Consider the following 72089-nt stretch of genomic DNA (forward strand, 5'->3'; position numbering starts at 1 on the left):
AACAGGTACACATCTGCAAAAAAGACTCCGAATGACCTGGGTTACTGATAAGAACAGCATTCTAGAGGTGCTTCCCAGACTTGGCCAAAGGTAGGGGGAAGAGTAAGTTAGACCACGGCCCTCATTCCAACCCAGGTGGTAAGTTCCCTACTTTACCACCATGGTGTAAACTGCGTTTACACCATGGTGGATGGCGGATTTACCGCCCCATTCCAAGGTGAGTGGGGCGGTAAATCCCCAATCCCCATTTACCCTTCCCCATTCCCATTTTTGCCCCATAGGGTATAATGGGCGTGGGGAAGGCGCTAATTATGGCACCGTAAATTACGGTGCCGTAATTAGCGCCAAGGATGCTTAGCGCCTTGGTACTTAACGCCTGCTAAAAGCAGGCGTTAAGGTGGAAATCAGGCGTTAAGGGTTAACGGCGCCGACTGCGCCGTTAAACCCTTAACGTCTGGGTTGGAATGAGGGCCCACGTGTGCCTACCAGTACTTCTCCCTAGAAAACAAGTTAATGAGGCTTCTATAATGGTTGTGTTCAATTTATGGCTTTGTAGGCACAATCTGTCTAGGCGACAGAAATGAGTTTCTCAAGCTATAGTTTTTCAATAAAAAATATTATAGGAACTATGTCGCGTCTCTGCCGAGTTGTGGTTAAAAAAGCCATTTAAACCACTATGGTAAGTAGTAAAAAAAAAAAGTACTCAGACTGGAGACAGCGCCAAATCCATTGGTGAAAGAAAAGGTTTTTATTACATTATGCCCTCTGTATGACACGTGTTTCGGTTAAAACCATTAGCCTTTTTCAAATACGGGCTGTATAACTGTGTATTCTCAGGCTTATAATAATGGTTGGTGTTCATGAATTAATGGGTTCAATACCTGTACACTTATCTCGAGGTGCTCTCGCGTTTAGTTCCGTTCTATAATGGTTGCATAACATTTGATTGACAGGCACACTCCATAAAAGCATGGCACTCACATGAGGGTAGGGGATTCTTCCAGTGAGGTAGCATTGTGCTCATGCAGATTGTCCTGGAACCAAAAGGCCTCTAAGCGGCTGTTCCTGTTTGCTGTGTCTCGCTGGGTGCTGGCTTGAGGGGGTGGCAGAGCAGAATATCCAATCCAGTCTGGTGTCCGGATGAAAGGGGTTCCCTGTCACATCCCAAAACCTGAGGAATGTAAGAACTGTGCTCAGTATAATTTGCATTTACCTATTTGTCAGCATAATTTCCTGTGCAGTTTATAGTTATTATTTGCCTTTTTAATCTACTTATTGCAAAGAAAATTGCAAAGTATAAAGTGTTTCCTTTCTTTCTGAGTGAATTCACTGTTTCAACCAAATATGAACCTGCAGCAGCATGCTTGCTTTGGGCTTGTCCTAGTGCAAGCACACAAACCCATGAAGAACATACACCAGTTTAACATTTTAAAATATGACTAATTAAAAATGAAGCAGTTTTAAGTTGCTTTCTTGCTGATGTTATAGGATTTCATTTAGGGACATTGTGTGTTTGATTTTACTTATATCAGAAATTGTATTTGTAGAAATAGAAGTAGTCGAAGTGCTAAGATGTTTTTTTTCTGGGCCTCAATAACCACACTGCACCATTGCAATACTAAGAGTAGTAATAATAGGGAATGTATTTATTTTTTGGGGATTTGTTGACTCTCAACTGTTGTAATATGTTCATTATTAGGTGAGGTGTGTTTTGTTTTTTGTGGTGTAACAGCAAGTTCAATTATTAAATCATTTGTACTGTAGGAATATGTTTTAATGTATTTTGAGTGTTTTAGTCAGTTTAATTTGATACATGTAAGGGTTTTCCATGGTAATTTTAATTCATGACATGTGGTATAGGTTTCTTCAGTGACAACATAGGGAGTATTTAAAAGTGTATTAGTATTTTCATATGGTTTTTTTAATTCATGAGACATGCTATAGGTAGCCTCACTGGTAACATTGGGAACATGTAAAAGTGTATTACTATTTCGTGTGGTTTCTTTTACATGTTTTAAAGGACATTTGGATAAAGATGGTGAGATTTCAACTGGTGCAAAGAATGTTGTAGATAGTGTTGCAAGTTGTTCTTTTACAGATACATTTTAGACTACTTCCAATAGTTGGTATAGTTGCAATGTCCGCAGTGGGATTGTTTATTTCAATATCCTGGTGGTTACTTATATGTGTGCTTTTATGTTCTTTTTTGGTGTTCCTGTTTTGAAGAATGTTTGTGGTGCTTTTCCTTATGCTTTCTTTTTTCTTCTATGGATTTTTTTTTCATTCTTGTGTTTTGTTGCTGAAATAAAATAACAAAGGATAAATAGTTTGTTAAAATATTTTTGTAATCATATTTTGATATTTTTTGGTTTTGAATATAATTCTGTTTGTGTGTGTGAAAGATGTACATTGTTTTAATGTTTTTATAATTAATTATACTGACAATATTTTTGATGAGGTTTGTTTACTTTTTTTGGTCTTCTTCTAAGCTTCCTCTTCGGGTGATGTTACACATATACAAAAGAAGACATGTTGTTAAAATATAAAATGTTGTGCTATTGGTATGTATGGTACGGTAGTGCCTACAGTTTTATTGCCATTTTGTATATCATGCTATGTACATCACACTAGTGGCTTTATCAGTCTTAATAATATTACGGTAGCAATAGAAACATGTGAATTTTGTGTACCGGTTTGTTGCAGCCATAGAGCATAAGAAGCACAATGACTTACCCAACTGTTTACAATACACACCTGTACATTATAATTATAAGGCCGTTAGTTGCTACTGCCTACATTTGTAATAACATGTTCTATCTAGAACTGTTTAAAGTATGCTAGTGCCTACATTGTCATTTACCTTTGTCACATTCTCTTAATGTTGATGATTTACCTATAGAAAAGAAGACATATTACAATAGAAAATGTTGTACTATTTACTGTTTACACCTGCATGTTTTGATTGTGAGGACATTTAATGCTACTGCTTACATTTATATTAACATTTGGAATATATTGGCATGCATAGTAAGCTAGTGCCTACAGTTGTATTAACATATTAGGTATAGTGCTATTCATGATATGCTAGTAGCTACCTATGCTTTGATTTTATTTCGTATTTGAAAGATAAAGAATTTGTATTTCTTTTGGTAAAAAATGTTTAGTTAAAAGAGTTTTTGTTATTTTTTAATTCAGTAAAATCACAGGCTAGGGCTTGCACTTGTACTACATTTTGCATATACTGCTTTTAACAGTACGCTGGTGGGTACAATCATATTCTCTATAGTGCTATTAATGATATCAAAGAAGCTACCTACCTTTTATTTTTATTTAGCAGATGGAAGATAACAATTTCGTTGAAGCTATGCAGCATATGAAGTGAAGTAACATGTACAACTGTACTCTAGTGCCTATATTAGCATTGACATTTATTATATACTGACATTAATTATATGCTAGTGGTTGCATTTGTCATACCATTTTGTATTTAGTGCTATTAACAGTGCACTGGTGGGTATATTGGGATTTGTTTACTAAAAAAATAAGTGAGTACACCTGTATGTTACAATTGTAGGGAGATTACATGCTACCACTTACATTTGGATGCAAATGTTCTATCTAGGACTGCTGATACTTGCCGTGCGTACCTTTCATATTGAATTTCTCTATATATTGCTCTTGAATGTGTGGTAGTGTGTGCATTTGTATTGACATGTTGTATATTGTGCTAGTAACATTACACTTGTGGCTACATTATTATGTATTTTTTATCTAGTATTAAGAACATTGTATTTACCTTTCTCATCTTCTCTTAATGTTGCTGTTTCACCTATACAAAGGAAGAAATGTTACAATATAAAATGTTATACATTTTACTGTATACACCACTATGTTTTAATTGTAAATACTTGTAATGCTACTGCTTACATTTATATTACCATAATGTATATATTTGTATGTAAAGTATACTATTGTCAGAAATGGAACTCTGTCAAGAGTGGCACCAGGCACCCAGGTAGGTTTTGGGTGGCTGTGCTGATGTAAGGTGACAGATAAGCACACACAGCAGGAAGCTCAACAAGAAAGAAGAGTAGGTAACAGTAGCTGTGAACAAAAAGGGGCAGAGAATACAAAGGTACTAACAAACTGGATTCCCTCTTGGGGTGTATGCAGAAATGGGAAAGAGTGTTCCACGGACCTTTGGAAACTCCAGCCTTCTACACAGATTGCTATTACAGGAGCCCACTCTGTATGCTCATGGCTGGGAACTACAGCTGTGGGTGTCTGTACAGAAACAGTATAACTGGAATGGATAACCTAAGGGAGGACAAAAGACTCAAGGAAGAGAAGGACAGGGATCAAGAACAGTGGGTTGCAATCAAGGAAAAGAGTAAGGGAGCAGTAGTCAGGAAACAGGGGGGCTGCAAACAAGGAAGCAGGGCTGGAGTAACGGATGGCACAAGGTGCAGGCAGACTGTTGAGGACTGCAGAGAACTGTAGTAGGCTGCGGACAGAGAGCCCAGAGGAGCAGGGCAGCAAAGGAGCGAGCCCAGAGGAGCAGGGCAGCGAGGCAGGGAGCCCAGAGGAGCAGAACAGAGAGCTGTAGTAGGCTGCAAGGCAGGGAGCCCAGAGGAGCAGGGCAGCGAGGCAGGGAGCCCAGAGGAGCAGGGCAGAAAGGAGCGAGCCCACAGGAGCAGGGCAGCGAGGCAGGGAGCCCACAGGAGCAGGGCAGCAAGGAGCGAGCCCACAGGAGCAGGGCAGCAAGGCAGGGAGCGCAGAGGACCAGGGCTGCAGGCAGAAGAGTGTAACAGGCTGCAAGGCAGGGAGCCCAGCGGAGCAGGGCAGCAAGAAGCGCTGGAATCAGAAGCAGGATGATCCGGCAACAGGAACAGCATTCAAATCGTGGCTCAAGGCAAAAAGGTGCTGGGAGAACTCTTAATGCAAGGGATTGAGCTCCTGCAGGCAGCTGCTTAAATACAGCCCTGCCCTGTACTGAGGCAGGCTAATTGGCAGCACCTGGAGCAGCACACCTGAAGGCAATCTGCCTCTTCCCTCTCTGGTCCTGAGAAGGTGGAAGCAGCACTGATCGCTCGGGCTTCTGGGGATTGTGGTTCCAATATTGATGAATGGGAATAGTCAGGAATTGATAACTGTAGCAATGTGCTTTATGGTACATGCATTATGGTAGTTAGCTGAATTAAATAAGAAAGTACCAAAGTCGAGCAAATGGAAATTAAGGACCAAAGTGTGAATAGGGGCTGTTCAAAGAGTATTATGAAGATAGATGAGTTCCAAATAGTCCATGATGGTTGCCAATGTGTGCGCCAGTGGGACAGGCATGACAACTATTGCCTAGAGTGATATTTACCTATTAGGTACAGTGTTATTTATAATATGCTAGTAGCTACCGGCATATCATTTTTAATTTAGTAGTTGAAATATAACAATTTTGTTGAAGCTATACAGCATATGAAGCATATTGACATATCCATCTGTTTACTGTACACACCTGAACAGTATATTTTTAAGAACATTAGATGTGACTGCTTACATTTGTATTCATATTTTCTATCTACTAATATTTGTAGCATGGTTGGTAGTGACTACATTTATATTGACATTTTGTATATAGTGCTATTAGTACTATGCAAATGCCTACATTTGTGTTGACATTTTGTATATCATGTTATTAACAGTACGAATGTGACTACATTAACATTTGTATTCATATTAACTATCTAGTAATGTTTATAGTATGATAGTCCCTACATTCGTATTGGCATTTTGTATATAGTGCTATTAATGCTACGCTAGTACCTACATTTGTATTGACATTTTGTATATTGTGCTATGAACATTATGCAAGTGGCTACATTAGTAATGATGACATTAAATGCTACTGTTTACATTTGTATTAACATATTCTATCTAGTACTATTGAAAGAGCGGTAGTGCCTATATATGTATTGTATTCTTGCATATGTTAATACTAATTGTGTACTAGTGCATTATTGTTATATTGCATTAAAAAATGAGTAAGTAAAAGAGTAGGTTTTATTATGTACAATGTTCACTTTTAAATAATAGTTGCATTCAGTAGTAAAAGTCGAATTTAAAAACAACAATGATTTACTAACCTGGCTCCTTTGAAGGCTGAAGTGGTTGTTAACATTTTCACTTTTGCTTGAATGAAATAGTTATACATTATTTATTTTAAAGCATAACATTGTAAAATGACAAGTGTAACAATATTTATTTAAAAAGTATACCCGTTTGTAAAGGGCCCTTACTTTGCATCGGCACTAGTCACTGTCTTCAACTAAAGTGATTTATGTTATTAATAGGCGTGGTTGAATAATGTTTGGCAGTTGTCTAAAGCATAAACAGCTTGTGCATTTATTGTAACGTAAGTACAGCAGAGTGTTTCTGCATGTTGATTGTGTTTATGTACATTATGCATGCACAATTGGTAATTGTTTGCACGTGCTGTTTGAGAAAGAAGTTGTAATTTTATTGAAAATGTTCATGTTGAATTTATTGAACAATTTCGCTTTGCATTTTTCTGAAAATGGAACCCCAGGTAAGTTTGTAAGTATTGTGTGTGTATTATGTGTATTTTTCAATCTTGATTTGTGAAAGTTTGGTACATAAATATTTTTCCACATCCACAATGTAACTGTATTTAGCATTATGCATGCATGCGTGTTTGTCGTCTTGCTGCGTTATTCATGTCACATGATTATAAGTGTAGGTGCAGAATTACTAGAGTGTACATTCACACAACGTGCAACCTATGCAACACCCAAGGCATAAAACGATCGGAACACATCTCAGCTGCCATACGTGAGGTGCATTGGCTACCAATCAAAGCTCGTGTTGACTTTAAAACTTTTTCTATTGCCCACTGATGTATCTACAAGGAGACGCCCCTCTATCTCAGCAACTGCATTACACAAAAACTTCCAGCGTGCTCGCTAAGATCCAGCTCCAGCATCTCTCTGATCACCCCTTGCTTCAAATGCAAAATAGCCAGAGGTGTCAGCTTTGGTGTTACAGACCGGGTCATCTGGAACTCTTTCCCTGCCTCCATCAGAAAAGATCAATCTTACACACCCTTCAAAAATACAACTAATACCTGAACCAACTGTTCCACACGACGAATGAATGTATCAAATGTACCTTTTACCTCTGCCTATTGTACCAAATGCTTTGATACCCATGGGTCTGATCATTACAAAAATGTTATAAATAAATACAAATAAATAAATGCTTGTAGCTCGAATTGTACGTAATGTACGTTAGTCATGCATGTTGCTTTGTATGTAAGGTAAATTATTGTAGTTTATGTTTAGCATGCCTGTATGTATATTTGTATGCATGTGATTATTATTGTATTACATATGCATTTTTGTAAGTATTGTTAATGTGCATGTGGTTATTTGAGCCGTTTTTAAAAACCATGTAGGTAAAAAAAGTGTTAATTGTTGGAGAATCAGAGGTCCATTGGCTGGAGCATTACATTTGGCGAGTGCTGACTGTTTCACCATTTGCTCATGTCAAAATGAAATGGCTTGCTTTTTGTGGTGGCAAATGTCAAGCAATTCTAGATAAACATTTTGTTTATTGTGATAGTGTTTTGAAGCCACCTGATTTTATTTGAATTCATGCTGGTGGGAACTATTTTGGCTACAAAAGAGTAGCCGAAATCTGAGGTAACATTAAAATGGATGTAGGGTTCTTGCCCTTCCTCCAATGGTTTCCATTCCTAGGGCCTCATTACGAGTTTGGAGGCAGCCATGCCCTTAATAAGGGCATGGCTGCCTCCAAACTCGGCTCCGGGTCTGTGGTCCCTGAATGAGGAAATACCGGGCCATTCCCACTTTGGAGGGCCCGGTATTTTCCTATTCAGGGAATCCAGACCCGGACCATCCCCATTCCCATTTGAGCCCCCATAGGGCTCAATGGGAATGGGAAGCATGCTAACAATGGGCCCTTTAATGATGGGCCCGTTGTTAGCATGCTGGTCCCCTCTCGGGATCTGCATAGGACGTCTGGTCTGACCAGACGTCCAGAGCGGGACCCACGAGGGAACCTTGTAATGAGGCAGTACGGGGTTAATGGTGCTGGCACCTTTACCGGCGCTGTTAACCCCTTACCCCCTCACTCCTAATGAGGCCCCTAGTCTCTCTTAGTTCCCCACCTGGGTTGTTTAAATGTCTCCTCTTTTTTCACTTTTTGTTCACTTCCCTTCTTAGCTGGGCACTTCCATAATATTTTGTTGTCGGTACTTGGACAAGGTTATGTTTTTAAATACTCCCAGTCTTTGTTTACCAGATTATTTATTTTGTGTTGCTTTCAATTTTCACAGTTCCATCCATTCAGCTTTCTGATTATGATTTCGTCCTTAAAACGTGGATGAGTTGCTTCACATAAATATTGATTCATGGATGGCCTGCCGCTGTTCCCTATCCCCTGGTACGTCTCGTGATGTGGGGAAGTGTTTCAGGGCTCGACTCTCACTTGTGTAGTGCTTCTCGCTCTCTTTGCTGTTCTTCAGTCTCCCGTTCTCAGCATTGGACGTCTACCATCCACATGCGCTTATGCTTCGAATGCATTAAGACATCCTGTTGTGGTAGTCTCAGCCCTGTTCTTCTGGCACCCTGCCCACCACTCTGCATGTGTGGTTGCAGCACTACTAAGTACCTTCACCTTCTCTTCTGGTTTGTTCCAATTTCCTTGTGGTCCTATAGACCGGGATTCTGGCATCTCACAATCTACTACTCTGCTTCTTTGAAACTTGCAGGCTCTGCGTCCTACCTTGACTCCTCCTCCACAAGGTGTGATGAGGTAAGAGGGCTTCCCCTACGTATTGGGCTCTCCACTCCTCCCTGCGCTCGGACTGGTCGCAGTTAAATACACATCTTGAGTTAAAGATATAATTTCCTTATTTTCTTGGAATGGATTTCTTCCTGCCTTGCATTCAGCCAAACATGAAGCCTCCACAGTATTCACCATGGGAGACAGTCCTAAATACGCAGCTATGGTAGTTCCTTGAGGGAGTTCCTCGCAGGAACGGAGTCCATGTCCCCAAATGGGGAGTCTCTCTTGGTGAGATGCCACTTTCCTTCATCCTTAGGGAGGTTCTTGTGGAGCGGGCTTGACTCCTTAGCTTCACAGGGGGAGTCTTTCCCTAGGGAGAAGGGATGAATCCCTGTGTTTTGTCCCGGTATGTTGAACTGTGTATGCTCTGTTGGTCGGCGCGTGAGTTGTTTCAGACGCTCCGTGTGCAGTCCATATGAAATGCACACATACATTTTGCACCTGCAGAATATTTAGATACATTTAAATCATTCATTCTCAAAATAGGTCGATTTTCTAAATTCTTTTTTCAGTGCACCAATTCAAGCTGAAACCTAGGTGCCTGCAAAGAGTTCGAGAAATTGAATTTGCCAAATTGGAGATATTTGGGCAAAAAAAGTATTTTTACTTTCTTATGGGAAAACTCCACGTTAAAAGCTGTTCAAAACATGATCAAAATAAAACATGTCCAAACTAAGTTGCTGTTAATTTGGAAATCTGACATTTTTATTCCACAGGCGGCTCCCTTGAAATATTACTCAGGTGTTTTCATGCAAGTGTTTGGAAGTTATTAAGAAAAGTTATTTTCTGGAATGCCATAGAGACCTCGTCTTATCCTTAACTATGGCTTGCTCTAGTGTGAAGGCATAATATATATAATACTTACATTTAAATATATTCAGTGAAACAATGTTAGTTGATACAGAGTTAAGATTATTCAATTTATCGTGACAAGCAAGATAATGGCAAGCATTTTAAATCAGAGCCCCCATTACTCCGTTGAAGTCCCTCATGAAATACTGTTTTTTATTTTGTTGTTATTCACTGATGTAAGGTATTTTCTTATATGCTGAGCAATGGAAGTGCAGTGAAGATGGTTGACACTTCCCAAACGCTCTGATTTCATGGGTTTTGTTCCAATAAATGGGATCATTTTATCGCTGTATTAATTACATTCTTTTCAGTGAATTTCAAGAATTTGTTAAGCTATATCTTCTCCAGGGCCAACTAGGTATTGACTTCAGCTGTGGCCACTATCCATGTTGGCAAATTTATGAAAAGATATGGTAACCGATTCTCCCACCTAGTAACTAAGCATCCACTGAGTTCAGCCATGGCCTCTGTCTTTGTTGCCACAATAATAAAAAAAAGATGAAGGCCCATTGGCCTACTGCCAAGGCTGATCCCCTACCTAGTACCTAACCTTTACCCCAGCAGACATGGCCTTTTGCTTTGTTCACTGGCAGTTGCCTCCATTTTTTATTAACAACAATTCCCATTCCACCTGCCTATTAAGAAACCAGATTACACCAGCCCTGGGATTTGGCAGTAGTCCAATCCCCTTTTTATTCCTCTCCTTTAATTTCTGCTGTAATTACCCTAAGGAAATGACCACGTTCAAAGCCCTTGCTGCTTTATATTCCTTTAGTAACATTTACAGGTAACCATGCCCGCAATAAGACATTGGGCCTCATTGCGAGGTAGGTGGTAAGGGATTACCGGCACCGGTAAGGACACCGGTGCCGGTAATCCCTTACCACCCTATTCCGAGGTCCCTTAGCGGGTCCCTTCCTTAATGCCTGGTTTTACCAGGCATTATGGATGGGACCCGTTAAGGGACTTCAGAGCTAATAACGGTACCGCAAATTGCGGTACCGTTATTAGCTCCATCCCCATTCCCATTGAGCCCTATGGGTACTCGAATGGGAATTGTGAATGGTTCCTGGAATGGGGACTTACCAGGTCCTCCAAGGTTGGAATGACCCAGTAAATCCCTATTTCGGGAACCCGGACCCGGAATGCGGTAAGGGGGTAGCCATGGTGCTAACAGCACCATGGCTACCTCCTACCTCGTAATGAGGCCCATTGTTTCATAATCACGTGGGAATGTGAAAATGCTCAACAAATTAAAGCTATTCACCATTTCCACTGCAGCGCTCCATGTGCCCCCTTCCTCCTTTCCATGTCCACCTTTGAATTCTAGCATGTCTTGCAACATTTCCATGGGAATCCCAGGAATTCCCTGGGATTCTCCTGGTAAAATAAAAATGGTCTGGAACAGACAGGCCCACAGGTTCACCGCTAACTCTTCCACTTCACACGTGTTCCCCTCTCCACATCTACCCAGACATGAAACAACCCTTTTCTCGCAAAGATAATTTTGAACACTTTCTTTTTTATCATTAAGGATTAAAGTGAAAATCACTTGCATCAAGAAAAGCCTCAGTTACTGCAGTGCATCATGGGGGATATATAAGGTGTTTTTGCAGCGGGTCACACACTTCTCCATTACATTTATTTAAGACTACTGGATGGATTTACACCAAACCAAAGAAAAATGCATCCGTGACACTTTGTGCCCAACTTGTTTCTTATTTGGTGCAAGTCCGTTTGGCGGTTTACGTGCTATGGGTGTTAAATGGATGAAATTGTTCCTCTATGGGAAAATGATTTGTAAGAGCTTTTTTGGTTTCCTTAATAACTTTTGAACCGACAAAGTTTCCCCAAAACGTCCATTTTAAAGGGGCCCATTCCAGACATTTCTTTTGAAAAATATCATCAAATCTGTTCAGCCAGTCAAAAATGATTAACAATAGATTTTTGGGAAATGCAAATAGGTTTACTACAGGGTAACAACCACATGATATCTGAGAATCGCCTCTTAATTAAACATTGAAAGGAAGTAAGATACTGTATGGTAAAATTACCATTGCTGTCATTGCTATGAATTTTCAGAAAGTGCAAATGGTGGCTTGCCACTCCCAGGAATCTATCATTGGGGCACGTTTCGAAGGCTGCAATTGGCATTTGTGATGCAATGTATAGTAAATGGTCTTGCATAGCGCCCTTCTGCCACTATTGGTGACTTTGCTGCATGTGGAATATTAGTAGGAGAGGCAGATGTGAAACCAAAGGTGTTGATGCGTACAGGTTGGAAGTACATGGTTCCAATGTGCCAATCTGCTTTGTATAGGTTTCACAGTGAAACATGGGAGCATGTTACCCGTATGGAAGAACCCCAAAACTGATGGACTACAATATACTGATGTTGGAGAGTGTGACAAGTCAAAGAGGAGCACTTAATTGTGGTATGTATTATTGTTGATGTACTAATGGCTAGGCCACTGTTGGTTGTCTGTGAGGGGTCTGTGTATAGTGAAGGTGCTGGTAGATCTTAAGGGTGAGTTGGTTAGTTGGGGAAAGGTTGGAGTATGCCTTACAAGACAAAATGACCTGCATTCGTGCACTCCTACCCTGCAATTTGCAGACAGGTCTAATTATTTTAGTTCACAATGCCAACCATCAATCCTCTCTCGCTCTCTGTGCCTGTGTTGTGCCTCAACAGGTGCATGGTGTCCCATCAGGAACAAAAACAAGCATCTGTAAGTTGGCAGATCAGGGAAAGGTGTAGTGTGTAATCTACAGACATTAAAATGAGCTACCTGCTAAAGATTATGGGAGGCACAAACATTTGGTTCAAAGCAGGGGCTGCATGAATTGAGGACTGAAGTCACCCATTTGTCTTTCCTTTGTATGTTGGTTAGAAGACTGAGAGAGGCTTCAAATCACATTCTAACATGCTAAGCGGCTGTGCTCAGTGGCCTGGTGGGACATCTGCCAATCGAGAGCAGGGAAGGCTTTTGTCAGGCTTGTGTCAGGCATTGGTCATGGCAGAGGCCAGAATCCCTGCTGGTTTGTCTAAAATGTCTACCCTCCTGTCCCACACAAGATGTAAACACACAGTCCAAAATAAAAAAATGTCTGAGTTTGGACATTGCACCATGACTTTGGTATCAGAGTGAGCATGGAAACCTGCAAGGGGTTCTTCCTGATGAAAACGAGGAGCAGAAAAGAGAAACATTGTAATGGGAATTCCTGAAAATATGCAGCAGCTTGACCAAAAAAGAATGGGAGGTAGAGGGTGTAGGGTAGGGGCTCCAGAGAGTTGGTAGGTGTAGGGGCTGCAGGGAGGTGGGGCCAAAGATAATTATATTGGCAGTGGCAGGAAGGGGATTTGGGTGGAGGATAGAAATAGAATGAACTTTCCAGTAACAATCTTGAGTCTGCAGTCCCTCTGGCCCCTTGCTGAGTAAGCGTCTTAGAGGATTTCCTAACAAAGTTCTGTGGCATACTAACATGATGGAACCAGGGCAAAACAGCCAGTCTTTACAACAACAACAACAACAACAATAACAACAATGTTTTATTTCATCTAGCCGCCATAAACGCAAATGCAAGATCAAATAATACAACAGTTAAAATATCATCATAAAACAGATTGATTAAATAATTCATATACAAAACACCCAGAGGGCATAGTATGCAATAAGAAAATCATAAAGTACAAATGTATCAGTGTACAAAAATAATAAAAACATGCAGTAAAACTGTCCTTTCCATACACAAACAGACTTAGTTCTCCTTCTCAAAGATTCCATTAAATAATATAAACTGCGTACACCACATCCAGGTAAGAGAAATCCCTGCACAGAGCTTTAGCAATGTCTAGAGTGCAGGCGCCATCATTTTTCAAACAAGTCTTGAGATCCCCCTTAGAGAAGAGCAGCCTTGACAAATGAACAGATTGTGCTGGATAGATTCAATTGTGTGAGCACAAAACAGGCACCAAACCGTTACTGTTTTTTACCAGAACTCTGTTAAGGGAGCTAACGGAAGTGTGTGGAATTTCAACTTTCTGTAAAGAGAGGATGCAGGAGGTTGCTCTATGTCTGCTAGATAATTCTCACGGCCCCACATGAATTTATGCAACAAGAAACTCCAGTCCGACATAAACTTCAAGCAGTCGGACAAACCGTTGAGAGGACATTTGATCCCAATACGCCCTTTTAATGAGTTCTTGCGCATTTCCATGAACATTACAAGGGTCAATCCACATATTGGCCCTCATTACAACACCAGCACTAAACCTTGGCGCTATTAGCACCATGGTTGGTGCCGGTGTTGTAACGAGTCCGTTCAGGTCGGGTCCCGCAAAGGGACCTCGTAGTAAGGCGCTAAGTGGTTAACGGCGCTGCAGCTTTTTACAGCGCCGTTAACCACTTAGCGCCTGGGTCGTAATGAGGCCCATTGCCTACATTTAATGAATATAGTAAAGATATAATATGGGTGAGCCAGGGCAGCGAGAAAGCACCTTCACATTTGATTAAATCCATAAGAGCCTCACAATAGCAAAATAGTCCATCTTTCTGCCAAATTGTAGCCCAAAACAATAACTGTTTGATCTTGACTGTATCACTAATACATCTGAGATCTAACTCCAGATAAATCAATATGTGAGAGATTCTCTGAGGGGCAGTTCTGATTTTGATGACACTCTGGAGATCGGCCTGGATCAGGGTGAGCAGGTCTGTGATGGTGGGATGGTCCGAATGATAGAGGGTCATTGCTGTGGCTCGATGGATAGTAGGAGGTTGTGGATCTCATAATCAACATCTGCTTGTGGCAACATGTTGCTTGCATGTGTGTTGGGGGAAGGTGTGGCCCTTTTATACTCCTCCTGAGTGGTTCTGATTCACCTGTTGGCATGACTCCGTGTCAGCACTGAAGACAAGGAGGTTGTTTCTTTCCCGTGTGTCACGTTGCATTGCCACGGCAACCTTGCTCAGAGCTAGGCCCACACCAAGATGGACGTCGCCCTGACGCTGCGCGTGGGGTTGCCAGGGCGACGCTTTATGCCTGAGCTCAGTCGCGCCGTGCTCTCTGCTGCGGTGAGACTGTGTTCCTGCTTAGGCGCCCTCAGGTAAACGCTATCCCCTGCTGGGCTGGGCTTCGGTCCAGCCATGTCTAGCCTCTGTCTCACACGGACATGAGCTTTGGTGTGCTCTTTCCTTTTCGATCTTTGATCGTGATTACCATTCGATTTGGTTCAATTACACTTATGTGTACTCGACTATCCCATTTGTGTTAGCAGTCGGACTCTGGGCGAAGTGAATTCACCACGGGAAGGGTTGGTGGACCTACGCGGTCTGACTTTGTCAGCCGCGTTTTACATAAATACTTTACTCGCTCCTTCTCTTTTGCTTTTTCTTTCTATTAACTTATTTACTGTCTGGCATCTATAGTTAGATTACCAACTGACATGGGTTTATTTTTACTCCACCTCCTTAGATCCTGAAGCAACTGCACATATATCTTGGGCCCTGTTTCTACTTCAGAGACTCGGCTTTTGTTTGGAATATTCTCCCTTGTGCCTGCAAGGTTAGTGACCTACACACTCCCTACTAAGTTAATGGACCCTTTTAAAAACCCAACAGTTTTACTGATATACTTTCTTTCTCCACTACCCTACAGGGTCTTTATTATGAACATTTGTTGTGAATATGAAAGATGAAGTCTCTACCCTGAAGATGGTTCTATGAACCGAAACGCGTTGGTCATTGTGTGACACCTAACAAAGGACTTCATTTGGAAGTGGATGATTGACGGAACCTATGTATTTGAGTATTTTGAAGTAAATGTATCTAGATTTGCTATTGTGTTGCTCATAACGAGCGGTTTCCTACCATCATTGATGTTTCCAATGTGTTGGGCACTGTTTTGAATTGTGATAAATGTGTACTCTATGTGTTTAATAGATGACACTGAGTGAATCTAATTTGTTTACTCTATATAACTTGTTGGATTTAGGAGATTAAAATCCATAAATTATCTCTATAGTCTGGGCTCTGATCTTTCTATACAGTTGACATTTTTCTATGAAATGTGTTTTTTACCTTCTATTTTGAATGTTGTGATGATTCTATGAGTTAATCACCATAACCCAGGCGGTGTAATTGCACCGAAAATTCACGCCATAGAGGCGTTTAAAGTTTAATGTTTAATGAAATGTTCAATTGAAATATAGGGATTTCTTCCCTTCAGGAGTGCATTTGGGCTTGCTGGGTAGTAATACACAGCTCTGGTTTTGTTGGATTTGCTCTGTCCCAAGTGGCCTTGTGACGACAGCCCGTCTGCACCTGAAATGCTTACTACATTATACACAACCTTGTGTTGATATATGTTGACCTATGGTCTATGTAATTTAAAAACCATTAACAAACCCGTCTGTGCACCCCTACACCTCTCTCCTTCTGATTCACCTGTGCCTTGATATCACCTGTATGCATAGAAAAACTGCAACAACTCAGCAAAAAACACAGGTGAAGGTAACTGCGCTGTGTTTTTTGCTGAATTACTGCTGATTTTGTGAGTTAATTCTGCTGATTTTCATCTTGTAATTTGTCAGAAATAGGCTTTTTCTTTTTTGGGTGGTAATTCCATCAACGGAATTAGCCCTGGTGCTAATTCTGCCAATCCTCTGAGGAATTACTGTTTACAGTAATTCCACCTGGGATTTGTGAGTCAGAATTTGGCATAGTGGTAAAGATGGCAGTAACAGATTTTCCGCCAATTTTACTGCCGACCGCCACACTGGTAATGAGAACCGGTATTGTTCATCTTGGCGAACTATTTTATCCAATTGACTTTTTCGATTATCTTGTATTCGATTTCAGAGGGATGGTTCTTGGTGCTGCCAACTGCAAGATTGGGCTAACTTTGAGATGACTCATGGAAGCATTATTCAAATTGAATAACCGACTAGGCAGTGAAAGGTACCTGACAGTTTTAGAAGTTTTCAAGGCTAAGATGTTTCCTGCAACCTTCTATGGCTGTGTTTTATGGGTTTACTCAAAATGCCCCTTTTTATAGTTGGTTGTGAGTACATTTATAAGACATCCATTTAGAATCCTGCTGAGCACCCGAACAGTGTCTTTATATTTGAATACATGCCATTAAGCAATTGACCTTGAAGCAAGCATACCGATATCCCCTTCAATATATTAGCTGAGTCTGAACAAACACGAGTCTTCGAGGCCAAGGAGGAAACTTTGTTGGGTGTCTTAATAACGCCCAGTGGCTGCTCCTGGTAACGGTTTAACCATGTGAAGAATGTTTTAGGACATATTGGATTTAGACATCTGGTGTGTCAGATCACAGTGATAACAAAACAAATGATAAATGTGATAAAAAGTCAATTTTGATTTGTGGCAACTTAAACTGTATATTTCCAGAATGGCAGCTAAAAGTAAATTTCAGGGGTATCTGATGCTCAAGGGAACACTAAACTGCATTGCCCTGTAGGAAAAAGAACACTTTACATTATATTCTTACTAAACGTCCTCCCTTTAGCAGAACTTATAACTAGTTGGTCAGCTGCATCAGCTAAATGTGGCCCTTCCTGTCACCATTGTATAGAATCAGTAACGCACGTTTTATTCCTCTGTCCAATGTATCAAGACATTTTAAAAAATAGTGAATGTGTATTTTAAACAGCTCACAGAGGAGGACAATAAGAGAAGCCATTTGCTTGGTGTAAGTTTACTTCAGTTGAGTCTACATCATTCAGAATATCTTCTTTTATATATAAACCCTTGTTTGGAAGACTTAAATATTTACCTTTGATCAACTCAATTTTAAATGATCAGATTTTATTTTTCAATGTATTTGGGAGGTGTAATGTTGTACTTACCAAAGATTTAACTGTAGATTGTGTTGTGTGTACATTTATGGGACTCGTTTCCGAAATAAAGTATAGAACGATGAATTGTTTGATTATTAGTGTCGATGTGTTTGGTCACTGCACAGCATAGGGATCATGTACAGTGGATTAGTGTGCTACAAAACTGTAACTGTACATACAAGTTCGAAACTACAGACCAGAAGGATCCAGTGAGTTTCTGGGGCTGAGGAAGGGCTTGGCTTGGTGCTCCATGGCCATTGTTGGCCACTCAATCCCCAGGTAACATGTGTCCATGCACTCCCCCACTGCGCTTCTCCCTACCATCCTCATTTCGCATGACTCCTCCTTTGGTTCCCTTGTACCTCACATGTACTATGCAGCTGACCTGGAAGCTGTTGGCACTCTAAGAAGGATATATGAGCTTCTGGGGCTGGGAAGGCCTTTGGCCTGGAGCCCCAATGCCTTTATTGTTGAACTCCTTCTGTTCACTGTTCTCATGCATACACGCATTGTACTCCTCAATATTGGGTCCCCTGTAGGAATGTTACATGGAATGGGCATATTGGGCAGCTCCTTGTTGCACTCTTCTATCCCAAGGGTCAGAACATGACGAGCACGAGTAACAGGAGGGATTATGTGACAAAGAGTGGCACCACTGATACTATCCAAGGCACATGGTGGGTTTCTGGGTATGCCCCAGCCAACTCACACTTCCTGTATGTGGGATAGGGTTGCTTCTGACTTTTGTCTTGGTGCAGCTTCTGCCCCACTATGGGATGTGTAATTGTTTGCTCCTGACTATGACCCTGACCCTGTCACAATAGGTTCACTGCTGAGAATATAACCCCAAGGTTGCTGCCTAAGCAGTAATATGACCCTTTCAGGAAACCTATTCAGTTTTCTAGGACATTGTGGAGACTAAGGCCCTCTTAGGTAGTTGCTGGACTCCTCTGGAACTAATCTGCATATATATTTACCACTACTTTCTTATCACTTCAGTGAGCTTGAGTTGCGCAATTAAATATAGGTTACCCGGAGGTTACTGTGGGAGAATAGCTCATTTTACAGGTCAGCCTGCATTCTGCACCACACTGACAGATAACAAAATCACAGGAGGGTAAACGAGGATGCAGGAAGGAACATTAAGTGCAGATGGAGAGGGCTATAATGCACATCACAAACTTACTAGGCCACCGTGTTTATATATCAACCATAAATATGGGGAGGATGAATCTGCTATTTCTGATGAGACTAGAAATGGGTGAGAAGAAGGGCTGTATTCAGGCCCAAAGTTGAGAAAATAGGATTAAAACATAAATGAATAATAGACTTATTGATAAGAGAAATCGTTCTCTGGCCAGCTGAAACACAGAGAGGATTACATTCAAACATGCCAAAACACAAATGAATTTGCTACAAAAAGGAATTATAGAATAGACAATTGGCAAGCAGCGTAACAAATGTAGATTCGCCATGAGATAGGCTTCAACATACTTCACAAACCCTTTAAAAACATAAACATGACTGCATGAAAACATGTGGAAACATAAATAACTTTCTTCCCAATGTACTCCTAGATTAGACACTTTTCCAACAGCAGGAGAAATTAGTATTAGGGCAGTAGTGCTACCATGCATTTCCTGCAGCATTTTCTTCTGCATGAGTTTTTACCATACCACCCTTCCATCACAGACTTCTGCATCATTGCTACTCTATACCCATCCCATTTTCTCACTACTAGCCGGGCTTGAAAGGTGGGCCACACCTTTTCCCTCTCCAGTCTCAACCATGTTATGCTCCTTTTCCCTCAAACAGTCTTCTCTCCCTTAACATTATGGTCATGCAGATTCCCCTACACTCTTTGACACACCTCCCCATATCCCAGCCACACTGCACCCCCTCCCCACTCCGACCCACACAGTACCCACCAAGTACACTCACCAACCCCCTCCTGGATGCATGGTTCATTCGAGTAAAGCAAGTACAGCTTGGTAAAAACATGCATTGTAGTTGCATCATGTTAAAGACATGAAATTAGCAGTCACTAAAACTGCAATAAAACTATCAGACACAAACATAATCTGTTTCAAGGGTGACTCATAAACAAGGCACCTTCCACAGTAGAAGGACAGATGTATCCGTTCTAAAGTCTTGAAGTACTGAGTCAATATGGACCAACATTGCATTACAAAATCACGCAGTGCATTGTATAAAAATGGTGATTAGTCACAAATGAGCTCAGATGTTCCAGTGATGCAATGCATAGGAATGATGGATGTGTGGTCAGTTCATTTTTCAGTCAAGTAACCACCTTCAGCTGACTACAGCAGTGGGCTCTATGAGACAGGCATGTTATCAAGAGATGACACAGACAACAGTCGTAAAATTCATATAAAAAATCTTTACTAAGGATCAGGATGGTGTAATACCTAACTTGCCTTAGAACTGTGGTGGGAATTTCCCTTCCTAAAGAAAACTAAGGGAAGTGCTTGCCCTCATATCCAGAAATAAACATGGTGTGGGGTTCTTCTTAGCCAACAGAATAGTGTTCAAAAGTAAAGTCTCAGCTGTCTTCAGTGTAAGTTGTTTCATAAGTTCAATACAGTTCCAATAGCTGCTTGTCTCACTAATGATCTGCTAAGTCTTGAGATTCCCTTCCCCAAGACAGCGTTTCACATTTCTTCAAGTTCTCAGGATTCCCTTCTCCAAGCATTTACATTATTACTCATATGACTTGCATTTGATTAATGTTCCTTGTAAGAAAATAATAGGTCCACTGCCTGTTTGCTTGTTTTAAAATTCAATTCCCACTTCTCTGTGGATCCTTCACTGAGTCTCTTGCGTGTCACCATTTAGGGTTCCCTTGTCTAGGCACAGTTGTCAGACCACCCGGTCCACCTGTAAGTCACGAATCAGATACTATGTAAAACAAAATAAGATCACAAGAGGCACAGAGATAGATATTAAACAGGAAAAAGTGTATCATGCATGGCAGGGGAAGTCAGTTGCTCACTAACAAGCCAAGGCCCCTAGAACTCAGCTGCCACACTAGCACTAGTGCTCTAGCTCTAGCACTGGCCCTCCAGCACACACACATTAGTACTGGAAAGAAATCCACTGTTATACATAGTGGCACTGACGTACATTACATGCCTAGAAGTGTTTCATGGAAAACAATCCTTCTGGTTACGTGCATCATAGGCATGTACTGTGCTGGACATATTCTAAGAAAGCAAGGCTTATTGTGCACATTCTTTCTCTCATACAAGACATCCTAGCTCTGCTGAAACAATAGCATGTGTCATGGTATCTCTTCTTCCCAGAGTCAAGGCTGCATTCTCTGCTTGGGAATAGCGAACTGTCTGCCAACAGACACGTTCTTATAATAACATCTCTACACTGTGTTCAGCTGCATTCATCATTTATCATGAACACATTTCTCTTGCGTACTCAGCAAAGCCTGATCCGTAATGGACAAAAACAGACCACATTTAGCACTTAGAAAACTAGAATTTGTGCTATATATAATAAGAAGTATATCTTTCTGCATGGCTCTCAGCAAATGTTGATCCATGATAGCTCAAAACGAACCATGCTGCTAAACAGAGTTTACATGAGTGAATAGATGCATTAGGGGCCATGTGGTTCTCCTTGACTTGATTTGCAACGTCTGTGAACTTCACAGTAGGGAACTTCCAGGTCTAGGCACAGTTGTCAGACCACATGGTCCACTCATCACAGGTCACACTACCCTAAGTTCCCATTTGACTTTGTTTAACTCCTTCACGGCCTTTTCGGCTTCAGGCTTCTGACTTTCCACACTTACATTCTCTTTAATTGCTGCTACACTCTTGTACATCAGTCTTTTGCTTTTCCCATAAACTTCCAAGTCTTCTCCACATTGGTTATCAACCTCTTTGCTTTTGTTCTGTTCACAGTGCTGCTTTCACCCAATCTGACATTCCTTGTCAGTTTATTGTCCAATGTTTGTTCGGTATTTCCTATGGCTTGGTTTTAATTCAAACAGTACTTTCCATTCCGTTCGGCATTCAATATTGCGTATTTTCATTCAAACAGCACTTCTTGTTCAGTTCGATATTCAATATTGCGTCATTTCATTCAAGCAGTACTTTTTGTTCGGTTCGATATTCAATATTGCTCATATTTTACTTGGTTTCATGAACCACTACTTGCCTGCGGTTCCCTGGGAGCGCTCCAGTAATTCGGTGTCCTCTGACCCTCACCGGCTCTTCGCAGCTCCACCACAGCAGTCCCGACTCCTCCTGCTCACCTTCTTGCCAGCCGAGATCTGAACTGCCTTGACTCTGCTTCCTCACCAGACATTTCTCTGCACATGCCAGTGATGGGAACAGCTGCAGCATGCAGTTGTTCTGGTTTTCAGTTGTTCGGCAGCTACAGCTGTCCTTCAATTTCACAGGCTCACAGTCCTGCACACACCACGCGACTCGCTCGCCCCTGGGTCTTGCAGGTCCTCCAGGATTATGCCAGTCTCTCATCCTCCTGGTCTCATTCCACCAAGGCAGCTCTATCTCTCCATATTGATTTGGGCCCCACATTTTATACACCTGAGCATCGTTAAGGGGCCTAAGGTGTGTGTTGTTGGCTGGTATTGCCTGACCATTACAAACCCAATTACTAGGACATGCCTGACTTTCAATAGTGGATGTCTGCATACCCTTCTTCTTTGTCCCAGTACTAAAGTGGTGTTTCACATAGGAAGTGTGCATTACTCCTAGTCCACTCTTCTTGGTCTCAGTACTAGGAAGAGGTGAATGGGGAAGTATGGCTTGGGGATTGTATATAACCCAGAATGGATGAGGAAAGGTATGTTAGGTCAGTGTTAGGAAAGGGGAGAAACTATGTCTCGCCCTCAGGCACTCTCTCCGCAATCTGCAAGCACCCACGACCCAGGTGATCCTCCCTCACTTGTCTGCCCCTGCGGTTGGGATCCAAAAGCGATGGCCCTTTCCATGCCACCTGAATAGTAGATCCCTGGGGATTGGTTGTGAGAGTACCTTCAAGTTTCTCACAGCTCTGAAAAAAAGAAAAACAGCATTTCAGTTAATTCAAAATACTTCCAAATGGTTATGTCTTATAAGGGGTTTCCAATGAACGGGGGTGGAATAAGGCATCTGCTTTAGTTTGTCTTTGTTTCTTTGAGCACACGGGTTGCTGCATTTGTTTCATGACTGCATCGGTGCATGTTTGCACATCTGAAGTGTTTTTCTTGCTGTTGAGTTCTCAGGATGATCATGCTGCAGAACGGCAGTCACTTGTATCTTGAAGCATGAGCCAAGACAAAAATTCTACAGGGTATTCAGTGTTGTTTTTTATAGAGTTGGTTGCATCCACAAGCAAGGTTGAGAACACATCCCTGGCCAGATGAGCTGCATCCTCCTTGCCACATCAATCCTGGGATATTATTGTGGTCTCTAAGTTAAGTTTGTTGAAGGTGCACAAGTGGAATTACCTCACAGAGTGGTGCACTGTGCTTTTTAATGTGCTTGCACCTCCTTAACAGATATTATAAGGCAGATGCCACTGTCTTGGCATTATTATCAGTGATGGCATTATATTGTTCACTTATCCAGTCAAACATGTGCAAGATAGAATTTCAGTGGGTGGCAATTGCAGTCTTCAAGCAACATTGTGGCAGCCTCTGGGGCCCCTGCAATTAATGCAGCACTTTTATTTATGTATTTATTTTGATTTGTAGAGCGCACTACATCCCACAGACATCGAGGCTCTATATTAGATCTTAAGAAGGCTTGATTAAGGGTTACAGTTAAACCGCCCATAAGAAAAAGACTTGGTACAGTACACGGTAAATGGTCCTACATACATTAATACATGATTAAAGTTACAGAGCTGAAAAGCAGTGAGCTAGTTCATGTACATAGAAGTACAGGGTGATTCAAACAAAGAGTCTTGTTTTGATGGCCTTGCGAAAGGCTGAGTGAGAGTCAATTAGCCTGATGTGAGGCGGGAGGGCATTCCAGAGTGTGGCGGACCTTCTGTGCACGTCTTGCACAGTAAGTCCAGCAGAAGTGTGAGCTGATCTTCTGGGCCATGTTAATCATGTCCATCATGGGTTGGCAATTGCTGATGAAATGTGTCACTACAAGGTGAATGACATGAACAAAGCCAGGAACAAACATATTTATGCTAATTCATAAGGCAGCAAATGCACCACCCCCAGCTTTTCCCAGATCCCAGCTTGTCTCTGGCCTCTGCCGTCAGCTGCTTGCATACACAAGGTCCCCTGATGCTAGAACCTCATGCACTTGCCGCCCTCTAGAATTACAAAACGATCCAGACCTTAATCTAAGGTGGACAATCCAGGACCATGTATCCAGTGTTATGTCCATGTGTTCATGGTAAAGCTGACTTAATGCCCTCAGAGCGAGCTAGTGCCTACCCCCATTGAACAAAATACTTCATTGTACCACTATGGTACAGCCTTGTGTGTAAAATAAGGTCAACTGGGGACATCCCAGTCATGTTCACATTCACTCATTAGTCAACGGAAACCAGAGTTATTAAAATAATATCTATTGTACATTTTTATGTGATCAAAAGAGCATTTTTAAACGTGTATATGAATAAATAGAACAATTGGCTAATAGCCAAAATCACTGCAAAGGAAGGGAAGAGTAAACACACTCTATCATGCAACTTAATATATTTGTATCCATGCTCCATGCTCCAAAACCTCCATAACACTGACCTTGTTATTAAGAGTAGTATCACTGCAGGGAGCAGAGCTGAGACAGCATTTAGAATAATGTTGGCATGTAAGATGTTCCAGTATGGGATAGCGGTGGTATGGTTATTGGCAGACGTTGAGCAGTGTGTTCATACCATACCAGTGCATGGTGCCAAATTTGTTGGGAGAGGAAAGATATGGATTTCAAGTTGGTAACAATCTAATACTTCACATTTACACATTGCAGGTGTGTTGGTCTTCATCTGGATCAACACATTCCACAAACATAGTGCCGAATTCACAGAAGCGTTTTATAAAGGCAATACCCCACGGGAAAACGCTCGGTGAACTAACTCCTTTGTATTTTCATGCTGCCCCAAGACATGACATATTAAGCACACCTGACTGCATAGATGGTGGTGTTGAAAATGGTTGTGTCGTTAGAGTTTGGTTTGTGGTATGGCTACCAAATCCTGTCATTTTGTACTATCAGATCCTACAGACTGTGTTGCCCTTCTACGCTGGGTGCAGTTTCGCCTGGCTCATCAGGCTTCTCTGCACTGTATGTTGTTTGTTCTGGCCCATTGGGCCACCCTGCCCTTTGTGTTGTATCTCTGTATCTCCAGGTGCATCTTGCTTCTAAACACTGGGCCTCATTAGGACCCTGGCGGAAAGGGATTTACGCCGGCGTAGAGCATGGCGTACCTTTCCGCCTGACTACGAGTTCCCGTAGCGCCATGGTGATATTTTACGCCTGCTTTTTGCAGGCGGAAAAATCCATGGCGCTACGGGACTTGTTGTTAATTACGCCACCGTAATTTACGGTGGCGTAATTAACGCCTTCCCCACTCCCATTATGCCCTATGGGGCAAGAATGGGAATGGGGAAGGGCAAAATGGGGATTGGGGACCTACCGCCCCGCCAAGGTCGGGATGGGGCGGTAAGTCCGCCAACCACCATGGCGGAATTGGCAGCTTAGCGCCATGGACCATGGTGCAAATTGCACCATGGTTCTCCGCCAGGGTCGTAATGAGGGCCACTATGTGCTATCTCATGGATCATTGTGCTCCTCTACACTGTGTATTGTTTACCCCAGATCATCAGTAGAGGCAATCTGTACCTTCTGCATTTCTGCCCCAGAGAGAGCAGACTGAACCTCAAACTCTTTCTCCGACCACAATAACTGAGCACTTATACACTCTCTTTTGCAACAGGTGCTGCTGAATGTGACATTGACCCATTCAATTTTGCACACGAAATTCTTGCCTTCCTGATAATATGATATGATAATTCATTAATAACACGCCTGTAAACATGTGTTTCAAGGTGCCACAGACAAGGGAGGGAAAGGAGGGAAGAAAAGACAACGATCTTAATAGGCCTTGTGTCAATCAGATCGTGCAAGTACGTTAGCACAAAGAGCAGGGGAAGGGGATGGGAGAAGTGCAAGGGAGGGCCAAGGGAGAGTGTGATTAGGGCAGCATTGCTGTGAGTATGTGCAGTAAAATGCAGACAGCAGGTGCAGTGGATGATGTAAAAAAAAACCTCTTGGTTGCATGCCTCCCTCTCCTCTTGCACATTTAGGTATTCCGCACATGTTAGTAGTGACATGCAAGATGGTTATAATATACACAATCAACAAGTACGGTTACTGGCCACACAAAGATGGCACACTGAGTTATAGCCACAATATGTAATCTTCTCCTGTCTCCCAAGAATTAGAACACTTTTCTATGCAAGCATGTGGCCTGGGCACAAAAAGACAATGATCCAAGTTACACTGAATATACTCTCTTGCCAAAAATGATTCGAAATACTTTTCATTTACAAGAAACATTCTGAAGGTGTTTCACTTGCAAAGAGAATTTTAAAACTTTTCAATGTAATGAAGAAGCCTAAAGACCTTTACATGCAACCAATAAGTAGGTTGACCGGCCATTCAAAGACAGTACACTTAGTTACAAACACATAATACCATCACCTGCATGCCTCCAAACTATTGCATGACCTTCTTCTCCTTAATCTTACAAGCAATGGCACATGTGCTTCTGTAATGCAAAGTGATCTAGGGGCTCTCGTCTCCATGGTACTGAGAAAGTACACTCAATTACAACCACTGAATATAATCTCCTCCTGTCTCCAAGAAATTCTCAGAAATTTCTTTGCAAGCAATAAATATGTAGCCACAAAAAAACATTGCATTGTGATCCTATTGCCAACAATCCATTTGTGTATGTGACACGCAAGGTAAATAATAGTTTAAAACAATGCTTTTCCTATTTCAATTTCCTACCTCTCTCAAATAAAGCCTATTCTAATGTTCTACATCTCCGTCTACATACTCCTATCAATTGTCTACTTGACTCTGGACTATTTCCTGTGAATGTTCTACATATCCCTTGAATAATGCCTATTTTCACAATCACTGTTGAACCTCCTACCTCTGCCTCCATATATAGCTAGTGCTCAGCAACCTGTAGAAAATCCTATCCAATGTGCTTCGATCCAGTAGTGCAAGGAACCCCTGGTGGCAACAGTAAAGACAGACGAGTGATCACAGTTCTAGGGTGTTTATTAAACTGTATAATGAGTGAGACAAATGCCTAATCTAAACCTAAATCTAAGATGGGAGCAAGCTACAACCATCAAATAATAATAAGGCAGTCCTAGTTGTGTAAAATAAAAAGGGCCTATACTAAAAAAAACTATTGACAATCCTTACAACTAAATTACAAAGTAGTGTGGAGTGATTTTTCACAAGAAAGGAAAGAAGCCTTCACCAAAAGATAAGTCAGGATGGTAGGGCTTGGGTCGCCCTTCCCCATGTTTTTAGCACAGGTCAAGACAAGACCTTTGAACACAGCACACTCCTGGCCCTCACCAGCACGAGGTTACAGTTCCTTTCAACAATGCTAGGCCCTTCTGCGACCAAGTCTCTTTCCTGCAAAGTCTCTTGCCTTAGATGGCCTGCTGCACCATAAACAATAAACAAAAGGTACCTTGGATAATCTTTCGTGTTGGACGATTGGTCTTCACCCCTTTCGGTCCCCCTCAGCTGGGCTCTGATCCTTCTTGCAATGTTAGCCTTCCTCAATCGGGTTCACTATGGCCTTTCACTCAAAACGTATCATTCAACAATCTCAATGTCCTTTTAAACAACTATCCATTGTGGACATCCTTCCGCTGGGTTCATACATGTTGTCACAATGTTCATGGGAATATCCCTGTTTACCCTTAATTTACAGGCATCCCTCTGCCGGTTCACATTTGCCAGTTTCACAGTTCAATCAGTTTTCTCCAATCTGTCAAAGACTTTCGAGTATATGAGGGGTTTTGCTCGACCCTCGTAGGGCCACTTTGACACTTCACACTGGCCTCTCCTAAGGCCTCTTAGTTCTCATAGTTTTAACAAACAACTGTCGAACGGGAAATCATATTATAACCTCTAGATCGTATATATATATATTGGCCTGGGCCAAGTCGCTTTGCGAGGAAATCTGTGTCGCAAGGTCCTGACCTTAGATCTGTGTAAGCTGCCATTTTAGATTCTCTCTCTAAAGTCACCCTGTTTTCTAAGATGGTGGACAGTGTAATTCCAAATGTAACATGGCCGTCTTGACCTCTGTGTACAAGTTAATATGTAAACTGCCTTCAGGCCAAATGTTAGGGTCATGCATTGAGACCTTATCCTTTGTTGACCTGTGTGTAAAGGATTACCTGTACCAGTGAAACTAATCCATGAAGGTATATTGTGCACAATACTGTTCAAGCATCCAATGTGAACACTTGTTTGACTATATTGTTTAAGATATATGTTAAGGCTCAAAAAGAGATCCAAAGACACACTGTTGCTATTGTAACTCGTTGACGAATGTATTAAGGATAACCTCTAAATGTATAGATGCATAAATTAAGATGCAAACTCGGCACAAACCCTCGATCCGTGATGTATTAACTTGTAGGTGGGCTGGACATCATGTTTTGGACTATATAAAAGGTGTGACTATTCTGATGTTCAGTCCCACTCACTACGCACACCGAACAGGGGTGGTTCTCGCTGTGTCGTACTGGGGGGCCTGATAGCTATCTGTTGCTTTGTTCTTTGAAACTGTTCAGTTATAGAATAAAGATCTTTGTATCTTTCTTTGTAACCTGCTTTTGGTGTATTTCCTTTTGGGGTACGCAGCCTCGATATCTTCTTTTTGCTTTCACAGATGGCACCTGAATAGGGACCCTCAAGATTGATGCCAGCTCGTTGAAGGTTGATGCTGCTATCGGACCGGGATCGGACGGTGTTGGAAAAAGGGGCCCCTTTCTGAATGAGATGGAACACCTCAACAGCGCTGCACGGCCCGATCCCTGGACGGTGACCATGCGGTCCGAGTTGGCATCTTGAAGAGGGTCCACATATTGAGGCGGGCAGATTTGACAAAATCACCAAACATGAGGTAAAATTCGTTGAAATCTGATCGTACCTCCTTAGGCTCGATCAGGTAAGTCGTGACCCGATTCTTAAGTATCCTGATAATTTGTTTTGGTGTATTGCACTCGCAAGTACAATTACTGACCAGGTAACACCAGTATTCTGACATGCCTGGGAAATTGTCTGCCTGCTGCAGGGCATTATTCTGCAGTGACAGACAATCTTTGGAATTTAGCAGTCCGGCGCCACAAGAGCGGTCGCCGGCTTGTACTATGTACTGTAAGCATGGCATTGGTAGTATAGTGTTTAATGATATTTGGCACAGACAAACTAGACATGCTTCCGAACTTCAGTGGCCAATCAATGGTAGTTTTGAGATCCCTTGCATAGAATACTTAGAATCTATACTCTTAAAGAAAAAGGCTAGACCTGCAGCATTTGACATACTACAAAATTGGAAGAAAGAAGCTTTACAGCTGGTTAAGAGTAGAGAGAAACATGTGCGTCGTCATAAGACGAATGCTGAAAAAGCATTGTTATATGACCAAGATAAACAGTCTGAGTCGACTAGGAATATGGATAGGGCTTTCTCACTTGGTATCCAGAAAATCTATCCTTCTAAAGACTTTCATGTTTCTGATGAACCTATCGACAAATTGTTAAGTGAACGAAGGCTTGGTGCCACTGTGCCACCTCCGTATGTTCCTCTTCCTGCTGCTTTACCTCTTCCTGCTGTTATTCCTCCTCCTGCTCCTATCGTTCCTCCTATTGTTCCTCTTCCTCCAGTCGTTGGTCCTCCTTTTGTTGCTGCTCCACGCCTGCTCCTCCACCTGCTCCTCCACTCTTTCCTGTTGTACCAGTGATAACATCTCCGTTGAACATGCCTACTCTCCCTCTTCCAAGTGGTTCTGCACCGCTTGTAGTGGATCAGGGAGCGGGATCGAGGGTTGTTACTCGCAATACTGTACCTCCAGAGAAGAAACGTGACTTGATTGCATGGGCTAAGCATTGTATGGAGAGGGATGATCAAGCTAATGTTTTTGCCACACTTTCTAATATGGATAATTTTCCTGAGAAAAATGTTTTTATTGAGGGATTAGGGATTCATTTATGTGTAATGTGGGACAGATTAAACAATACAGATATCCCACAAGGGTTGAGGGATCTGAACACCTTATCGTTCTCTAGAGATTCTGTGGTGAAAGTACAAGAGCATGTTAAGAGGGTATTTGAGTATAGAAAGGAGCTGGAAAGACTACGGGATGAAGATGAAGATAGTATGTATGTACAGAAGCGGTTCCTTCCTTGTCGAAAATTGATATCTGAGGAAATGCGAATTTGCACGAAGGACGCAATTAGATGGATCTCAGACTCGTCGATAACTCCAGTTGAAGTATATGACACGTATAGTCAGTATACACCAGAAATGCAGAGGAAAGTGATATAGGTAATGATAGAATACCTACAGGATGAGTGTGTAAAAAGAAAGATTCGTTTTCCAACAGAGTTATTAAGTATTTACAAAAGAGCTTTTTCACTTGACACTTCTTCGACTGCCTTTGCGCTCGATTTGGCTCTGTTGCTTAGTAAGCGTTCGGTCGTTCGGAGTTCCCTACTTCTCAGTTGCCTATGAGAGAGGTTCCTCCAACACGTGTCCCAAAAGTCGAGGTTCCGGCGGATGTTGGAACAGGTGCGCAGGCCTATGAAATTCCTGCACATTATGTGTCGCAGTTCGTTCACGTCCCGTTCTCAAGACAGATATTAGGAAAAATCCGACAGGGTTCTATAAAGAAATAGAGCCTGTTTTGCTATCCTCAGTATTCACTTTAAGTGATAGTGATCTGTTATTTCCTGTACTCCTGCCCTTAGATTTGTGGAAACAGGTCAGGACTATAGATGATGTAGCAGGGTTAGGAGATTCATGGGCTAACATAATTAGACTCGATGGAGAAAGGCCAGCTGGTGAGAGACCGTCACAGGTGATATTAACTTTACCTGAAAGAATCGTTGCAAAATTGAAAACTATAATTCTTGAAAAGATAATTATTTGGGACAAGCTTACGGCCTGTGTCCAAGGGAAGTCTGAGGGTGCTACCGAGTTCTTTAATCAGTTCATAGAAGGTATTCTCGGATTTCAGTGGACAAGATTTAGGCACAGAGTCTGGGAAAAGGTTATTCGTAGACAAATTTGTGCGTGGATTGTTGCCTGACATCCAGTCGCAAATTATGTCTTCTGAGAGCGCTTGGCAAGCGAAGTCCCAATCAGAAGTACTGCACATGGCTCAGTCCTATGAGAATTGTGTCAATAATGAAAAAGAAAGAGTCGAAAAGAGAAAAGTCCCTATGTTGAAATGTTGCTGGGAAATAAGAAACATCTATTCTTGATAGATACAGGGGCACAGAAGTGTTCCATTGATCATTCTCGGGTTCCAAACATTCCACTGTCAGGGCAAACCAATGTTTCTGTAGGGTTTTATGGCACACCAGTTGTCTGTCCGGTTTCTTCACCGGTACGTACTTCTTTGGGTCCGTTTACGGACCATTGTCCATTCCTTTTGACTTCGAATTGTGGAGAGAATTTGCTGGGGTTGAATTTGTTGAAGGAATTAAATGCAAAATTAATTGTTCCTCTGATGGAGTGAGTTTGATGATTTTGCCACAGTAACTTTCTGTCTCTCAATTCTTGACTAGACCTTTGCCACCAGAATTTAGTGCTGTTCCGGAGTGTTTATGGGCAGTTGATGACAATGATGTCAGTATTTTACAAATTAAGCCTGTTAAGATTGTTTTGAAAAATGGAGTGAAGCTGCCGCGCATTCCACAGTATAAGATTTCAGCTGATGGTGAGCAAGCTTTGAAATGCAACGTCTCTGATTTTGTACATCGAGGGGTGATTGAGGAAATTGCAGGTAGTTTATGCAATAGTCTGATTTTGCCCATGTACAAAAAAGGCGATAATGCAATTCCTTTTCGTTTTATAATTGATTTACGTGCCATCAATAAGATCGTCGCTCCACAATTTCCAATTGTGCCTGGTGTGACGACGATACTGACTATAATTCTGGCATCAGCTACTCATTTTAGTATTGTGGATCTAAAGAATGCTTTCTTTAGTATTCCTATACACAAGGACAGTAGATATTTGTTCGCGTTCACCTTAGGGGGACGTTCCTTCACATTTATCCTTGCACCACAGGGTTACACATGGAATCGTAGCATCTACAGTAGGGCTCTGAAAGAACAACTCGATACCCTTGAGTTGCCCTCTACTTGTACACTGCTTCAATATGTTAATGACTTGCTTTTAGCTGCTGACTCAGAAAGCGCTTGTAAGGAGGGCACTGTGTTGTTGCTCATTCACCTGGCTAAACATGGACATAAAGCTTCGCTCAAGAAATTTCAAAATTGTTGTCAGGCGGTCACCTATTTAGGCTATCTCCTGTAAAGGAGGGAAGAAGATTGACGCCTGACCGAATAAAACTCATTTCTAGCATGTCTGTCACAAATACGCAGAAAGAAGTTAGAGCCTTCATAGGAATTGCTTCTTACTGTAGGCAGTGGATCCCCAATTTCTCGTTAAAAATTAAGCCGATGTTGGCTCTGACAAAGAAGGGCATTTCGTCACAATTGCCGTGGAACATGGAGCACTAGCGTGCATTTGATTTGCTCAAGACTGCATTGTGCTCGGCACCGGTTTTGTGCACACCAAATTATGAAAAGGCCTTTGTGTTGTTTGTGCATGAATGTGATGGATCTGCTTTGGCTGTGTTAACGGAGGAACATGGAGGGAGGAATAGGCCATGCGGTTACTTTTCTTCCGCCCTTGATCATGTAGCATGCGCTTTGCCAAGATGTTTGTGAGCTGTCGCTATTGCTGCTGTGTCTGTAAAACAGAGTGAGGGAATGGTCCTAGGCCACGCTTTAACCCTGATGGTACCTCACTCTGTAGATGTTCTACTGAATAGAACTCAAACGCAACATCTCACCTCCGCACGGTTGAAAAGATATGAATTGACCTTGTTTGCACCACACATACAAATTAAGAGGTGTTGTGTTCTCAATCTGGCTGAACTCTTACCTTACCCGCAAGGTACTGCTTGCAGTGACGAGTAGTCACACGACTGTCTTTACATTACCGAACAAGAGACAAAGGGTAGAATTGATCTAAAAGAAAACACAGGTTAGCAAAGGTAAGACTTCTCAGCGCTGTGCATAGCGCTTACTTACCGGATCACAGCACTCTTAATGCACCATCATTTACCATCAGGGCTTAGCCAAGCCAGTTTGCCGCACTGAAGCTCTGCATACCTAAGGAAGGAAAAAGAGAAATTCAAAACAAAGAAAGGCATGCAGGATAGCAACAAAACTAAAGAACAGCAATAATACCTACCAGAACAATATCAAATGGGCCGGCGTTAGTGAAGTAACTGGACCGCACACGCCCATGAAAGACAACGCGCCCCTGCAAAGAAGGCAGGACGGAGAGCACGCCTAATTCTACCACAAGGAGAGGAGAGGGCCCCAGAGGAGCTGAAATCACATGGGGGGTGGAGGGAGGATACTTACCCTGGTCGGTCAGTCTTGAACACAGTCCTCCTGTATTTTCAGGCAGGACCTTCCCCGCAGACCACATCTGGGTAAAGCTGAGAAGCATACCAGCGAGTAACCTGGCTGGGTGGCGTCCCTGTGGATACCTGGTGAGCGTAACAGAATGCGAAGCGTGTCATAACAAATCCACTTGGGCGCCAAGGAGACATCATAAATGGACCAATTGGCCCAATTACTAGGAGAGCTTCGTGCTGAGGTTCATTCTGCCCGACAAGAGACTAATACCCTCCGGATAGACCTAATAGTGACCAAAGAACGCACTGAAGAGATTAGCAGGCAATACTTGCAATCACAGGCAGGACAGACGCCTCTACCTGAAAGCAATCCAACGATGCAAAACCCCGCCATATCATCCACTCCGGTACAGATCATGTTACCTGGAACAGTTCCCTTAGCACCACCAGAAAGATTCTCAGGCAACCCATGGAAGTATGCGGCATTCATCAATCAGTGTCGCCTTCATTTTCTTTGTAGGCCAGGAGCATTTCCAAACCACAAAGCTCTGGTAGCTTTTGTCTTATCATACCTGAGTGGTAGCACAGCAGATTGGTCGGTGCCGTTGGTAACCTATGACAATCCTCTATTACATGACTTTGGGGGGTTCCAGAGAGAAATGGAAAAACTTTTTGCTCGCCATACCCAGGAACAAGCAGTAGACAATGAACTCTTGTCCCTCCGACAGGGGAATCAGGACTTGTTAACATACATTGCTACCTTTAACAGACTGATTTCCGAAGCTAGGTGGCCAGAAAACAAAAGAACCATGTTATTCCATCGAGGTTTATGAGGCGAATTAAAGGACGTCTTAGCCCAGGTGGTTGATCCACACAGAGATTGTGCCGAATTCATAAATCTGGTCGTGCAGTTAGACCACTGGTTGCAGGACCGAAAAGCAGACCGGTCTAAGATGGACCCTCGGACCGTGTATGTTCGACCAAGGGAAAACACACCCCGTGTACCTGAAAATGCTGTAGAAACCATGCAGATTGGAGGGTTACGGCCTCCATTGACAAAACAAGAGCGGGACAAAGGAAGACAACAACAACTTTGTTTGTATTGTGGGAAACCAGGACATTTCCTGAAGGACTGTCCAGTAAAACCCCCAAGAAGAATAGTCAGGCCACAGAGAAGGATGAAGCTAAGGAATCAGAAAACTACCAAGCTCGACAAATGTAGAGGTCAGTTTGTCAAGTGATAAGAAAGAGTTGCTGACCTCACACTTATACCAGTGATATTAATTAATCACCAACAGTCGTCAAGAATGCATGCCGTTGAAGCATACATCGATAGCAGAGCAGTTGGAAATTATATTGATCAAGAACTGGCAGCAGAGATGGGGCTTCCTTTGTGTTCTAAGCCAACTATGGACAAGGTAACCATGGTGGATGGACATAAATCGCTTCCAGGCCAGTAACCCAGTGCACAGCCAGGGTAACCTTGCTGTGCCAGGACGGACATCGGGAGTCTATTTCATTTGATCTCATCAGGGCACCTCAGTTCAGGCTAATACTAGGAATGCCATGATTGGTTGCTCACAACCCTTTGATAGACTGGCGGGCACGAAATTAACCTTCCCTGGTGACTGCTGCCCTGCCTGCTATTACCAAGAGGAGAAACCCGACGCCTGTATCCCCATGACTCCCGGACCAACAGTATCAACCCTGGGAGCAACTAATACCTTGCCAAGTGAATACCATGATTTCCATGATGTTTTCCGAAAGGATCAACCCAATACATTGCCGTTGACACAGGCCCTATTACTGTCAGATCGACCTTGTTCCTGGTGCACAAATCCCTTGCGGCAGGATCTACGCTCTCACAGAACCAGAAAACCTTCATTTGAAATCCTATTTAGACCAGTACCTTGCAAACTGATTTATCTGTCCTTCGAAGTCCCCCGCAGCCAGTCCTTTGTTCTTCGTACCGAAAAAGGAAGGAGACTTGAGAACCTGTATTGACTATAGCGCACATTGAAGCAGATCACCGTGAAGAACGGCTACCCCTTGCCACTTATCCCTGAGATGCTAGAGCAAGTTAAAGATGCCCAGATTTATACCAAATTGGACCTTCGAGGAGCGTACCACCTGATCCGAGTCAGAAAAGGAGATGAATGGAAAACCGCCTTCCGTACTAAGTACGGCTTGTTTGAATATCAAGTCATGCCCTTCGGGTTATGCAACGCTCCTGCGGCATTCCAATATTTAATGAATGACGTCTTAAGGGACTTAATTGATGTGTGCGCCTTAGTGTACATAAATGACATCTTAGTATACTCAGCCTCAAAACAAGATCATGTCAGGCATGTTCGTTCAGTCCTCACCAAGCTCCGTCAACATCGCTTGTTTGCAAAGCTTGAAAAATGCTTTTTTCACGTCACCGAAGTAGAGTTTCTTGGTTTTATCCTTACTCCAGGAGGCATCAGAATGGACGTGCACAAGGTAGATGCCATTCTGAAATGGCCTTCACTGACGTCTCTGAAAGGGGTACAAAGCATGCTGGGCTTTGCGAACTTCTACCGCTGTTTCATCCCAGACTTCTCTCAGGTTGTGCACCCATCCACAGTACTATTGCGAAAAAACAATAAAAAGTTTGCCTGGACTGAAGAAGCAGAAGAAGCCTTTCAGGAACTTAAACGAAGGTTTACCTCCGCTCCAATCCTGCGACATCCTCGTCCAGACCTCCCTTATGTCATTGAAACTGATGCGTCCAGTCTCGCAATGGGGGCTGTCCTTTCACAGAGAGACCCGGAAACCGGCCAGCTACATCCTGTGGCCTTCTGGTCAAAAAAGTTCTCACCTCCAGAGATTAATTATGCCATCATGGACACGGAACTCCTGGCTATCAAATCCGCCTTTAAAGCCTGGAGGCACTACCTTCTGGGGGACAGACACACCATTACAGTCATCACAGACCACCGAAACCTGCAATATCTCAAAACAGCCAAGGCCCAGTCCTTGCGCCAATTACGGTGGGCCCTTTTCTTCGCCGAATATGATTATGTAATCACATTTCGACCAGGAGTCAGGAACGGAAAGGCGGATGACTTATCTCGCATGGGCACAGATGAAATGCTATATACAACTCCAGACCCAGTACCAAGTATACCTGAAGACAAACTCTTGGGTATCACGACAGCCTTAATACAAGCAGAACTACAAAAAGAAATCCAACAGACAATGAATCCTGATGCCTTCCTCGCATGGCAAACTCAAGGAGAACAATATACCATCAAGGACCATCTACCCTTTTTTAGGGATCGCCTATATGTACCCAAGAAGGAACTACAACAGCATATTAGTTCAAACTATCACGATTCACTGATCGAAGGGCATCCTGGGATCACCAAAACCCTAGCTAAGGTGAAAGAGAACTTTTGGTGGCCTACCTGGCGTAAGGACATCATTCAGTATATTCAGTCCTGCGGTGTCTGCGAACAAAATGAATCACATAAACAAAAACCATCTGGTCTCCTACAACCATTGGACATTTCTCCAGTTCCATGGCACACTCTTTCCCTTGACTTCATCACTGATCTACCTCCAAGCCAAGGGTTCAACACCATCCTTGTAGTTGTGGGCTATATTCTCGAAGATGGCCCATTTTTTCCTCCCAAAGGCCTCCCAGACGCAGCCACTTTAGCAAAAGTGTTCCTGGAGGGCGTGGTTAAGCTACATGGCTTCCCTTCTGTTCTGGTCTCTGATCGAGGCAGCCAGTTTGCTTCAAACTTCTGGAAAAAATGTTGTGCAATGGGGAAGATCGGCGTTCGGCTATCTACCAGTCACCATCCTCAAACGGACGGCCAAACCGAGAGAACCAATCAGACACTCTAACAATATTTATGATGCATGCTACACCAAGAACAAAGGAATTGGAAAGACCTACTATGGATAGTCGAATATGCATAAAACAATTCTTTGCATTCAAGCACGGGACAAACGCCCTTCTATACCCTTTATGGCAGACATCCACGGACCTCTGAACTAGACCTTCCAGCCAGCTTGGAAACGCCAGCGGTAAAGACTCTACACACAACCATTACCCAGGCTTTCAAAAGGGCAAAGGAACACCTTATTCATGCCAAAGAAAAATAAAAGAGATTCGCCGACCAACACCGGAAAAAGGCTCCTGATTATCAAGTAGGAGACAAAGTTTGGTTAGCCACTAAATTCGTACCCATCAAGGGAATCCAGACCTTTCATCCCAGATTCTTAGGCCCCTATACCATTAAGGAAATGATCAACCCAGTAGCCGCGAAACTGGATTTTACCACTTAATCTACAAATCCACCTGGTATTTCATGTGTCCCTCCTGAAACCAATGCAACCCAGCACACGGAATGGGACACCACCTAAGCCCATACTTGTTGACGGAGAACCAGAATTCGAAGTCAAAGATATCTTGGACTCTAAATATTCTAGGACCAAGCTATATTATCTTGTCGATTGGAAAGGATTTGGACCACAAGATAGATCCTCGGAGCCCAGTGAGAATATCCACGCACCACGTCTAATCAGGAAATTCCATCAGAACTTCCCAAACAAACCTGGGCTGGACAGAATGAACACCATGGGAGGGGCCTTAGGGGGGAGTGTTTTCACGACCCTCGCCCAAAACCCCCTCTGGCAAACCCATTGGCCAGGTGGAGTCAGGACTCGGGCCTCTAGAGCCAGGCATCCTTTTCCAAAACCCTCTTGGGGCCACTCCTGGTGCCTATGGTGCCAGGCTCATACACCATGAGAAACATGTGCTTGGGAACTACTTTTTGTGTTGCCAGCCAACATGGAAGCATCCACATAGCTTGATTCCCAGGAACCAAGCTATGCGATCTAGTGTTTTGGGTGTGGTAGCCTAGGGACTACTTTACCTGGACTATTTTGTTGGGGCTATTTTAACCACACGCGAGCAAGACAACACGATTCGCGTTACTTTGTAGCTTGCAGCGTGAAGCTCACTGTGTACAGCTATTCCCTCGAACCTCGGAGAAGCAGAACCTGCAAGGAGACAAAAGGAACATCATTAGCAGCAGCATCTTACCTGCAGTCTTCATCTTTAACCACTCGCAGCTTCTGAGAACAGCTTCCTTGAATCTGCACGCCTGCAGATTGAAAGAGGAAGATAGAGGCAACATTAAAGAAAGCAGTAGAGACATTTGTAAATTACGAACTGCTCAAAAGGCTTACCTGGCTGGTCGCCTCACGGCTGGCACCACTCTGGACATTCCAATCACGCTGAAGAACACCGCGACCTACAAGGAAGGAAAACACAGGTTAGCAAAGGCAAGACTTTGTAGCGCTGCGCATAGCGCTTACTTTCCACATCATAGCGCTCTTAATGCGCCATCATTTACCAGCGGGGCTCAACCAAGCCAGTTCGCCGCGCTGAAGCTCTGCATACCTAAGGGAGGAAAAAGAGACATTCAAAACAAAGAAAGGCATGCAGGATAGCAACAGAACTAAAGAACAGCAATAAGACCTACCTGAACAATATCAAATGGGCCGGCGTCAGTGAAGTAACTGGACCGCACACGCCCATGAAAGACAACGCGCCCCTGCAAAGAAGGCAGGATGGAGAGCACGCCTAATTCTACCACAAGGTGAGGAGAGGGCCCCAGAGGGGCTGAAATCATATGGGGGGTGGAGGGAGGATACTTACCCCGGTCGGTCAGTCTTGAACACAGTCCTCCTGTATTTTCAGGCAGAACCTTCCCCGCAGACCACATCTGGGCAAAGCTGAGAAGCATACCAGCCAGTAACCCGGCTGGGTGGCGTCCCTGTGGATACCAGGTGAGCGTAACAGTTCTTCAGCACGAGTGGAATGTCCGGAGTGATGCCAGCCGTGAGGCTACCAGCGAGGTAAGCCTTTTGAGCAGTTCATAATTTACAAATGTCTCTACTGCTTTCTTTAATGTTGCCTCTATCTATCTATCTATCTATCTATCTATCTATCTATCTATCTATCTATCTATCTATCTATCTATCTATCTGTATTCTTGTATTGCGCCACTAACCCATAGGCCTCAGGGCGCACACAAAAGGAAGAAGGAGACAGACAACAAAAAACAATGTCAGACAGGGAAAACAAAGAGACATGGAGACTTGGTGAACCCAAACCTCATAAAGACCAGCAGGATGAGAAAAAGATAGCGGAAGACTGATTTCAATACCGAGAGAGCTATGCTAAAGAGACAGAAGAGACCTATCCTTTGTCAAACCGGAAGGTCTTCAATTGCTTTTTGAAGATAGGCAGAGACTCACTATTAATAAGGTATTTAGGGAGTGCATTCCAGAGAGCCGGGGCCCAAGAGTCAAAGCTAATACCCCCAAATCTTTTCAGGATAGATGGGGGCTGAACCATGACGGTGTTGCTACTTGAGCACAAGGAACGGGTGACAGGTTTCTTTTTGATCCTAGTAGCGAGGTAAAATGGAGCTTGACCATGAAGGCATTTAAACACAGTAGTAAGGCCTTTGTGGTGTAAGCGCTGTTTCACTGGAAGCCAATGAAGGCTGCGCCTGGCGTCAGAGACGTGCATGTTGTGCTTAAGGCCCATTACAGCGCGTGCTGCATTATTTTGTATAATCTGCAAAGTTTTAATGTTGGCCTGGGAGGTACCGATCATTAGACTGTTACAATAATCCAGCTTGCAGTTTACAATGGCGGCTGCAATCACAGCAAGGTTCTCTTTAGACAGATAAGGACGAATCTGCCATAGAAGCTGAATATAATAATGATACGAGGATTTGAGGTAATTGGCCTGATGGGTGAAGGATAGCTGCGGGTCAAAGTAAACTCCCAAGGTCTTTACGGACTTAGATACAGGAATTATATGTTGACCAATCAGAAAGTTGTCATATTTTGTGTCAAGTTTCTTCAGTTTTTTCTGGGTACCTAAAATCAACAGCTCTGTTTTTGCATTGTTGAGGGCCAGTGAGTTTAACGCCATCCACTTCTGGATTTCAGCGAAGATGGAGTTAATATACTCTACATCTTTTAGATACTCACCAGTGAGTTTAATAACAACCTGCGTGTCGTCAGCATAATTGGCAAAATAAATGCCTAGGGCTGACAAAAGAGCGCAGAGAAGACGAGAGTAGATATTAAAGAGAAGAGGCGAAAGACATGAGCCCTGTGGAACACCACATAATAGTAAAGAAGCCATGGAGTGAGCATAATCCTTAGTAACTCTCATGTTCCGTGGACCCAAAAATGATTTGAACCAGGCAGAGGCTTCAGGGGAACATTTGCCGATTGTGATTAGTCTATCCGCCAGTAGTTGATGATCGACTAAATCGAACGCAGTGGATAAGTCTAATAATAATAACAGTCTCTACACTCTATCTTCCTCTTTCAGGTCATACTGTCCGAGAGGTGTGAAGATTCGAGGAAAGTGTTCTCAGTAACTGCGAGTGGTTAAAGATGAAGACTGCAGGTAAGATGCTGCTGCTAATGATGTTCCTTTTGTCTCCTTGCAGGTTCTGCTTCTCCGAGGTTCGAGGGAATAGCTGGACACAGTGAGCGTCACACTGCCAGCTGCAAAGTAGCGCGACGCGTGTTGTCTTGCTCGGGTGTGGTTTAAATAGCCCGAACAAAATAGTCCAGGTAAAGTAGTCCCTAGGCTACCACACCCAAAACACTAGACCGCATAGCTTGGTTCCTGGGAACCAAGCTATGTGGACGCCTCCATGTTGGCTGACAACACAATAAGTAGTTCCCAAGCACATGTTTCTCATGGTGTATGAGCCTGGCGCCATAGGCGCCAGGAGTGACTCCACCTGGCCAATGGGTTTGCCAGAGGGGGTTTTGGGCAAGGGTCGTGACAATATCCAAGCCAATGCCACATTGGAAGAGTCTAAAAAGTGGGCTGAGGGCTTGGGGAACCTTGATGATGATGGGTGTTGGGTAGACAGAGTTGAAGGAAAATGGCTACTTCCCGATGCATACATCATGATGATGGTTGTCATGGCTCATGGCCCTACACATATATGTGCCCGCAAGATTACACAAATGCTGGAAAATGTAGCAGAACATTTTGTCCAAAACTGCATGATCTGTTTACAGCATAATGTGGGAAAGGGAACATCAACTCCTAGGGGAAGTTTTGTTCCACCTTCTGTCCCCTTCGAGGTTATACACTTTGACTTTATTGAAATAGAACGATGTAATAACTTGAAATATGTGTTAGTTGTCATTTGTGCTTTTAACAAATGGGTTGAGGCTTTTCCTGTTAGACGCTACAGCCATGACTACTGCAAAGACAATGTTAAAGGAATATTTTCCTTGGTTCGGGCTATCAAGAGACATCTGGTCAGACAATGGTCCACATTTTATCGCTGCTGTAATTCTGCAGATATGTGCGGGATTACAGATCGATAAACGGTTCCATTCGGCCAGACACGCTCAGAGTGCCGGACTAGTAGAAAGACACAACAGCATCATCAAAAATAAGCTTGCTAAGACGTGTGCCGGCACCAAATTAAAATGGCCGGACGCCTTACCGATCGTGTTGTTGTCTATGCGTATGACCCCTCAAACTAAGATTTGGCTCTCTTCCTTTGAGGTGGTTATGGGGAGGCCTGCTAATATCTGGAACCTTCCAAAAAATCGTTCACTGCGAAATGTGGAAAATGTACTTCTTTCTGATTACTGTAGCTAGTTGACTAAAAACCTGTATTTGATTTATCACCAGGTGCGAGAGGCTTTACCTGTACGATACAAGGGCCCCGGTCACAGCATACGGCCGGTGACTGGGTTCTTGTTAAAACTTTTGAGCGATCGTCTTGCCTTGCACCTCAGTGGCGGGGACCCTTCCAAGTCCTGCAGATCACGCGAACGGTTGTGCGGGTGTCGGGCAGGAAAAATTGGATCCATTCAACCCACACCAAGAAGATTCCACACCCAGTGCCATACGATACAAAAGAAACAGAACCCCTCATCAGTACTGCAATCAACGATCCCAAAGCAGTAAACAGCATCGAGAGTGCATCAGAGACTCTCCCTGAGTCTGTGAGGTCTGGGGAAACAGCCATTTTGCCTCCGCACTCTCCAATAGTTTTGCCTCCGGAAGCTGTTGTTCTGGATCTTGCATCCTCTCTTGTTCTTGATACGTCGCTTCCAATGGGAAGTGACGACACGTTGTTCTCAGATCACTCAGTACCAGGAAGGACGAGGTACGATCTGCGACCCAGGAAATAGACCTACTGCACGGTTCAGCAGTGCGATCGAGGAAAATCATCAAGGGCTTGCCTTTTTGGCCCAATCTATTGTTTATACAGGGATTCTGTTGGCTAGAAGTTGTTAAGGACTACGAAGACAATCGGCCCGGAGGTCGCCAGCTAATAACATTGGCGTGTTCGTTTGAAGATTACAATGCCTGCCACCGCTACCGCTCATACAGGACTGATAAGTGAACGTGTGACCAGCTGCGAAAAAGGAAAGTCTACAATATGGGCCCCGAAAATGCATTGCTGTTTGTTGATAATGTTAACTGGTTTTATAATAGTCATTGTTTTAGGCTTCTGGTATCTAGAAGAAGTACATCCGTTTGAAAGATTGTTACCGACTGAAAATGTACTTACTCTTTCTACTCCTTCTGTACATCTGCACACCCTATCTCCTAGGGATTCTAAGCATAGACAGAGATATTAGAATAATACTTTATTACTCATCATGAATGCTACACATGCCATCTTTAATAGGTCCAACTGTTGGGTTTGCTCGCATTTTCCGCAACATGGGGATAAGGGGCTAGGTTGGTATGTTCATCCTTTACTTTTGAGAACTGCATTTTATGCTTCTCTTAGAGCACTATTCTTTGGTCGCTGGAACGATAGCATCTCAGGGAACTTTGATGGGACTAACCTGAATCAGTTTGAAAAATGTGTTTTGACTCCCTTAGGATGCTTGCTTTTTGTAAATAGGAGTAAGCTCAACGTTGCTTCTATTAGGCCTTCTGATAGACTGTCTCGTCCTTTCCAATCTTTGATTTCTTTTAAAATGGCTCCTATAGGCAATCAGGATGCCACGCCTCCTTCTTACACTGTTAACCATAGCCCCGATTCAGTTTCTTTCTAAATACAGAGGAATGGTACTCAGTCAATGGGTGATTTTAAAGGTTGCGCCAACGTTGTGAATTTGACTGGGTAAAACAGACCTTTATATGTAGGCAAACCTGTCTACTTTGTTTAAGGTAATGTAGCATGTCCATGGTTACCCAGGGATTGGCAGGGAACTTGCTATTTAGGGATCCTGTTACCCGGGGTATTCATAGCCAGTACTATAGAGGTTTCAAAGGCTCGTCCACGGCGGGACGAGTATGGTGACACTCCAGCACAAACTTTGGGAGACGTAGCAAAGTCCTTTGTGCCATTCTGGGGAAAAATAATGATTTCTGAGGATATCAAGAGACTAGCAAGAGTACTGGAGAGAACCATCAACCGGACCACTGACATACTCTGTAATATGACTCTAGAACAGAAAGCAATAAGGTTAGTAGCACTTCAGAACCGGATGGCATTGTATGTCATCCTAGCTGAACGTGGAAGGGTATGTAAATTAGTGGGGTCTGCTTGCTGTGTTTTCGTGCCAGATTCCTCCCCAACTATCTTCAAGGCAATACAGAATCTGCATGTCCTAAGTTCAGAAGTGCATGTTCCTGAGGGAAACTGGGATCTTAGTGCTTGGTCTGGGAATTCTTGCGATCTTGGGGTTTGAAGGTACTTACGGTCTTGCTGATAATTTTGGGAATTTTGTTGTTTCTTTGTTGCTGTATACAGTGTTTTCCTGGTATATGTTCGATGCTAGGGGGATGACAAGAACTCTAATGAATATGTGCTGAAAGAAATTCTGGTAACCGATCTAATGGCGATTGATATCTCCGATGATGATTCAGGGTGTGTGGACATTGAGACATGGGATTGGTCGTAAAGAGATTAGAGGTAGTTTAGCGCTTGGCATAGGCCAAAAGGAGGGTTTGTCGAACAGGAAATCATATTATACCCTCTAGATCGTATATATATATATATATTGGCCTAGGCCAAGTCACTCTGTGAGGAAATCCGCGTCGCAAGGTCCTGACCTTAGATCTGTGTAAGCCGCCATTTTAGGTTCATCCGCCATTTTAGATTCTCTCTCTAAAGTCAGCCTGTGTTCTAAGATGGTGGACAGTGTCATTCCGAATGTAACATGGCCGTCTTCACCTCTGTGTACAAGTTAATATGTAAACTGCCTTCAGGCCAAATGTTAGGGTCATGCATTGAGACCTTGTCCTTCGTAGACCTGTGTGTAAAGGATTACCTGTACCAACAAAACTAATCCATGAACGTATATTGTGCACAATACTGTTCGAGCATCCAATGTGAACACTTGTTTGACTATATTGTTTAATATATATGTTAAGGCTCAACAAGAGATCCAAAGACACACTGTCGCTATTTTAACTCATTAACAAATGTATTAAGGATAAGGATAACCTCTAAATGTATAGATGCATAAATTAAGATGCAAACTTGGCACGAACCCTAGATCCGTATGTATTAACATGTAGGTGGGCTGGACATCATGTTTTGGACTGTATAAAAGGTGTGACTATTCTGATGTTCAGTCCCACTCACTACGCACACCGAACAGGGCTGGTTCTCGCTGTATCGTACTGAAGGGGCCTGATAGCTATCTGTTGCTTTGTCCTTTGAAACTGTTCAGTTATAGAATAAAGATCTTTGTATCTTTCTTTGTAACCCGCGTTTGGCGTATTTCCTTTTGGGATACTCAGCCTCAATATCTTCTTTTTGCTTTCACACAACAACCAACAATGGCTTCAGTCAGAGTACTTCGAATGAGCGCCTGCGATCCCTGACCACTCTGCTTCTGAACCTTCTAGTAGGATTTCTTTAAAGTTCAATTACAGAAGTTCTTTGTTCAACAAGGTTGCCGTCTGGAACCTTGGGCACAGCACAGTTCGGTTTTACTCTCTGACATCTCCAACTCACTTGCTGTGCTGTACTGTTGAAGCTTCTTGTCTTGGGAGTTAACGATGGCACCATGCCGGCAAGCGCTTCTCCCCTCTTTGGCTATCAGCGTGGGAGGCCTTGTGTGCTGTTGACACCTGTCACACCACACACCAGCTGGACTTACTGGTCTTATGATGTCTCTTTCGGGGCTTTGCAGGTCTGAGTTGAAAAGGGAAAGGGCAGTTCCCTCCTCATGGTCCATCTAGGTCTTGCTGCCTTTCTCCTCTGTTTGAACTGCTGGTGCGGTGTAGCTGTTTCTTCATGTGTTCGGACTTGGTCAAAGTGCTCCACCTTTTATCCCTGTGGAGAAGGGAAAGGCCTGTCAGGTGTGCGTAGTTATTATCAATTACCTGACTCTGCCTGACCCTTGTATTGGGACATGTCAGGTAAACGGCCCTGGTATTAGTCTGTTATCTTTCACGGTGTAGGAAAGTGTTTGCTTCAGAAAAGGGGTATCCTATGGGTTAGGATGGGGAAAAGGGGCTAGAAGGAAGGGGGTACCATGTCTTACTGATTGGTGTCCCACTTCCACTCCCTGAAGACCTTCCATCCACGTGATCCTCCCCCATTCGTCCACCCCCAGGAACTGGATCCAATAGCGATGGCTGTGTACTGGCCACCCGGTTGACAGGTTTCTGGGAACTTGCGGGTGAGACACCTTTGGGTTTCTTACAGTAGCTAAACGGTTGAAACTATTTTCCCAATCATGTAATTTGCCTATCCACATTGTACTTCACTTTCAACATGAACTGTATCTTACGTGTGTCAAATATATCATTTCTTTAGTAATTGAATGCAAATAATAAACTCAAATATTAACTCAATGTTATTGTGTAGTGTCGTAAAAGGCAACATTTGCAAAGTCCAGTGTGCAGGTTATTTTATTTTAGAAGAAGTTCATTTGCATAGATTGTCTTTCTTATTTAACAAACACTTTTATTTTAGTTGTGGCAACAATACATTAGCTTGAGGAATTGAATGTATTACATTTGCATTAATGCACCAGAATTTCCCAAAATAGCCAGCCTCATTATGACCCACATTCCTGTGAGTGTTATTACTTCATTCCTAACACGCATAACACCAAACCTAGCAGTGGCTAACTTCCTGGGATCTAATTCCACTACAATAAATAACACATAGATAAGTCATGGACCAGCTAAACACTGAAAGAGACAAAGAAAAAGACACAGTCAGTTAAGGCAAAGGATGTGGGGGAAGAAGAAGGAAGTGCATCATCCAATTGATATCCAAAAATTGCTCCTCATTTGTATATGCAATCATTGCTGATCCTCAACCATATCTCCTCATGCTGATGCAATTTACACTCAGATTCTAAAGACATGTTTCCATTCTAACTACAACCGTCACATAGCCATCCTGGGGCTGTAAGAAATATTCCCAGGTCACTTTCTGTATGATAAGGCCTTATACTGCAGTAGGCAATAGGGAAATAAGCTCAGACCTCTTTTCAGAAACCAAAAACACTGCTTTCATGATTTATCATTACATCTGCATTTACATTTTATCGGCGTGCTTCTAAACCCCTTTCACATCCCCACCCCAGAACAGTGATTTCTCCTTCCCTTGAGCAAACATAGCCAATACTCGTCAGCAAACTTGGCAGAATGATGGGCATTCCTTATCTGCAACCTTGGAAATACAACTGGCAAATGTGAGCACTCATGCATGACAGAGTAAAACTCACCCCTTTCTCAACAATGTACCATTTACTTCGGTACCTCAAGGGCACGTCAGTAATTAGACTATGGGAGGTACCGTGATTAGTTGTCCTTTTTTAACCTATACTCACCAAGGTCTAAGGGCATCAACATTACAAGCTTTCTGGTAAAAACTTTGAATTACTGGCATGCCGATGCTACCGAGTCCGTGTTGCATTGCTGCCGGAATCAAGGGTTGATTCCGAGTCAGCATGCATGCGCATTCTGGTATGCCGGAAAGGGTAGCACTGGCATCCCGGTAATACCATCAAAAGGTCCCAAAATCCCCCATACCGGCATCCTCGCTGGCACTTACTCTGATTCCGGCTTCTCACACACACACAGACCTACCGGCAGCGCTGTTACCGGTACCGGTATGACCATGACCAGGAATATCGTGATTGCCTGAGCAAGAAATGTATGGTGGCAATTATAAAAACACAATCCATTGCAATCCTCAGTGCACAGGGGTCAGAGGCACATTCTGAGCATTGAAGAACCTTCACAGACATGACATCAAGACAACCTGCTTCACGGAGGCGCAGGCCTAGATTCAGTGAACCAGAACTGAACATGGTGGTTGACACACTGGTAAAGAACTCTGCAGAAGTCTTCTGCAATGGCCTATGGCGCCAAACGCAAATCAGGAAGAAGGCCATCTGGGAGGAGGTTGCCCGGAAGGTGTTGGCGGTGGGAACAACCCCCAGAACAGTTAGGGACTGCAAAAAGAGGTGGGATTATCTATGTCTCCGTGTGCGGTCCCTCCTTGCTGCATAGTGAGCCCAGGGCATTGCCATAGGAGGGGGACCACCATCTCCAACAAAACTGCAGGCCTCAGAGGAAACCTGCAGCAGTATAATGCAAATGGAGGTGATCGAGGGAGTTGGAGATGCGGAGGCCAGAGATGTCACTTCCAATGAGGCTGGTGAGTCCCAGTAAGCCCGATATCACATCACACACCTTGTAGCCTCAATGCCAATGAATAGGCCAATATGTGAAGTATGTTGTACCCGAGGCCAGTATAGCCCTGCAAGCAGTCCAACCCACCGTCAAGCTTGTTGCACACATGCACATCATACCCTTCTGCAACCCACACCCATACTCCACTCACACATCACACAGGTCCCCTGTATTGCCCCCAAAAGTTGCATCTGCAGGCACTAAGACACACATCCCCCTGACATTGCACAACTGCTGTTGTCACCGTGTGCTACCCCATGCCCAATGTCATGTCACTGTCACTTACCCCCACCACCAGCAGATGACAAGATGCACACATCAATGATACATGTGGCCCATTTGTCCCACCCACCATGTCCCATTCCACAGATTCTATCTCAGCGCAGCTAATGCCATAGGCAGGAGACACATGTGTAACACATCCGTGTGACAATCAGACAACCCCATGTCATACAGCTTGTGTGGCACACCCATAACACCCAAACCAGAAAACACCAGTACCCCAGGCAAGAGGCACTGCACACACCATGTACGCGCACTGCACATGCACCCATACAGCATTCCCCAACACATGCATGTGTGCACCATGCCATGGCCATCAGCGCAGCTAATGCCATAGGCAGGAGACACATGTGTAACACATCCGTGTGACAATCAGACAACCCCATGTCATACAGCTTGTGTGGCACACCCATAACACCCAAACCAGAAAACACCAGTACCCCAGGGAAGAGGCACTGCACACACCATGTACGCGCACTGCACATGCACCCATACAGCATTCCCCAACACATGCATGTGTGCACCATGCCATGGCCATCAGCATGTCCTTGACAATGCACATACATCTGAAAGCACCAGTACTCATGTCCGTCTGATGAATATACACCCATCACTGATGCCCTGCCAGTCTGACCCACACAGGCAAATCATCTAGCAATGAGGCAGAACAGCTGACAACATTGTCGAACACCAGGGCATGCCACCGCCGGCCTACCGCCACCTCCACCCTGGGATCTAGTGCATCAGGCAGCAGAGGGGAGCATGCTACTACTGCATCCACCCAGCCACCACCCAAACGGGAGCCACTTGTCTTACAAGCACACCCCGACAGGAGCCACCTGCCCTACAGGCACTCCTCTGACAGGAGCCACCTGTCCTACAGGCACCCCCACAACAGGAGCCACCTGTCCTACAGGCACCCCATGACAGGATCCACCTGTCCCACAAGAGCCACGTGTCCTACAGGCACCCCATGACAGAAGCCACCTGTCCTACATGCACTCCCATGACAGGAGTCACCTGTCCTACAGGCACCCCCATGACAGGAGCCACCTGCACTCCTCATGCAAGGCAGACCACCCACCAACATTGGGGAAGATGGTGGGCCTGATTATATATCCAGTGACCACAGCTACCCCGATGCTGAGAGATTCAGTCCCATGGGCCCAATGAGCCCCCAACCCAGACAACCACCACCCCTACACAATTTACGTGACATTGAGGGATGCCTGTCCAGGATGGAGGCACGAAAAACATCAATGCACACAATGGTTCAACAATACCTGGAGGAGGCCCGGCTCATGCGGGAGACTCTACAGGACACCTCCAGGAGGACCTCATGGATGCTGGGCCGATCCACACAAGGGATATACCAACTGGCACGGTGGGTGAGGGAGGGTAATGTGTCGATCTCAACCCTGGTAGAGTCCATCGCCATGTTAGTGCAGACACTTGCAGAACAACGGCACATGCCCTTGCCACTGGCCCCATCATTAAGCAGCACTCCTACGAGCTCACAACAAAGCAGCCCAAGGCGTAGCTCGCTGCAGCTGACTCGCCCTGCAGAAGTGCGCACCCCTCCACATAAACGTGGACGAAAATAGTACAGACTTGTTGTGTATGGGGAGGGATAGTTGGGGAGGGATTGTGGGGAGGGATAGTTGGGGAGGGGATGTGGAGAGGGATAGTTGGGGAGAGGGGCATGGGGAGGGATAGTTGGGTGTGATTGTAGAGGTAGTCAAGGGCAATTGCAAATGTAAATAGTAAATTTTCTCACAATATATATGGTGTTCATAACAAAAACATGAGTGGACATTGATCTTTCGGTGTGAGTGCATTTATTCTTGTACAGTGTCCAGTGCCCAGTGTGCTGAATGTCCAGTGCTGTCTGTGCAGCAGGTTCTCAAAAGTAGAGCTGCATGGGGTCTGCATGTGTGGCACGTCCATCCTTGCCATTGCGGCGCTTGCCATATTCCTCCTCCTCCTCAGTCTCGTCCTCAGCCTCTGGTGGTAGCATGTCCATGTCGGGGGCAAGGGGCACTTTGCGCCGGATGCACATGATGGGCAACATGGCACATGCCAGCACAATCTTTCCCACCTTCGCAGGGCTGTACATGAAGGCTACCCCAGATCTGCTGAGGCAGTGGAACCTGGCCTTTAACAGTCCGAAAGTCTGCTCAATGGTGCAGCGAGTGCGTACATGGGCACGGTTGTATGCCAGTTTGTGCCTGTTTTGGGGCTGCCTGGCAGGGGTAATTAGCCATGGCATCAGGGGATACCCAGCATCACCTGCACGGGATCAACAGAAAGCATACATATCAATTGGCACAGGCTGTATAGTGTTCCATTGAGAAGACTAACACGCACAGGCATAATAGAGCTTAATTGACATCAGTTCTTTTCCGTGTACCAGAAGGGATTATTTTCATGATGCGTGTGGGGTGTGTCTTGTGCAGTTGCATTCACATGGACCATCCATAGACAAGATTACTTCTAACAATTTTCCCAACAAATGACATAAATGAATGTAAATGTCATTCATGTGTCACATGTGATAATCAACTATATGTCCTGGTACAGCAGTACTTTTAGCATTTGAATGGTATGCAGTATTTATTACGAATCCTTTATATAGACATGCTTTGAAATCCTAACCCATATGACAAAGGACATATTGATGGAATTTGTGTGTGTGGGGTGAAGGGTTTCATATTTGGTATGGGTGGAATTCTGGGGTGTGAAACGGTGGATCGGGTGACGACGCCACATTGATATAATATATTAGTGGTAGAGAAGTATATTCCCAATTCAGAGGTTTTTGTCTAGGAACATTACATTTAAAGGTGTTACATTTGGAAGACATGGTACGGGTACTTACACGCAGTGTACCTGTCAAATGTGTGTGCATCCACAGGTTTTACAGGGATTGCAGCTTCTGGATTCTCTGGCTGAGCATCATGTGTTGTGTATTTCATTGACTGTGTATTTCCCTATCTGTGTCACTGTGGTGTGGTGCTTTCTGATACATGTGGTTTTGGTTAATTGCTGGACCACATAGATGTAGTTATGTATGCATTGTATTTGTTACATACATGGAGACAGGGCTGTCAAGGCCTTTCCCTCTGGCATGCTAAAACTCTGTTGCACCTTTAGTTGCACCTACACACTTGCACATTTCATGCCCTCACAAAACGCTGAGTAGGGTAATGTACACTTGAATGTGGGTGGTTTATTATTGTTACAATTGTGGGTAATGATGTTCCTTGCTCTTATTCCTCGTCCACCTTTGCCTTTCAATTACCTATCCTGACTATGGGCACATTCACAGGAATTTGGTAATTGTATCAGGTATTCGCAGTGGGAGTTATGATGGATTGATGTTTGCATTGTGCACATCCACTGGTCATGGGTCTCATAATGAGCCATTGTTTTGAACTCGCCACATGGCCTTGTAGTTAGACTCACCCAGCAGCCAGGTATGCTATGCTCTTCACTGCCCCCCCCTCCCCACAATTCAACACTCCACATGGCCTTGTAGTTCGACTCACCCAGCAGTCATGTATGTTATGGTCTTCTTTGCCCCCCCCAATTCAACACTACACATGGCCTTGTAGTTAGACTCACCCAGCAGCCATGTATGCTATGCTCTTCAGTGCCCCCCAAATTCAACACTCCATATGGCCTTGTAGTTAGACTCACCCAGCAGGCAGGTATGCTATGCTCTTCACTGTCCCCGCAATTCAACACTCCACATGGCCTTGTAGTTAGACTCACCCAGCAGTCAGGTATGTTATGGTCTTCTTTGCCCCCCACCCCCAATTCAACACGCCACATGGCCTTGTAGTTAGACTCACCCAGCAGCCAGGTATGATGTCTGGTGTGTCGTGCCATGTACGGGAGCAACATGGAGTTCTGCAGCACCATGGAGTCATGTGTAGAGCCAGGGAAACTTGCACAGCAATGTGTGATGAGGTGGTGGGCATCACACACCATCTGTACATTGAGGGAATAGTACAGCTTTCTGTTGCAGTACATTACCTTCACAGCATGCCTGACCACCAGCTCCACATGTGTGCCGTCCACAGCTTCAATCCCATTAGGCATGCCTACAAGTGCATGGAATGCTATTTTTGTGGCATTCACCTCAGCAGTCCGAGGTAAGCTGATGTGTTCCAATACGTGGGACAGGAGTGCATCGAGCACCTGGAAGAACACAAGGGAGAAGCAGGATTGGGAGATACCATGCAGCTGCCCCACTGTGTGCTGAAATGTGCCTGTGGCAAGGAAGTGTAGCAAAGACACTACCTTCAGCAAGGGGGGGAATGGCTGTCCGGATATTTATGGGGCTCACCAGGTCATCATGTATCAGATGCATTATAGTGGTGATGGTGTCCCTGTATAACCGGTAAAGGGTGTGGATCAGACTAGGGGTGAGATTGAATGGGGTGGCGCTTAGGTGAGGGATTGGTGGTTGCCTGTGGGGTACAACCTGCTGCACATTGGGGAATTTCTGGGCCATGATGGCCCTCCTTCTCCTCATGCGCCTCCGCTGCATCCTCTGCCTCACTGCCTCTTCAATCAGTAGCTCTGCAGGCATGTCCTCCAGCTCCAGTACTGCTGGTGCTAATGGGAGCATTGTGGTTTTGGGAGGGGGTGGGAGGGGCACTTTTGTGCTGTGGCACAGCCCATTGGATCCACTTGTGCTGATTTTGAGCACCTGTGGCATGTTTCTACAAACTAGAATCCATTTAATGCCTGGTTCGCGATGCCGGTTTTTCCAGATCTTTTTTACGTTGTTACCGGCATGTCCATGCCGGTGGTTGCGTGTCCATGCACCTCGGAATGTGCACTCACCTACACCATGCTGGTATCACGAGCATGGCTGCCGTGTATCTCCAGAGATAGTGGCTACGGCGTTGCTTGACTCGGTCGGTCCCTTGCAATGCCAGTGTTACTGGCGTCACAACTCGGACTACACCGGTCCGGAAAAGGGTGCTGGTAGGGATATACCGGCACTGCTTTTTCCAGACCGGCATGCTTGTAATGAGGCACTTAGTGTCTGAAACCTCTGCCTGCACTGGCAAACAACCTCCCTTCACAGCTGCTGTCTCCCGTTCCAAGCCACAGTTTCAGCTCCCGGGTCCCAGTGGCTCAGCACTCAGCCCAGCACTCAGCTCCCGCCTATGCAGCTCCCGTTTCCAAACAGACTGTCTGCACTGTCACACATCAGCCAGCCAGCACAATGATCTGACCTCCTTAATTTTCTTTTTCTCTCTCTCCTCTTCTCTCTCTGTTCTCCTTGTTTCTATGTGCCTTTCCCTCTTTTGTCCTCCCCTCACCTATTAACGCCTCTTCCATTCACCTCCCTCCTACTGCTATTTCTGCATGGATTCCTTACTGTTTTCGCTGTTTTCGCTCCTATTCCAGATTTACTCGTGATATCACTAATCAGTCCACACCCAGTAACTTTTCAGTCTTTTCTAGTCTTTTCTCCAAGGACCCCTGCACAGCGATTTTCAACACGCCTGGATGAATTTAAAACAAAACATCCTTTTCCTTTCTGATGCCTTCACCAGCACACCAATGCAAGTGTCCATTCCAGAGCTCATTCTGCTGTCTCCCTGTGCTCTGAATCGAGCATCTGCAAAACACATCACAGTTCAGCTTTTCAATTCTGCAATTATTTTCTGAACTAACATCACAGTGTGAATGTCTGTGCAGCTGCAACATGGCCACTGGCCTAAGCAACAGGAACCCACTCTGGCCCCCAATCTAATTACTAATGTCAGTATTGTTAAAATTAGTATTGTTATTAGCTAGTAGATATATAGCATAGTTCAGGATAATAACAACTTTAGCATGATTAAGTTTCCCTACAGGGCCCGATTGTGAGGTGCCTGTAAAATTAGGAAAGTGGTCTTCCATGAAGAAAGAAGACTTTCCTTGAAAGCACCATATTCTGTCAAAGTCAAAATGTGGTGGACTGGCATCAAGGCCTCGACCTAATGGCTTGACAACATCTCTAGCAACCATGAGGAATGCAAGGCAGGCACTGTGAGGGGATGCTCTTTGCAAAAGCCCTGGATTTGCACATCAAAAAAAAGTTAAAATACAGCAAATATGAGGTGCCGTTATACTATACTGTACCTGTTTCCCCTTTATAACAATAGCATTTCCTAGATTGCAGCACTGCTTTTCTAGTTTACTGAAATCTTACGAAAACATTCTTAAATTAGAAAATGGCAGTCTTTTAAGAAATGCATGCAGTGCCACTGGCGTTTATGTTTCTATCAAAAGGATAGATTTTAGAAGCTTTTGCTGCTGGAAAGCAAGACATCTCCCTTCCAATTCTTCCACCCACCTTAGAATGGTGGCGCTGAAACCTGGAAGGGAGAATATCTGATTTCTTCACTACTTTTGTCACGGGTTCAGAATTGGGCCTTTGTTCTTCTTCAGGTGATGTAGTGGTAAAACAGATGATTGCTGTAACACATCCCACTATCTATCGAGGCTTGATGTAGCTGATTTTTAAGTAAAATATGATCCTTTTGCAGAAAGTTATTGTGGCCCTAGTTCATCAAATAGTGTCCCCCATTAGTTAATGTTTAAACAACATTTGCTATTTACAGTGTGGGTCTCTCATTAGATACATGGCAGTATAGTAGCGCTGCTAGTAAATGCAACATTCACCATGAAAATCCCTTCAATTCCCATTTCTTCAAACAAAGTAATCTCTGGTAGATAACATAAACTGCATGGGATTCTCTGGGGTGCTGTTTAATATCACTAAGCCTGGCACCAGAGGTCGGTGCCAGGCTTAGTGATAAAAGCACTGGGCATTTATGAGCACTGAATTAATAAGACCCATGCAAGTACCTGCAAGCATCTGGAACAAGTAAACAAGGCCCAGTGAAATATAAAGCATTAGTAATGCACACAATGAAAAAGGGAAGACGTTTAACTACGCTTATTGCCAATGTTATGGGTCCGCAAACACTGACATGAGAACATGTTTTTTTATGATTATGCCACAGGGCAACCCTACATGAAATCTGTGCGCATTGTGTTGACAGCAGGGGCCTGGAGGACATGGCAGCCCTTCTGATACGAGTTGGTGCGCCTTTCAGGTAAGAGACTGGCTGTCAGAAAGCACTGCACACTTTCCAAGTGACCCCATGTCACACATGGAAACTTCACTCATTCCTGGTTATGCACACTGTATGTTGGGATATGATGTTTCGTTTTTCTCATTGAAAATATGACAAACAAACAACGTGCAAAACCAGGGCTGGCTGAGGCATACACCCATGACTTTGGGCACTTGGCATGCAAGGTAATGTTGCCACTAGGAACCACCATAGTAAAAGAGGGTACATACACATTTTACAATTCCTTAGAGCAACTGTATTGCGTCATGCAGCACCCCTCCATTTGGTGTCACACTCAGGGACGTAATTTAGGGGTCGCCAGCGGTCGCAACTGCGACCCCAGAAGTCTCCCTTGCTACCCTTGTGGTCTCCCTTGCTACCCGTAAAATTAATTAAAAAACACACTTTTTTATTTTATTGAGGCTCCTGGGCTGTGGCCAGTAGCATGTGGCTCTTTCTTTCTGGAGTGGCTGTTTTTCTGGCAGCTATAGCCGGTAAGACAGCTCAGTGGGTAGAGCGCTTGCTGCTGCAATGTATGTGTGATCTGCAGGTTGCAGGTTCAACTCCCAACAAGGTCGACTCAGCCTTTCATCCTGCTCAGGTTGATAAATGAGTACCAACACAGGTTGGGAGGTATTGCATGTATATTTGTTTTATATGAAGCGCTTAAGAGTAAGTGCTATATAATAACACATCATTATCTTTTGGCCTTATTCGTCTGCTTGCATTCACAGAAATGTGGTAGTATGGGCCTATACACACTGATATTAACAATACATATGGTGATCCATTCTTGTATGCAATGTATATCACTTTACAATGATACTGTAACCATATTTTTATAGTGTTCTTAGAAACAATGCTATGCGATTCCACTTCCTGTTTTGTCATGGGGTGAAATGTCATGTTGCATCACTTCCCGTGGTGTCACTTCATGTGATGTCATCGGAGGTCAAGGGTCAAGTGATGTCACTTCTGCTACCCCTGGCATTTTGGAGAAATTACGTCCCTGGTCACACCGCAGTGTAATCTGAAATTCTACACTTCATGTTGCCGGCAAATGGAGAATGTAATGATTTTGAAAAACATCAATAAAGCTACACTTTTCAATTGACGAGTTAGAATACGAAATATTAGAACAACATCTTAAAATCGTTTAGGATTCAGACTTAAACAGTTACCACTTCCAACACTTTTCAGATTATATGTGAAACAGACATCACTAAACAAAACTGAATAATTGTTTTAAAGAATGTGAACACTAGCTGTAAATTAAGTATACCCGACAATGCGTCGGTTTATGGAAAAAGGGCAAAAGAAGAAATGCTGAAGCTTTCCTGTTCTCAGACAGGGAAAGTTTCCAAAATCGCAGACAGGAGCAACGATGGAGAGAAACCTTATTCAGGCTCGATCACATCTTCGCCAAAAAGCTCTCAACGCTCACAGAAAGGCCAAGGGGAATATGGGTTGACGAGAGTTCAGGAGGGAAACTTTGCCTGGTTTATTTTATAGAGAAGGTTTATTGGGAGGTGAAATGAACTCTCTCAGCATTTAAGACACTGAACTGAGTTGGCCAACACGTTCTTTGGTGGGATGAAAACAGAATTCTGCTGAAAACGTGGGGAGGTGTTATAGCATTCAGGTGTGATGAGAATTAAACAGTGATTTAAGTGGGATGCGATATCAAAGACATGTGGTTGGGCGTGAGATTGATCGGTCACAGGCTGGGAAGCGTATGTAATTAAAGACACTTTAAAAGTAGTGTGTCTTATGCAACAAAAGTAGTGGCTTGCATTTGAGTTATCATTCTATTACAGACTGTACCTGACACGAAAGGGAGAAATAGCTAGAACAATTTATGTACAGAATTAGGATTTGTAAACACACAGTTTAAGATTTTGTTTCAGAAGCCTAATAGGTCAAAAGGGGCAGACACTCTATTGAAAAGAATTCCCATTGCTTCTACTTCATAACGTGTGCCAGATTGCCAAGCTCTCTGTTTGCTCTGCAGCCTGAATTGTGTTTTTTTGTTTCTCTGATCAGCATCTTCCAGGCATGCACCAGAAATCTGCCAGGTCTCATCTGCATATGCACACAGTCTTGTTTGGACTAGAAACACTTGTGTACAGGCGCGTTATAAATGACATGTCATATTATATCAAGTGCTGTTTCCTACATGTAAATCATGGCACATTTTAACGAGTATAGAATACAAAAGGTTGAGTGGAGAAAGTTGATTGGACAATAGTGTAAAGAAAAACATGGTTTGTCAGAAATTGTGTCTGTGTATGCACACACACACAATGTGTAGAACTTTGAAATAGCTTGTTCAGTATAATACACTGAGAGAAATGTCACAAACCTTTTTCACAAAAATGATATAAACCGCATTGCTCCCAGCATACCATCTTAACCCCCACCATTCACCAGCAGTTTTGTGAAACTTAATGGAACATGGTATACTGTTTTGCAACAATGTTAACCTGTATGCAACAATGTTCTTATTTGATATAATGCACAGATTCATTCATGATAATGCATTGTTAAATTACAGCTCAAAATTGTAAGAAACAAGCAGAGTGCAAAATAAAATGATATAATGTAATCACTGGAATATTCTATTGCATGCCACAGCTGAAAATACTGCTTTAGTTACAATGAACTGGGCCAGTAATGTGTGCGGCATAGGCTAAGATTACAAGCCAAGTGGCTGCAACAAATATGATGTACAATGCACCCTTCACCCACAACAGATTTGTACAACTTCATGGAAACAAACAAACTATCTGCGAAAATCTTCTCAGATACATCAGAGCTTCCTTCACTATAATGCTTCATGTGCATGCCACAGTTCAAACTTGTAACAAGGAAAGAAAATGTATGATGAATAGGAGCGTTATCACAGAGCTGAGACCTATGTCAACAATACCATTGTCTGGCATGTCCTACAGTTCGAGAATGGTGCTTGTTAAAACACTGTTTCAGTTAAAATGCAAATGGATCATTGAAAGGTACCCTCTCCAAACATCAAACACCTGATTGGTATGGATTGGGAGCCTTGTTATTGTATACTTCAACCACAATGTTATACACACAAAAGACCACAATGTATGACGCAGCATGGAAACAAAAGAAGCTGTCATAGGCAACTTTCTCTCCAGCTCACACAGTTGCACTGGCTTCTACAAGATGTCTGGCACTATAAAAGAGCTTTCAACACAAAGCCCACGTTCTGCATCACCAAGCACCTCGTTGAAAACAAAACCTACACTGCTGAAAGAGCCAGTGTGTGAGGTAGGATCCAATTAATCAGTACTTAAGAACATCTACCAAAATAAAATAAAAAACAAAATCAATTCAAAATACACCCATGCAGCTTGCAATCCATGCACAATAGTGCAAGGATTTTCTTAAAAGGCCTGCGGCAGAGATATGCTTCTAGTCTGCATTACAGAATGTTAAGATAGCAGTGAAATAGCTGAAATGGGGTGTCTTCTGCAGTGATGCATATGCAACATGCAGGAAACACACCCCTCCAACAAAAGAACAGAAGAAAAGTGGTCCCACTCTCACTTTTCTAGGCCATGCCTTCTACAACTTGCTATTCATAAAAAAAAAAACATTTAAAACATCTTCTCTGAGAAAGGTTGCAGGCTTAAACAAAGGGTTTCCTTTCAGAAGCATTCTGCAGTAATCAGTGCAGTGTTAATGTCTCAAATTGGCTCCCTTTGTGTTTCATTTACTGCTGGGAAAACGAATTTGGGTATAACGTGAAGCACCCACATCTTGGGTGGTACAATGTTCCACCAACCTTTAAACGTGACCTGAGATTCATCTCTACAACTTTGAAGTTCACCTGTGGGTAAACAATGTGGGCCCTGTGAGGGAAGACATGTTTCTGGACTCCCCATCCTGGGCCCTATTACATGCAATACTTCCCTAGTGGAGCCTGACAGGCAGAAGCGGGGTAATGAGGCATGTTAATCATTATTTCTATTTCCAGAGCTTTTGCACTGGAAATAGAAATACGCATTGCAAAGCTGATAGGTATGGATAGGTTTGGAATTTTCCGTTTTGTGTATTTGACACACATGGGTAAGAATTCAATACATTATTGGGATCTTCTTACGCAGTAATTCCAAACATGTCTGCACATTAGTGTTTGCAGACAAATAACATTGGTAATAAACATAGTAAAAAGACGTATTTGCATTGCACTGTGTGGATTTTCTTGTATTGCTTTAGTAATGCATTACGTCAGCAGACACTAACTTGCAGACATGTTTGACACTAAGCATGGTAAATGTAGGGATCTCGGGAGGCAGGAGTAGGGGTTCATTAAGGTGAAAAGGGGCAAGGGTGCGCTAATGTGGAAGGCAGTAGGGGTTACCAAAGTAGTCATTGGTCAGTATGAGTGAGAAGGAGTGTGCAGGGGTGAGTGAGAGTGGTGGGGATGTGTGCGGTGAAATAGCGTGGCATGCAGGTAGGCAGGCGTGTAAGGAGGTGTTGGGTAGGGTGGTTGGTCATATGTGAGGTAGGAAGGGAGAGGTTAGAGTGGGGTGACGGGCTGGGTAGGGATTGTTAGGGGTGAAATAGGGTGTGCCGTTAGAGAGGGGTGGGTACAGTGGAAGGTTTTGTAAGAGACAGGGAAACTGCCTCAATTTAAAGTGAAGAGGCGCCAGACAAATTCCTCACTTCATTTATGATTAATGCTTATCATCAGCTACCACGGAAATGGTGCATCTGTGGGATGCTGGTAATCCTTGCTCCCTGAGACACTTCACCCGACAAATGGCACGGCGTTTCCCAGACACCAGCAACATTCCTTTGAACTGGCCCAATGAACCTACATTTTGTATTAGGCAAGTTAGCCTGCAGTGCATTTCATTCAGAATATGATAAATAATAGACATGAAATACATAAGTGATACCTTTATAAATGCAGGTAGTGGTTTACTGTGCTTATACAATTATTTGTACCTGAGAACCTTTAAAATAAGAAGTACATTCAATGGTGGCTGGTGAAATTTGAGGGGCATAAATATTTCCCACAAATATGCCCACGTGCCTGAGCGTAGAGAGGGAGTCCTAATCATCCAGCGAGATTTGTGGGGTTCTCAAATGTTTTGAATAATGGTTTAAATGATGCATTTTACAGCAAACACCGAGTGAAAAATTGGGTAACAAGCCACATTACAATTGCTTTTGTAGGGTAATTCACAAAAACAGGACCAATAGATGTAAGTGTCCAACAGTGCAGAGGAGCATTTCCCAACACATTTCAGGATGCCTTTGTCCAAAGTATATGACAGTATAAAAACATGTTCATGCTGGCTGCACCAATATATGCCATTCTTCCCATATAAGAACATACTCATATTTGCATTGTGCATAATGTCACTACTGACACTATCAAAACATTAACATTGATTCTGCCAATATATGTCAGTATCCCTTTGTAATAACATACTTCAGTTTGCTTTGGCATAATAAAACACCATGCTACAATATGAAAACATGTCAAAACTGGCTGCACCAAAATGTCAGTGTAAAACATAATAACACATCATGCATGCTTAAACGTAGGTGTCTAGTACAAAATGACATGCCAAAGAAATAGCCAAACTGGCTGCACCATGCTTGCTTGATCATTATACAGAGAATTAGGCCTTATCCACGAGGAAACTTGTACTTTGAGTTGTCCTGCTTTGCAAGAGGAAGGACAACCTAACTCTGAGTTTCTTTAAGAAAACTCATGATAGTCAAGCCTGGAACAGTGCTCTGAAGATCCTTTCAAAAGTAAGTATGAAATTGAATTAGACAGATACACTCTTGGGACGTTTCTCTGCTAAGTCCCAGTAGTGGTGGATGGGGAGGTAGTTTTCTCTACGGGAAGCTCATTACAAATAGTATATTTGGGTATTTTGGGGTGAAATGCAAATGTTCTTTCTCAATATATTTAAAGCCAAGCAAGATGTGACTCCTTGTATAAAACATAACACTGTTCTGTGCATAGAACACAGGGGCTAACATATTATTACTAACAGAATGAGAAAAGGAAATTGTGGTTTGTTAGTGTGAATTATATCCTTCTTTTCATTCTACCGAAAGCTAAGGAAGATTACATTTTAAATAAAAACAAATATCATTTTGCTTTCCTCCTTGATTTGTGTGCAGTGTCAAACAAGGAGCATTTCCTAACATCGAGAGTGCAGCATTTTTGTAAATGATAGCTAAATAATCTGAATCCTATGGTTTTCACAGCTTTAGTTAACACCTTAGGCTGTGAATTGGTGGCCAGGCCATGCTTCGCAGTCTAACATAATTATAATTGTTCTTTTATGACGCATTTAATACCAGGACCAGTTTCTAAACGAGAGCCCAGGATTAGAACCTGTGTTGCTATGCATTGTCTTGTTTCCAAGGCAAACGCGTTTCCCCTGAACTATCCTCTCGGCCAATATCCTATATTTTACATTTTAATTCCTACAGAAAAGATGAACTTCCAAATAAATGCAATGATTTCGCCAATTATCTTGTGTTGAAGTTGGAGAACTCCTACCTGTTGGGTGTCCTGACCCACGTTTGAGCTATCATGCAGCAACATTTGGTGCTGTGGGCTTAGAAAATCCAAGATGGCCAAAAAGCCCACATGTGCGCCAGAATCCAGGAGAAACACGCAGTTTGTGCGCACACCAAAATGGTTGCCTAACTTGCCACCCACCAGTGCGAGCATGATGGGCCAGGGTGCCATGAGTGGAATGGGTGCCAAAGGTAAAACAGCAGCGCCTGTTAGCAAAAAAAAAAAAAACGCTTTAAAATTACCTTTGGTTTCTCTGAATGCCGGCTCAAAATGCCTATTTTCAAACATTGCAACCCATCCAAAAATCTCACTGAACAGCAGCAGACATCTGGCAGAACGAAGTTTTGTGTGCCTACAAAATCTGGGAAGATGAAGAGCCCAAAATAATGTTGATAACAAGACTGGCTGAGTGCTAAACTGAACTGAAAGACACTAAAATCGAAATGTTTAGAATAAATGAGTGACCTACTTTTCAGTGTCACATAGTTTGTCACTGTTGAAATGTCATAGTTTTGAACTTAGAATCAGCATTCTAGCTGCATGTGTAAAAATTGTAAGTTTGATTTAAACTGGGAACCCAAAATGACATGTAGCTAAAAACTGGCTTAAAGAGATTCCAATTCTGCCTGATATCTACCCCCACAGGAGTTGAAACTTGATTAGCAGGTTCCCAGGCCTGGCTGCATTCTGTTGCCCCTGCCAAAAGGAGGTCACACACTCTCTGATTGAATTACCTGGGGACTGCAGGAAACTAAACAGAGGGCCCAGGCAGATGGTTTATTGGGGGGGGTCGTAAATGGCTTCCTTTTGAACAAAGCCCTTCCTTGACTCAGGCAGATGGTTTATTGAGGGGGTCATAAAGTGGCTTCCTCTTGGCAGAAACGGGGAGGGGCAGCCCCCTCTGAGGACAGGCTGAGCTTAAAGAAAGTGGATAGACTGGTTTCTCCACCATGTGACCTGGGAAGACACACCCCTGTTGGCCAGAATATGATTTTAAGAAAGATGTATAACTCATGGTGCGGACTTGTCAAAATTATCTAAATGATACCATAATTCTTGTGATTTTTCTGCCCACATTTTAAGAGGTTTTAGGACCCGGTGGTATGATCTTGGGGTTTACGAGCGGAAAAGAGCCTGTTACTCTAAATGTATGCATGTTAAAAATCTGACACTTCCTTATCTAAATGCCCACATGCCTTGCCCACAATTGTATACATTTGGAGAAAAATCCAATATGGGGAAAGCTACTAAAAAGGTCAAAAAGTTGCCATTTCTTTACCCAAGCTCCTAGAAACGCCAGGGTCGGAACAGTGCCTCCCATCAGTAATGCATGATGTGTGTATGCAATGACAAACAACTGTATATCTGGGAAGGATGTATTTGAATTAAATATAGATTTCTGTGCAATTTGACAGGGGAGTGTCCTTTCTGTAGGCCATAAAACAGCATCACCATGACTCACATTTCCTTTCCCCTATCAAGGAAGAGAGAAAAGCTTGACCAATGATCAGTTGAGAGAGGGGCTGGCTTAGTGATGCAGCGCACACACCCACTTTCAAAAGACATAAAAAGAGCCACTGGAAGCTAGAGAGGACATTCAAATCCAGTTGCTGCGGAATGTTTTGCCGGACCACACAACATCCAGAAGATACTAGTTCCAGACTGACTCCATCTACATACTCCAGAACCTAGAACTTATACTTTAGAACCTAAATCAGAGGCCTAAAACCACAAGCTGAGTTCTCTGCAGCATGCCTCAAATCATTGCAAGCTACTCAGAGGCGGGCGAGCTGCTTGAATCCCTTGCCAAGAACTTTTGCCAGGACCAGTGCAGAGATCCAGGAGCCGTGCAGAGACCGCTGTATCCGGGCAGACCAGACCAGTGCCAGACCAGACCAGACCGTGCAGAATCGCAGACCCAGAGACCAGATCGCTGTGAAGTGCTGCTAGCCTGATTGATCAGATCCGTGACAAGGTCCAGTCCTTCCAAAATATATTGTGAGTACTTAGGTCAGATTGTGACAGAAATAAGCTGTTAGTTTAAAATAATCTAATCCAAACTATTTTAATCTAACCAGAATTGCCTCCTAGAAGTTGTCACTTGTCATTTTGTAAAGCTGCACCACTGTCACTTGTCAATTCTGCAGCTGCATAGCTGTCACTTGACAATTTGAGTTACTTTAAATCCGCAAAACGACCCTTACAAAATCGTTCATATCTCTGGAACCGTTTGTCCTAGGAACTTGGTTTGACTTTCCTCTTAAGGCTTAGGATCTCAGCTTTCCAACGAACCCACTCCTTATACTTTTGCCATAAACGCGATTCAGGCACTCGTGAATTTTACCGCGATTTGCGATTTGGTTAAAAATCCAGCCACGTGTAACCATCAGCAGTCATTTCTTTCCTTGCTAAAAATTTGTTTGCCTCTTAATCACCATCTCTGAATCATTGCTAAAGTGAGCCTGAACTCATCCCAAGTATCTCTCACTCACCCTGAACCTCCTAAAGGGAATTAAAACCATTTTCAGCATATTTTTCACTTCCTTGCCACCACATTCAAAGCTTTTGGGCTGGTGTTTTAAAACTCATAACTGATTTCTCTAACTTGCTGGGTGGGCGGAATTGAACTGAATTATATTTGATTGCATTTCTAAGAACTGTGTGCTCTCCTCTTCATCTCCTTACATTGCATAAAGGGGGGGTGAATTGTCAAAGAAAAGTGATTGCTTGTTTTGTTGAAGTCATATCAAGTAATTTCTGTACTGCATTTATTCCACCTTGCATTTCCTTGAACCCTATAAAGCATTCGCTACCCCTTTATTCTTCTGTTCCTATTCACAAGTGTGCTACCTCATCCTCTATACTACTCCTGAGTAACCAAATCAGTTTACTAGTAGAACATTATTCATTGTTGATTACTGCTCATATTCTTAAGTGTGATATTAAATATTAATTTATTATAAGAGTGTGATAGATATACCGTTATATTTCTCAAATAAACCTTTTAAACTTGCAAAACAGAACTACTTCTTGGCTCAGTGGGGTCAGGGGGATTCTAAGAGAGGGGTGTTATATAGGGGTAGTCATCCAGAACTCATGAACTGGACATAAAGATATATCAATAAGGGTTTCCATTCAGTATCCCAGACTAGGCATTGACTTAGCTGTAGTGTTGAATTGAATCCTCTTACAAATTGGGGGCTCGTAGCCGGGGATTCCGGATTAGATCTATCACTTGTGCAGATTAATACAGTGTGCTAACTGACAAGATACATACATCCGGTCGGATCACCACGCTGTGTTACGCTGTAAAGCACTCCTCAAAGGAACGCTCTAAGGAAACGGTCTGTTTTGCAAAAATAAAATACAAACTTCTGTAAGTCAGGAAGGAACTCAAATTCTAGAATGACGACACTGGTAGACATCAAAATAGCCAGAGAGCACTTCTTACATAAGCTATTTGTGAGAGGTGAATGGACTCATCAGGACCAGACGGTCTGGTTGCAGGCAATCGCACCCCAGATCACTGAAACAGGGTCAGATACATGGAGAGACCAGGGTCCCTTACATGTGGCCCTGAGTGAACTATACATGGCCCCTAAGGCCAAGGATGAGCACAACAAGATTGCCAGGGTAGCGGCATATTTATATTTACATATGGGAGCCATGCAGGACAAATGTGCTGAAGGCCAAGATCTGGCGAGTAGGCAACAGATGGCGTTAGAGATGGCCCAATCTGATCTGGACTCTTCTGAGCAGAGGCTGCAGAGGAGCCAGGAGTCAGAAAATGATAGTAGACATAGGACATGGATATACTGCAAAAGGAAAAGACAGACCAGGATACCAGAATTCTGGCTTTGCAGAAGGAGCACCAAGACAGTTTGGACTCCTTACTGCAGAGCAGGAAAAAGCTGGAGCAACAGATCAATTTCAACAGGGCATGCACAGAGCAGGTAGCCACCCTGCAAATCCAACTAGACAGAGAGAAAGAGGGAAGCAATACATTGATTTTGAAAGGCCTGGATACCCAGGCAGAGTTTGATAAAGAACACCAGAAAGGTGGTGCCTTTCAAAGGCAGAGGGATGACCTGGCGTCACAGATGCAGACTCTTAGTCAGGAAAGGGATACCTTAGGCCAGGAAGTCTGCCACTTAAAAAGGAAAATGGAAGAAAATCACATGGCCCTCCAGGGACTGGGTGACCTCCGAAAAGAACACCAGAATTTGTTAGAGCACACCAGGAGGGTGGAGGATGCTCTGGCAAGAAAGGAGAAGGCCAATAGGGACACAGCTTAGGAGGTAACCCTCCTGCAGCAGAGACTGGCCCAGTACTCCAGGACCAATCAGGAGGCACAGAGAGAAAATGAGGCTCTCTGTCAGCACAATGATAGGCTCCAGCAACAGGTAGTGATGCAGGAGAGACTGATAGAGTCTAGTAAGGCCTTAACTGAGGAACTGAAAGCGCAGGCTCTTGCATTGCAACAGGACGCAGGGGCGGATAGAGATGAGGTTCGCTGGGAAAGAGAAACTCCTGAGCATAACCTCAGGAGCCCTAGCACCAGAGGCCTTCATCTCTCCCAGTCCCTGGACTCTGCCACACCCATGTCCCCTCGCGCACATGAGCCCAGGGCCACGGGGATGGCAGATTACTATCCAGCTAGAAGTAAGGGGCTCATAGGCCAGTACCTCCCAGGAATGGATGGGCAGGTATCCGGGTATGGGCACTCAAGCACAGTGCAATTTAGTGGGGAACCCCAGGAGAGTAGGCCCATTAAGGGCATCCTGAAAACCTCTGCCCAGTTAGGTCAGTGGGGGGGATACCCAGCAAATCCTGGTAGCAAGGAGGGATCTGAAGACTACTCTGAGTGTCACAAGACACAGGAGACCAGGTCCCCACATTCTGCCAGCCATTCCCAGGCTCGCAGAATCCGGGAAAACCTGGAAGATCAGCCGGGCACCTCTGGGAGCAGCGCTTCTGAGTCGGAGGATGAATGGACCTGGGTTACCCGAACCAAAGATGCCAATAAGGCAAAAAGGGCCTTGCTTAAGGACCCATTGAAACAAGTAAAGGCAATAAGGAGTGTCATCACGCCTTATCATAAGAACGCCAAGTATTCTGTTTGGGAAGACTTGGAGCTCTATGAGCAAATGATGGAGACTTTCCATTTGAAGGACAGCCAAATCTGTATTCAATATGCAAAGTGGACCTTCTCACCAGAATACTCCAGTTTCTTTGCGGGGCTGGAGGATCAAAACCATTCAAGGTGTTCCACATACAGGTTGGCCATCTTGAAACATTTTTCTGTGCACAGAAATCCTCAAGAGGCTCGCAAGGCAACCTACAATTTGCAATGTGGGGAGGATCAGGCCCCACAAGAGTTTGTGCAAGAATTAAAGCATGCTTTTGCGCAGACCACTAGAAGGGTGCGCACGGATAGCAGAGAATTTATCAATACGTTTTTCCATGCTCTCCCTAAATATATAATGACCCAGCTCGTGAGAGATTTTCATGAGAAAAGATCTTTAGACTGGGTCATTGAACAGGCTACCCGGATCTATGAGGTGCAGAAGCCTCGAAATAAAAATAACGCGCTGATAAACCCCAAAACCAACAGCACCCCTGCTGCTGCCAAGGTGGCAGAGGTAAAGGTTGCCCCGATTTTAGATTTGGACATGGGGGGGCCTAAAAACCTGCCTGCACCAAATAATTCACAGCCAGAAGGCCCTCGGGCCAGTCACAGACAAGGAGTCGAGGAGGTAGTACCACAAATGGGGTCCCCCGATCCCCTGACTATGTAAGTCCCCGCTACAAGGGAAAACGATCAGTCCTGGGTTATGTGTGGACTCCTCCAGCCCAAGGGGGGGGATCCGGCCAAGCACCTAACCCAGGGAACTTCCCTCCCAACTTCCCACAGGAGGGCAGAAATTCCCCAAATCCTGGGCAGAACTTTTTCCCCAGGTATCCACCCAATTTCCAGCCCCAAAATCATCCATCCTTCTTTCTCCAATTCCCTGTGCCCAGACCACCTAATCCGGGAGAGGGGAGGCCAAGGGTGGAGGGGTACCAAAATCTTCCCAACCAGGGGTACTACCAGAGAAGGGATAGCTACCCTTCCCGGGATCAGCCCAGGGGAGAAAATAGAGCCCCGTATCAGCCTGAGCGGGTTTCACAACTTGAGCGCCAGGTCCAAAATATGGCACGAGATCTGGGTCACATACTGAGGGCTCAACAGAACCCTCAGATGAGCATGCCACCGCAGAATGCCGCAAACTCTGGACCTGGTGCTCCAGAACAATGACGGGGGCAGCACCCCGATAACCCACCGGCTCCCAGGGAGGAGGCACAAGGGGAAGGAGGGTGTAAAGCCTTGGAGGAAGCTTCCTTCCCAACTTGTAAACAGCCCCTGGGAAACCATGAACCGGAAACAAAATCTCCTGCCCCTGAATAACTGCCTCCCAAGGAGCAGAGGGGGGGTAGGAGAAACAAAGGACCCAAACAGACCCACTTTGTGGAGGAGGTACAGGTCTTCCAATTTGAGGGAGAGAGATCCCCCCAGAGGATCCTGGGGAAAGTATTTTCTCCTTTAGAGATGGGGGAACTCCTCCCAAGGAAAAATGGGTCCCAAGGGATGCCAATTCAGACTGGGGAGATGTGGAGACTGAGCTACCGCCGCCCATCATCTCATCCCAGAACCGACAATACCAAAATCCCGTGGGTCAAACCCATCCTGAGGACTGCCTCCAAAAAGGGGGGGGTGGCCCAGAACCCGAAACCATTTCCAGTTGCCAACTTTTTCTTTCAGATTCCCCAGGCTCTCCACAGAATTCTGCCCAAATCTCTTCGCTAGCAATGTCCAAAACCAGAAAGTTAGCCCACCAGTTGTCCAAAAATGTGCATTATCTGTGCCCCCTTGAGGAGAAGGAGGGAAGATACTATGCCCCGGTACAATTACAGGGGCAGGGTACAATTTTGGCACTGGTGGACACTGGATCCCAAGCTACCCTTCTGTCCAAAAGGGCCTTTGATGAACTAAATGCAGGAAGGCGGGAGAATTAACGTATTCCTCTCACCTCTCTTCCTGGACAACTGCAGAACTTTGACGGGAAGGAAATTCCCGTTGAGGGGACTGCAGACTTGGACATTAAAATTGGGCGACACAAGGTGAAACACCAGGTCATAGTAGTGATTCCAGAGGGCACCCCTTGTTTACTAGGGAATGACCCCCTGAGAAGGTTGTCACCCCTAATAGATTGTGTAAACAAGGCCCTCTGGACCCAGACTAGCCGACCAATAAAAATAAAACAGAGTGTCAACCATGTTAGTTTAAACGGCACCTGCCACATGGTTGAACAAAAATCTGACCAAGTAGAATTTCACTTCCGGAACAACCAAACTCCAGACATGACAGTAATAGCAGTAGGACAACAGACTGGTGATCTGGGGTCCTCTCTATTTCTGAAAATCAACCTTCCTTCCAGTTTAAGGTGGTATTCCACACTGGAAGGAAACAGCCTGATATTCTTTACTAATCGACAATCAGAAACTCCCACTCCTATAGTCCAGAAAGGTGTGAAATCAGCTCAGAGCCTGGCTGATATTCAGCAAATTGGAGAGCAGTTGTTCATCCCTGTTCAGTTAAATGATGGGAAGGACTCTGTTCTCGCTCGAGTGTGCGTGAACAACGGTAAGAGCTTCATCAGTGAAGCCATGTTCCGCCAACTCCCAAAAGATCCAGCCATTCCCACATTCAAACTGATAGACAAATGGGAAATGGACCTGGAAGCACCTAATTCCAAACAGCTCCTGCCAAGAAGGTGTATGCTCAAAATCTCTATTGGCAACAAGAGCATAGTCTATAATTGTTGGGTCGTGCGAGACGTCACTGCCGCCTTTTACTTAGGCAGTGACATTCTCAATCGCTTTGCCATTAGTTTGGACCTAATAAACTTCAAATCTTGGTCCCGATTAGCAGATAATCCCATGGGCTTTGATGATCCAGAAAAAGCATTTAGGTCAGCTCAATTGCTACCTTATGCAGTTGAAATTCAGATTAAAGAGGAAGTCACCATCCCAGAAAGGACCCGACAATTCTCCCTGGAAGTGAAAGTTAAAAGAGGACAACATTTGAAAAACCCTGATGCTTACATACATCTAAACGCTTCTCTCCAACAGCAAGGGTTGGGGGTAAACCCAACTCCATTAGTCAACATAGAACATGACACCATTCTAATAGAGGTGGATAACAGCGACTTAAAGAGTATTACTCTAGCCGCAGGCACCATTATTGGAATGGCGATTGATGATCGACATTTCTCCATTGATTTAGGAAATGAACTGTTAGGACCAATCCCCAAGGACTGTTTTGACAGTGACAGTGAGGACAATACAACACCAGACAGGATTTTCACCCGGCATGGGGGGAACTCCCTGGTGTACACTTCTTGCCCTTATGGTAAGGAAGATGTGACTTGTGACTTCAGGAGGGATGAGGTGATTTTCCAGGTCCATGAGGGCTGCCTTTCCCACCTGAAGCCTCCAGTCGAAATCAGCACTCTGACCAGGGACTTCTCCACCCAGCTGGAGGAGGCCGCTGAGATAGCCAAACCAGAAGTCTTTCCAGGCTTCAGGCAGATGGTGGAAGAGAGAGTCAACCTAGCTGATGCCTGTGTGACTCTGGAACAGAAGCAAACGTTGAAACAAGTTTTCTTGGATTTCCAAGATCTCTTTGCGGTGGACTCATATGACTGTGGTCGCACCGACATCCACACCACAACAATTCCCACGGACCCTGGAATGACTCCAGTGTTTGTGAAGCAATATCGCTTGCCTCTCGCATCCATGGAGTCCCTTACTGAAATAATTAAGAACCTAGATTCCCGGGGAATAATCCGGCCAGTCCACAGCACTTTCAATAATCCGGTGCTGGGAATATTGAAACCAAACAGCCAGTGGAGACTCTGCGCCGACCTTAGGGAGCTCAACAAACGGGTCCATACTTCCCGATGGCCTCTGCCCTACATTGACCAAGGGCTGGCCCAGATTCAGGGGTCACAGGTATTCACAGCAATAGACCTGACCAATGGATACTGGACCGTGCCTGTCAATCGGGAGGACCAATACAAACTGGCTTTTACCTTTTGGGGTCAGCAGTACACATGGACCCGGACTCCCTTCGGATACCTCAACTCCGGCAATTAATTCAACATTTTCCTACATACGGCCATGCCCGACCTGGGTGCGAGGGGTAACCTGGCTTATGCAGATGATGTCCTCATCAAAAGTTCATCTGTGGAGGAACACATAGCGGATATCCGTTATGTTCTGACACAGTTGAGGGCCGCCGGAGCAAAACTTTCCTTTCAGAAAGCACAGTGGTGTAGAACCCGTGTTAATTTCTTGGGGCATGAGATTACTCCTCAGGGTCTCTGTCCCCAAGAAAAGAAAGTGGAAGCACTCCAGAAACTGAAAGACCCCACAACTCTGTGGGAACTAAGGAGCCTCCTTGGACTGACTAATTACAGCAGAAAGTTCATTGAAGGCTACGCAGAGATCACTAGACCCCTGATTCATCTCTTGAAGGGGGGGGGTCAAGTGGGAATGGGGTCCAGAACAATCCGAGGCGGTAAGACAACTCAAAAGAAGCCTCTCACAAGCGCCTGGCCTAGCTTACCCTGTCAGAAACAAGGAGTTCTTCCTAGAGACAGGGTTCTCTAATACGTGCTTGACGGCAGTATTATACCAAAAGCATGACAAGGTCAATAAAGTAATCTCCTATGCGAGCAAAACTTTATCCTCTGTGGAGGAAAAATTCAACTATTGCGAGAAGGCACTCCTGGCAACCGTGTGGGCATTGAAGAATTACTGCCCGTTTATCCATGGGGAACACATCATACTGGAGACTCCACACCAGCCTCTGCAATATCTCCAAAATGACAGAATCCGGGCCAGAAATGTGAGTAATTCCCGAATTACTTCCTGGATTCTGTCAATGCAAGGCTTTCCTGTGGAGGTCAGATATGGCCAAAACAAGAAGA

This window comes from Ambystoma mexicanum, chromosome 2q, assembly GCF_040938575.1.
Source record: "Ambystoma mexicanum isolate Mex_15411 chromosome 2q, UKY_AmexF1_1, whole genome shotgun sequence".
In the NCBI taxonomy this organism is placed as follows: domain Eukaryota; kingdom Metazoa; phylum Chordata; class Amphibia; order Caudata; family Ambystomatidae; genus Ambystoma; species Ambystoma mexicanum.